The following is a 64,878-nucleotide window of genomic DNA, read 5'->3' as shown; positions in this document are numbered from 1 at the left end:
GACAGCTCCAGCCCCAGCCCCAGGCCCAGCCCGCAAGCGTGGCTTTTGTCACCCGCCTGGCTGAACATACTGAATCAAAGCTCATCAGCTCTTTCTCCCCCAGAGCTGCTTTTCACAGCCACTGGAGAGAGCTGCTCACCAGCAATGCCTCTTCCTTGCTTGTCAGAGTGCATTGCTAGGAATGGCTGCAGGAATCCCGTGCAAATGGAGCGTGAACAATAAAAAGGAAACAATGCCAACTTACTGAATACTTCTTTGGATCAATCTTCACGCCAGCCATGGCACCACCAAAGGGAACATCTGAAATTCATCAGGCAGCCAGATCAGTGACAAGCACCCCGACGTCCTGCCCTAACGCACCCTTTTGTTATGAAGCGGGGCTGTGCGAGTGACTGCCCCAAGTCTGCTGGGGCATCGCTCCAGAAGGGGAGCTAACCCAACGCACAGGAAGTACGGTTGGTAACGAGAGCACAGGGCCAGACCCCCATGCCACACTAACCTGTCACTGCCTCCATAACTACATCTGTAAGGCCCAGGTCCTAAACGAAGAATGGCTGCGAACCTGCACCTGTCACAATCCCCACCAGCAAGGACTGAATCCGTGACAACCAGGAGACACAAGATGTATTTCATGAGTGAAACCCCTGTGACAGGACCTCCGGGGTACAACCTGGGACTGTGGGATTCCTGTGCCCCCCTGTCTCACACATTGCTACGCCAGTGGCAAGTAGCCAACCCCTCCAGGCACTGTTATCACTCAGCCATCAGCACATGGAGCCCACCCCCAGGTAAATTGCACGAAGGCTCCCTTGAGCCACTCATGAATTATACAGAGAGACGCATCAGCAAATCACCCCCGCCCCCAACCTTGCACCCCAGAAATATACCATCTCACACTGCTCAAGACTCCCTGGGACAGCGCAAGCTCACTAATTAGTTTGCCACTCCAACAATGGGTAGGGGACGTACACCAGCCCTTGTTAACCTACCCCCACTCCAGCACTCACGTTTTTTCACAGTTTTTCAAGATAGAACAGAATTCCTTGATCCCACCACTCAAGAGGATTGGGGGCATCATCACGCACTTTACATAGCACAGTACATCTTGGCTAACACACACCGATCATGGTTACACGCGGCACTTTGAGAACAGGGCTCATTATCAAAGCACAGCATGAGCTCTCCTAGGTGATAGAAGTCTGGCATTCCACGAGCACCACCACCCCACTGACAGAGCCCACCGGGCGCCTTCCCAGCTCTCACTGACTTACCCACCACCGCACATTTGTATGTCATTAAGGCTGCCAGGGCTTTTACGTCATCAATGCTAATTGACTCCGAAAACCGAACCCCTGGGGAAAAGCAGAGAGACAACAAATGAAGGAGACCTGCCTATCCAGCAAGACAGTGGCACAGAGGAGAGTCAAAAAGGGCCCAATGCTGTGGCCAGCCTCTCTGCAACAGCAGCACCTAGTCACAGCTCAGATCGGCCATCGCTCAGCTCCACTTGTTCCTCTCAGGTGCTCTGAGAAAGGAAGGTTATTTCACGGGCACCAGACACCATCCAGATACAGCTGCTCAGGTTTCATTTAGCAACCTGGAGGTGGTGGAGTGTTTCCCCGCCAACACTCTTCTCATCTGAATGGCTCATGGAGAAGTAAGGTGGGTAACCGGCACCCTGCCCTGGCAGTGTTAATGATCAGGGGCGCTGCAGCGCCTTTAGCATCAACCCGGCTGGAGTGTTAATGGAGGAAGAGGCTGGGCAGGGGAGGCTGTGCTGGGCAGGGGAGGCTGTGCTGGGCTCGGGCCTGCCCCCCTTACCAGGCAGGAGATTCTGGCTGTGCTGGGCCCAGGCCTGCCCCCCTTACCCCCTTTGCAGGGCAAGAGGTGCTGGCTGTGCTGGGCCCAGGCCTGCCCCCCTTACCGGGCAGGAGGTGCTGGCTGTGCTGGGCCCGGGCCTGCCCCCCTTACCGGGCAGGAGGTGCTGGCTGTGCTGGGCCCGGGCCTGCCCCCCTTACCGGGCAGGAGGTGCTGGCTGTGCTGGGCCCGGGCCTGCCCCCCTTACCGGGCAGGAGGTGCTGGCTGTGCTGGGCCCGGGCCTGCCCCCCTTACCGGGCAGGAGGTGCTGGCTGTGCTGGGCCCGGGCCTGCCCCCCTTACCCCCTTTGCAGGGCAGGAGGTGCTGGCTGTGCTGGGCTCGGGCCTGCCCCCCTTACCCCCTTTGCAGGGCAGGAGGTGCTGGCTGTGCTGGGCTCGGGCCTGCCCCCCTTACCCCCTTTGCAGGGCAGGAGGTGCTGGCTGTGCTGGGCCCGGGCCTGCCCCCCTTACCCCCTTTGCAGGGCAGGAGGTGCTGGCTGTGCTGGGCCCGCCAGCCCTCAATCACCTCCCAGTGGCCGCTGTCCCGCTTTATGGGGATGGACACCTCCAGGACGTGGCTGCAGCGCTGGATGGTTTCCAGGATGCCCTGCACCCACTGCCGCTTCTCCTTCGCGGGCCGCGCGCTGCGGAGCTGCTGCACCAGGTCAGCCTCGGCCACGCGCATCGCCCGCGCGCAGAACGTCTCCACCATGGGCAGGAGGCCGGGCGCGTCGAGTCCGGCCTGGGCCGCGGCCGCCACGTGCTTCCCCCTGCGCCAGCCGAGAGCGCAGCCGCCTTTCCCGCCACCTCCGCCTTCCGGTGCGTCACGTCCGGTTGGCGGAGCCCCGCCTCCGTTCACTGGCTGCCATAGTAACGCGGCCTTACGCCGGCCCGCCTCTGTTAGGAGCCTGAGCCCGGCCGGCCCGCTCCGCCGAGCCGCTCCCACCGCCTCCCAGTGCAGCGGCCCGGCCCCCAGCACCCTCTGCATGGCCGCGGCTCGGGCTGGCCGGGGAGCCTGCTCCTGACACAGACGCGGGCGGGCGAGACGCGGACACCCTGATTGGCTGAGAGGGGGGCCAGGGCAGCGTCGGAGAGGAGACTCTCCTGATTGGCTGAGAGGCCTGGGGGCTGGACGTAAGATGATGGACGCTCCCGAATGGCTGAGAAGGAAGTGGGCGGGGTGTCATCCCACCTTTCGGATTGGCTGAGAGTCCGGCCAGCGGGTGACAAGGCGGGAAATGCAGCTGTGACCCAAGCACGTTGGGCCAGAGGGGAGGGGCGTGGCGAGGCCTAGTGGGCGGGGCCATTTGGGGGCAGGAGGATGGGGGAAGTGGGCTGTTGCTCCCAGCAGCCTTTGCTCCATGCTGCCCCAGGGCGGGCGGCCAAGGCCCAGCAAGGCCATGCCAGCCAAGTGGGCTGTGCCGGGCCCCGCCCCCGGGCGCCACTGCCCCCTGCCCCACAGGGCTCTCCACGGGGGGGCCGCTTAGGAAGTAGGGCGGCCGTGGCCCTTGGGGCCCGTGCGAGGCGCATGGTTTCTGGCCACTGGGGCAGTTCCTGGGATGAGCTCCAAACCGGCCCCACGGTTTGCTGCCCCGGGATGTACCGTGGGCACCTCTCCCATGCCCTGCTCTGCCGCCCAGCCAGGCTCCCCGCACCAGGAGAGCGTGCGGCTGTGTCGTGCTGAGCTGCACCCTGCACGTTCGCTCTGGGGCCCAACGACCACGGTTTGGAGGTGAAAGCCGTTCGCTGTTTCACCCCTGGCAGAATGCCCCAGCTGCCTTGGAGCTGGGGTTAGGACTTGGGATCAGGGGAGGAGTTTGACCATCCCTTGTTTTCCCAGTCTGAGCTCTGCTGGCTTGTGGAGACTGAACTCACCTCAAGCTGGTGATAGGTCATAGGGACAGGGCTTCCCAAAGTCGGCTGTTTCACAGTGCCAGGGAACCTGGGCGGGGGGATGCCAGATCGTGTGCACACGGAGAAGCAAGAGTGGTCACCCTAGCACCGTTCTCTGAGTTCACGGGCACCAACTCCGTTCATTTAAAAACATTTTTAATTCATTAGAACGGCCTCATTTTATATTTAATATTTGCCACTGGGAATTAGCTCTTAAGTAAATAACATGTTTTACAAAACAAACTTAATGAGGCATTTACCTGATAGATCTCAAACCTCATAAGGCAAAGAATGCATATTTATAACATAGAGTACCAAGACATGTTGGAATTATTATTATTTTTTTTTAATAGAATATCAGGGTTGGAAGGGACCTCAGGAGGTCATCTAGTCCAACCCCCTGCTCAAAGCAGGACCAATCCCCAGACAGATTTTTGCCCCAGATCCCTAAATGGCCCCCTCAAGGATTGAACTCACAACCCTGGGTTTAGCAGGCCAACGCTCAAACCACTGAGCTATCTGTCTCTTTATTTATTATTTATTATTCTTAAATACCAAAGTCATTAAAAGGACATAATCAAGTTGTTTTTAAAATAATGTTTAAATATTCATTTCTTACCTTCAGACTCTTCGAAAACTGAAAAATAAATACTTCCTTACCCTAACTTGGCTTTCCTCCGTCACATGCATACTCGTTTGTTTTTGTAGGGTTCTTTATGATCAGCATGGAGCTGCTCTAGTTGCTTTTTAGAAAACATTGGTTTGAGGAGAATTACATGCGTCTTGTAAACAAATATAAGAACAAAAAACTCCAGGGTGCCCCTTATATAATACAAATCTGTATTGAAATCTGGTTAGGTTTGTAACACAAGTTAACAAAAGCTCTTTCCACACTTAGCTCCTGGTGCCCTCTCGATTTCACATTCCATACTGAAGAAGTAAGTGCTGGGGAGTCACGCTGTATTCCTTGTGTATAGTGAAGTGATTGGATCTCTGCTGTAAGTGTAAAACTCATCACAAGCTTAACTTTGGAACTGTGATGGTGCTTCCATAGTAATTGTCAGTATTATTTTCCCTCCGCTTCCTTAGGCGTAATAGCATCTTGTGTGATTCGTGTTACTCCTGCTGTGCTTTGAGCAGAGGTGTCATTGTACTGTCCCCTGTGCAGGAGCGGCACCAGGGTTTTTGGCGCCCTAGGCGGGGGTCCTTCCACGCTCCTGGTCGTCGTTGGCAATTCTGCGGCGGGTACCGGAGCGAGTGAAGGACCCGCCGCAGAATTGCCGCCGAAGACCCGGAGCACAGAAGGACCCCCCGCCGCCGAATTGCTGCCCCCCCAAATCCTGGTGCTCTAGGCAACCGCCTAGGTCGCCTAAATGGAAGCGCCGGCCCTGCCCCTGTGGCATCCTAGGGTTGCCAACTTTCTAGTTGCACAAAACTGAACACCCTAACCCCGCCCCTTTCCCCAAGGCCCCGCCCCCCGCTCACTACATTTCCCCCTCCCTTGGTGGCTCGCTCCCACTCACTTTCACAGGGCTGGGGCAGGGGGTTGAGGTGGGAGGGGGTGAGGGCTCCAGGGTGGGGCTGGGAATGAGGGGTTCAGAGTGTGGGAGGCGGCTCTGGGCTGGGGCAGGGGGTTGGGGTGCAGGAGGGGGTGCGGGCTCTGGGCTGGGGATGAGGGGTTTGGGGTGCAGGAGGGGGCTCTGGGTTTGGGGGTGGCTCAGGGGTAGGGCAAGGGATTGGGGTGTCAGCTTCCTCGGGTGGCTCCCGGTCAGTGGCGCAGCAGGGGGGGCTAAGGCAGGCTGCCTGTCTATCCTGGCACCGCACTGCGCACGCCCCGGAAACAGCCAACAGGTCCAGGTCCTAGGCTGGGGGGCCAGGAGGCTCCACGCACCGCATGGCTCTCACATGCAGGCACTGCCCCCCCGCCACTCCCATTGGCTGCGATACCCAGCCAACGGGAGTGCAGAGCTGGTGCTCGGGGCGGGGGCAGCACGCGGAGCCTAGGAGCCAGACCTGCTGGCCGCTTCCGGGGCACAGCACGATGCCGCAGGACAGGCAGGGACTAGTCTGCCTTAGCACCGCTGACCGGACTTTTAACGGCCCGGTCAGCATGAGGGTCCCTCTTTGACCGGGTGTTCGGTCTCCCTCTGGCACCCAGAGCTTTTCTCTGCGTGCTTACAGTCCATTCTGAACCCAGGCCACCCCACAGTTATCATTTGCCTTAATGATCTTAAAAGTCGACCGTTTATTCCTGGTTTTGGCGTTCTTCCCCTTACCCAGTTTCTCATCCATGACAGAACTTTACCTCTCCCCTCTTACTACAGAGATTCCTCAATAGCCTCTCGTGAGAAATGTTGTCAAAGCTTGTTGGGAGTCCTAACAAATGATGTCAGCTGGTTCTCCTTCGTCCACTGCTTGGGTGACATGCTCAAATAGCTCTAGCAGGGTTAGCCCCAAATTTCCGCTCCGAAGCCGTGCTTGTTAGACCTTATCCTGTGTGTAAAACGACGGCTTCCCCTCGTGAAGGAAGGATCGCTGGACTGTCCTTCAACGAATCAGCCCTGCCGCCTTTTCAAAGCTCGGTTTGAAACATCTGTTACCCTTCCAGCCCTTCAGCACAGGGTTCCTCAGAACTGCTCCAGATTATCACCCTATTCCAGTGCGTTTATTTCCTTGCAGGCCAGGGAGGGAGCTCACGAGTCTCTTGCAGGTTTCTTGCACACTTAAGAATTGCTTGTTGGCAGAGCAGAGTGTGGTCGTCAACTCAACAGCATTTCTCTGTCTGTCCATAATGTGAACACCGCAGCCGGGAATTCCGGCACTGCCGGGAATCTTCTAGAACCCTACTGCGTTTGGTGACAATTGGCAAACTGGAGGGGGGAAATGGGGGACACACGGAGCCCCTGGTTAGCACAGCCATAGCTTCAACCCCCCGGAAAGAACCAGGTCTCCAGCTACTTTTCTATGGGAGCTGGGGTTTTATTTGTAGGCACTGGAGAAGGGCAACAAAGTGAACTCTAGCCCACCCAAAGGTTACAATGGCACCTGTGATAGATAGGACTTGTATTCATTTAGCCCATTTATTCCATCTACACCAATGCAACAGGCTATATCCTACAATCTCCTGGAGAAACCGCATGGAATGGCGTTAAAGTATGAACCGGACAAGTGCTGCAAGGCCTGACCATAGGGTGGGCAATACCTGATTAGACAGGAAAGTCACATAGTACTAAGTATGGGCTCTAGGCTTGGGTTTGTTTTTCTTTTAACTGTAACCTCCTGTTTCCAAACCCTTCTACTTGCTTCCATTTGAATCTCTACCATAGGCTCTGTTAAAGAAACTTCAATCTGGCTTGACTATGGACATGTCCCTTGTGCTAAGCAGGGTATTGAACGGAGGTGGGCCCAGTGAAGTGGGGAGCACTGCTTTCCCAATGGCCGCAGATCAGGGTGCACTGCAGGTGTCCAGAAGAGAACGGCCGGGCACTCAAGTGTAACAAAGTGGGGTGTGTAAATTGCCAGCCTGCAAGAGGAAAGAGTGGGGCTCCCAGAGCGTATTGGCAGCAGACGGTGGCTGGGAGTGTTTCCCCAGGTGCGTACAACAGACCAGGCTCTCTTCCGTTGTGATTCTCCCCAGACATCCCGGATAACCCCAGAAAGTGTCATGACAACCTTTGGGTCTTGGTTTCTCAGGCACAGGTGATTGGTGTGTGGTCAGAGGAGCTCCTAGTCTGATTTCAAAGTGGAGAAAGAAAACAAGCGGCAGCGTGACCAATTTCCTTCCATTCTCTTCAGCGCATGGTTCTGCCACAGGAAAGGTCAAACCACCGGTGCCGTCTTGCTCCCCGAGAGCTGGGGGGGGGGACCTGAGTGCGTTCTGGCTCTGTCAGGCCTTTCTTACGCACAAGGTGAGGCAAAGGGAGTGTCTGAACCCAGAGTGGCCCCATCGCTCACCCCCTGGGGCCGGGGTGCAACCCCGGGGGCTGGCGGGGAGCTGTCCCCTCATGTTTTCACTGCCCCCCCCCACTCAGGCATGTACATGGCCTGTTCCTCCTCAGCCTTTCTGTGTGGTTCCCCCATGCCTGGGAACAGGGACAGAGGACACACACACCCCCCTCACAGAGTCCCCGGGCGATGCTCTGGAACTGCTCCCTACGAAGCCAGGCAGGACTCCAGTGAAGTCTCCTCTCTGTGAGCAGACTGTCTTCAGGGCAAGGAGCTCACACGGCTTCACCTTCCTGGGTCTGACCTTTGGAGCATTCAGCATCCTCTGCCCCTCCGTGTGCTTCCCACAGCGAGTCCGCCCTGGCGGGGTCCTGAGGAAGCCAGAGGGTCCTGCATCCCCACTTCACAGTCAGATGTGACTCTTAACCAGCCAGTAAAACAGAGGTTTATTCGATGACAGGAACACGGTCTAAAACAGAGCTTGTAGGTACAGAGAACAGGACCCCTCAGCCGGGTCCATCCTGGGGGACAGCGAGCCAGACACCCCAGTCTGCCCTCACTCCTCGTCCCCAGCCAGCTCCAAAACTAACTCCCCCTCCAGTTCCTCGACCTCTGGGTTTGTCTCTTTCCCGGGCCAGGAGGTCACCTCATCTCTTTGTTCTCCAACACCTTTAGCTATCTCCTTGCAGGGGGGAAGGGCCCCAGCCATTAGTTGCCAGGAGATAGAGTGTCGGCCATTTATGCACACTGGCCCTTTGCTCTGCAACAATCTCACCCCCTAGAGACTTAAGAAATGCATAGGGGAAACTGAGGCACCCACACAGTATTCAGAGGAAACATTAAGAACAGTCCCAGTTCGTCACACCCCCTCACCATGAAAACGCAGGGAGACCTCCATCTCAGGGGGCTGGGGACCCCAGCTAGGCTCTGAGGCTATCCCTGTGGGCTGGTGTGTGGGGGAGATCTGGGGAATGCCCTCACTCTGTGCGGTGAGAGACGCAGCAAGAACAGCACCATGGCAGACTCCTGCCATTCAAAGCAGTGGGGGCGAATTGCTGCTCAGAAGGGGGATTCCTGGCTGGACAGAGCAGAGGGCGGCAGTGCTGGAGGCTGGCAGGGTGCGGAGTGTGAAGCACTGGGGAGGGCGGGGCTGAAATGCACCTGCACCCCCATCCTTGGAGCATTTCCTCTCTCTTCTCTCTGCCTTGGCCCTTACCCGGTGGGATCTGCTGCTTGATGCCTTGTGCAGAGGTACCAGCCCCTGCGAATGCAGGAGGACAGGCTCCTGACCTCACAGGCGAAGCACAGAGTGCAGACTTGGAACAGCAGCTCCAAGGTCACTGCAGGGCAAAGAGGCTCCGGGACGCTGGCAGACCAGGTGCCGTCTCGTGCCAAGGTCCTCAGGTCTCAACAAATACACAGCTGGAATCAGGCTGGCTGGCTCACCCACGTGCTAGCACTGTTAAAACAGGCATTCGAAGGAGAAGACTGTGTTTGTCTTTAGACTTTATTGGATGCTTGTGAGTTGCTGCCACCATTAATCTCCCGTATAACAGCTCAGCTGTGTCTATATTGTATCATTTGGGCTGTTGTGTTGTGAGCCTCTGGGATTGTGTAAATCGCCAGCCAGGAGAGAGACATTAGCTAGTGTGACGGGCTAGTCTCCAGCAGAAGGGGTCACGTTCAGCCCTCGACACCAGACGGCCCATCGTGGGACTTTGCAGCGGGAAGTTCCCTACCTACCCTCGCCAAGAGGACAAACAATTTTTGTTGTTACTCTGCCTCCTCCCCGTAAAGAGGAGTCAGGCAGGGGCCTCCTCCCACCAGCTGAGCTGTGCCGCCGAAAGCACGTGGGAAGGAGAGAATAAAACCGCTAACAAGGAGGAACCAGATATCTCTGTGGTGCGGGGGCTCTTGGGGGCAGGGTGTTTCTAGACATACGCAAGAGACCCCAGCTGCTTAGCCTGGCTAAGCCGTATAGGTCAAATAGAGCTTGCTGATGTGAGCCCCTATTACCTCTAGAAACCTAAGACTAACTCACTCGCGTGTCTGTGTTTCCCTGCTTTAACCCTGTAAATCTCTCTCTAAATTCCTTCTCCTATTTACTAAATCTTCATGCAGTTACTATAGGATTGACTACAAGCCTTGTCTTTGGTGTGAGACTTAAAGCGCAATTGATCTGGGGTCAGTGACTGGTACTCGGAGACTGGGCGTAACCCGAATATTGCTGTGATTCTTGGTGTCACAGCTGTCACTCACCCGGGGGCGCACCCCAGGGGACTGTCTGGGACCCCGTCTTAAGGCTGATCTAGCGTCTGAGACGTTTGCACCCGGTGCAATTGGCTGGTGAAATTTAAGTTCAGAGCTCACGGGCCAGGTGAGGTTTGTGCCCTGGTTTGTAACTGTTGCCCTGAGGCTGGAACTCGTGCACTTGGGTCCCCACTGGGAGCCCTACAGGCTCCTGGCCCCATCTCTGGGGGAGCAAATTGCTGAGCTCAGTGCAGGGGCTGGGGGTCAGGGGCTGGGGGCTCTTCTCCTGGCTCTGACCCCATCTCCTCTGAGCCTGTTCCCCACCTGGAAATGGGGTGTTAATCCTGACCTGGCCTGCGGGTGCACCGAGCTCCTCAGACGCTGAAGGGCAAAGGATGGTTTATTCTCTGAGGAGGCTCCTTGTGGATGGGTGGGTGTCTGGCACGTGGCCGGGGATGTGTGGGTAGGGTGGATTGCGGGACCAACCGCCTGTGTGCAGCGTGGGGGTGTAGAGAGGCACTCAGTGTGTCTGGCTTGGGGGGGGGGGTGAGCCAGATTTATACAGGTGAAGATTTTGCTTTCCATCTGCCGGACCCACATCTGCTCCAGAGCCTGGCCTTTCTGCATGGCTGCCTGCAGAAAACTGGCAGAGCACTCTTGCAGATAAAGCACGCAGCCATGTGTGAAAGGAGGGGGATGGGCGGAGTGCAGCCTCTGGAAATGCCTTGCCTTTCTGCAAGTGAGCATCCTCCTTTCCCAGCCCCTCCCTGCATGCCCAGCCAAGAGACTGGCCCACGCTGGCCCCAAGGGGTTCCGATGACCTTTGCTGGGTCTTCCAGTTCTGTCTCTCCCCCGTGTCTGTGCCAAGAGCCAATCGACCTCTCACCCTTCGATTGTGGCTTTGATGTGAGATAAAACATCCATTTCCTTCTGGCTTCTGCTGCAGGGACATCCTGGGGGAGCCAGGGGGAGGTGTGCCCCATACAAGCCTTGGGGCAAAGGTGCGTCCCACCAGGGCGTATCCACGCACATCCCAAACTGAGCTGCTCAGATCAGCATTTGGGGTGTGGCAGACCTGTGGGGCCCATGCTGAGTGTCCCCCATGTGGCGTTGGCATGTCCTGGTCTGGCGCCCATGTGTTGGAACTGAGCCCAGAGGCGGTTTGCACATGTGGCACAGGGGGCTTGTGGGGGAGCAGGTGCGTGCGTGCAGGTGACAGCATGGAGGGGTGAGACCGGCTGGATCCCAGCGTGAGAACCATCCTCAGTGCGTGGAAGTGTGCCTTGGGGTTGTGTGGGCGTGGCCGTGGTGATGTGGAGAGCTCTGGCTGGCCGTGTGAGATGAGCAGAGGGGAATCTGCCTGTTTTCCCATGCTGTGCTGGAGGGAGCCGGGCTGCCTTTGCGTGGCTGTGCATGTTGTTTGCCAGGCATTGCCAGCGCGACCTACCAGGCACAGGGCCACTAGGCTGAGTTCCTGCATAGCCCAGGCCTGCATTAACGCCTGTTCACACTGGAGCTAGCTAAAGAATCCAACCTCGATTTCAAATTGCCAGAGGAGATGGCGAATGCACCCCAGGGAGGCTGCGTAACTTTGTGTGTGTAGTTGTGTGTGTACTCGTAGCAGTGTGTGTTCTGGTCCACGTGGAGCCATGCTGGGAGCACGCCGGTGCGTACATGGCCTTGTGCGTGGGCCGTGCGTTCACATGCCTCGTCCCGTGCTTGTGCGAGCAGTCACTCTCCCGACGGTGCATGCACAGAGGGGAAGGCAGACCGTGGAGGAGGGGCTGCAACTGTGCCAGCCTCTGCTGGGGTGAAGGCGTATTTCAGGCGTCGAGAGCACAGAGCCCGTTTCCAAGGTGATAGGGAACATCTTGCTCAGCCTCTCTATTGTTAGCCTGCCAGTCGCACGCCTTGCGCTGGGAGAGGAGGAGGCAGTCGTCCTCCGAGGGAGAAAGCTCCATCTTAGCCTCCCCTAACTCACGCCCCCGTGAGCCGTGGGGCCGGCCCCCGAAGACGCCTGGCTGTGCCCAGTTCATCAGAGTGAATTCTGGGGCCATGGCTGGGGAGGGGCCAGGGGGAGACAGCGATTTAGGCTGGGATGGGTGTGGGCCCAGGAGCATAGCATGGCTGGGGGCTGGTGGAGAGACCTGACCCAGTGATGGGGTCACTACGCCAGCGGAAAGGTGCCAGCCAGGAGGGGCCAAGACAGCACCACCGACTCGCCTGTCCAGCCCCATTGGCACAGCCCAGCCTGGCTCCATGGCTGCCCCAGGCACAGCCAGACCATGGCCCCACAGCTGTCCTCTTCTCCAGCATGGAAGTGTGGGTCCCACTGCAGTGCATCCAGGCATCCCCTCCCCAAGGGCCGGATGGGGCTGGAGGGGCTGGGCCAAGCTGCGGGGGGTTGCGATTGGGCCCACGTCCCTCCCCCCAGTGGCACTGCAGGACGCCTGCTGATGACAGCCCTTGGTGACTGCGTGGGTGGGGTGGGCTCTTTCCAGGGTGGGGGGTTGCTGGGCCACGGCCGGATCCGTGACCGAGCCATTGGCAGCTTGTGAGTTTGCATCTTGGGTAACAAGCAGTTGCCATGGCAACTGTGGGATAACAGTGGGGGTTGTTCTGGGATCTCTGCTGCAGGGGGCGGGGGAGGGTGAATGTGTGGCTGGGGGGGAGGGTGAATGTGTGCCTGGGGGGCGGGGGAGGAAGAGGAGGGGAGCAAGGTGGGGCACACCCGGGCTGGGCTCGTATCTTGCGTTCTGATTGGCTGTTTGGGAGCCAGGGCCAGTTCCCACTGGGGGGAGGCGCTCCCAGGTGTGGGGCAGGCTGGCCGGCCGTGGGCAGCGGGGGGCGTTAGGGCAGCCAGGGGCTGTGGCGACACCACCGAGGTGTGGAGCGGCCCCAGGACACACGCCCAGATGGAGGCAGACGCGCCGGCAGGGCCTGCTGTGCGCAGACAGTGGCACCAGTGGCGCTGGGAGGTGCTCAGCGGGGTGGGGGGGCGTCGGGCCGCAGGGTTCTAGGTGCCGTGTGACACACCGGGCCCAGCGGGGGGAAGGGTGCTGAGCTCTGCCTGCACAGGGACCCCCTCGTCCTCATCTTAACTCTGCACGGCAGTGGCCAGCCTGGAGCCAGGCACGGGGCAGCCGCTGCTCCACCTGGCGCTCTGCCCCCGGGCCAGGGCTGGGGCCACTGCAAACTCGTGTGAGGCTAGTGGCTCCCAGGACTGTCTATGCACCCCGGGGCCGGGCTGCAGGGACACAGACACACTAACGTGCCAGCACGCCCATGGACGTGTACACACCCTCACGTGCCCAGCCACACGCACACGCACAGACGTGCACACTCAGCCACCTCCCCATACGCACATATCCACACATGCATGCGTACAACCATGCCGGAACAGCTCCCGAGGTGTGCACACCTCTAACACACACACACACGCACGCTACACGGGCCTGGCGTCGTGCCCTCAAAAGCCAATGGAGGCGCTAGTCCCACAGGAAGCAATGGACACCGGGTGCACGGGGCTCTCGGGTTGCAGGTCCCTGCCCCCGGGGGCGCTGGCCTGGGTCGAGCATGCAGCTGCACAGGGACCTGCCCTGCCCCAAGGGGGCGCTGTTATTATTCTATTTATTTTTATTTCGTTCCTATTTTTAGCATTGGGGCTTTTGTTCCAACCTTGCTGTTTACCGTTCTCGCTGCCTACATGCCCACGTTGCCAGGCAACCAGGTGCAGGGCTCATGCTGATTGGCTCCAGCAGCTGGAGTGAACCCTGGAACTATGGTGGCCCCCCCACGCACCCGGGCCCTATAGAGCTGTATGGGCTGGAGAGACGGGCTGGGAGGGATGGGCAGGAGGCAGGAAAGGGTGAAAAGTGAGCAGGGCCGGGCACATGCCCGTGCAAGGGGACCGTGCTGCACCAGATGCCCCCCAGTGCAGGGTGGGTCTCGCTCTGCCGAGTGCAGCCCGGGTAACCCACGCTCTGGCCCAACCTCTCCCCACGCGGTCCGCTCCCCCCCCCAAACTCCGCCCACTGAGGCTCAGCCCGACAAAGGGGCCAGGAGCTAGTCAGGAGGGGGTGAGCCCCTGGGGGGCTCGGGGCTGCACTGGGATGTAATTAGGAGATGGGGAAACCAGCACCCACAAGGGAAGGGACTTGCCTAAATCACACAGCAAGTGAGGGAGATGGGAACAGAACCCAGGAGTCCTGCCCCTAGTCCTCTGTGTGAGGGAATCAGCATGGGGGAGTGGGGCGGGGCCACCAGCACATGGGGTATGACATGGGGCGGGGGGATCAGACAGGGCGGGTTACAGGGGCGGGGGGGTCAGCACAGGGCGGGTTACAGGGGCAGGGGAGTCAGCAGAGGGCACGTTACAGGGGCGGGGGGGGGGGTCAGCACAGGCCGATCTTTCCACAAATGTCAGCTGCGTGGCCCTGTCTGCCTGCGATTCTACAGCCAGTGGCCCCATGTTCCGTGATTTCCAATTCCTTCCCATCGTGCGCATGCCGGTGCCTCCCCTTTCTCTCTCGCCAGCCCCAGCTCTCTGTGATGTTCCCGCTCCCCTCGCCCTGTGCCAGGGGCTGGAGGTGAGAACACCTCTTCGGCTGCTCCTTGGTGCATGACGCAATCCCCATCTCTACGTAACCCCTGCTCCACCCGGGGGCTATACAAATAACCAGAGAGCAGGTGCTGCTCCACCCCTCCCAGCGAGGTGGCAGAGCTCCCGGCCCCAGGAGCCCTCCGGCGGTCCTGAATTTGCTGAAGTTACCAAGAGAAGAGTCGGTCGGTGGAGTTCCCACTCCCAGGCCGTGCTGGGGATCTGAGCTGCTGTTCGTAGGGGTCGCTTCCATTAGCCCCCACCAGGAGCAGGCGCTGCACACACATACACACGGGCCTGCCCGTTAGGAGCCAGTCACAGAAGTAACAGCTGAAAAGCGCAGCACAAAGGGGTCGTTTCCGTCCATGTGCTGGAGGCATTCGGGTTGGTAAACGTGTGGCTGCAACTTGGCCAACGGGTCACAACTGGAGTCCTGAGCTCACCAGTCCGTCGTTTGCAGACCCAGTTGCTGGGTCCCACATGCCTCTAGCTAGGTCTGCGTAGAGTCTTGTCGCTGTTTCTAGCTCTGGGAGTCTAGGGCACGCTCCCCTGGAGCAACCGCCTTGTCTGAGCCCTTCCTCGCGCCGTGAGATGCTGCAGGCCAGCCGCCCTAGCTGCCCAAACCCATGTCAGACCTCCTGAGCCCCCTCCTTGCACGCCCTTGGAGTACCACCTAGCTGTGGGCACTCTGGCCACCTGCAGTGTGAAGGGGCAGGGGTGGGGCAGACAGATGCTCTCCGGTCCAGATCAGCTGTGGGGAGCGGGAATCTAGTCAGCTCTGATCTTCGCTGCTTTCGATCTTTACAGGACTTTACTGAAAGCTAAACTCCCCTGCTGGTTTGGGGGGTGAAAAGGGGGCAAGGCAGAGGGGGCCCCACAGAACCGTATCAGGGTTGGCCCTTCACCCCAAAGCACCATGGACCCAGCCCTTCTTTGGCGAGGAGCGAGCCCTGAGCTGTCCCTTCTGCGGGCAGCCTGGGTGTGGGGAGATTGACAGGTTGGAGCTGCAGCCTGGGCTCCGGACCAGGGCAGAGTGGCTCGCCTGGGAGAATCAGAGTGTGAGAGAGGGCAGGGAGACCCAGCCTGCCCTGCATTAGGAACGACAGCCCAACCCACCCAGTGACAGCCATTGCACCAGCCTCCAGGCTACCCCTAGCCCAGCTCGGCTGCGGCACGGGCCTGGTGTAAGAGCCCTGCATCTCCTGACCGTCTGCGCTTTCCCCAGCAGAACCGCTCTAGAGGCGACAGCTCCAAACTTGGCTGAGTGCTGGGGTTCACGTCGATGGCACAGGGTCACAGCGCATCCCCGAGCCACGGCCATGCCCCCGCTGGGACGTGGGGCGAGATGCAGGAGGCTGACGGAGAGGCACAAGGCATTGGATACTCTGGCTATGCCGTCTCCGGGACAGAGCCATGGCAGGGTCACTGTGACGGGCTCCTGCAGCCGCCATCCCTCTGGGGAACTGGCATCCTGCTCACCCCCCGCCCGGCCCCTTTTCCTCCCCCCGCAGCAGAAAGCAGCGCTAGTTACAGTTCCTTGTTTTGAGGAATAAAAGATGGTGCGAATTAGCTACTGGTGGGTGATTCATGCATGAGTCACAGCCACAGAGCAGAGGTGGCAACAAGGAAATTACAGGGCACCCAACCCAGCGCCACCCTCCCCCCATGCCGGCTCCACTGCAGCTTTCTCTGCTGTGCAGAGGGAGGGGGCGCCCCCCTGCCCCCCCCCCCCCCCCAGCAGCTCACAGCTAGGGAGTGTTCCTGAACCTGCTGGCCAGGCTGCTGTCCCCAGCAAGGGGCTGGGTTCTCTGCGTGGCTGGGGAGGCCAATGGAAGAGCCATGCCCGCTTGCTCCTTCCCAATGTGTTGAGTATCTGTGTTCCAGAAGCTGCCAGTGGCCTCCGCCAGGGTCCAGGTCCTGGCACAGATCACAGCCATGGAGCTCGCTGGCACCAGGACACTGTTCCTTCCTGGGGGCAAACCCTGCTGCCGGCCAGGCAGTGACAGGGAAGCCAGAGCTCACGCCTGCGATGTCACCGCAGCAGGGGATATGGTGCAGATCCCTGCCCTGGGCCCACAAGGGAGCACGGGTGGCCAGTGCCAGGGGGCATGAGAAAGGCATCACCCCCCCCAGCTCACCCCACACGCCAGCAGCATTTGCAGGCCTCAGTCTGACTCTGCTAATGCACCAGCTCCAATGGAGTCAGGCATGGCGTGGCTGCCCCGCTGGCGCTCAGCTACCTTGGTGAAAGGGAGACGCTGGAACCAGCCCATCTAAGGCAGAGCTGAGAGGGCAGCGCAGCGGGGAGAGAAGGGGGAATCCGCCGAGCAATGGGTGGAGGCGGGGGAGACAGGGAGAGGCAAGAACCTGCGGCCTGAAGAGAGGAGGTTTCCTCACCCCCTCAGTGCTGAGCCTGTGAGCGGTAGCAGGAGAGGCAGAGGCTGGCGGGACGCACTGACCCTGTGTGTGGAGCCTTCCCTCCCCGGTCACCCAGCCCCTCCCTTCCTGCATGGACAAGGTCTTTCCTGGCGGGCACCCAGGGCGGTGGGGTGGAGAGGCCAGAGGCGCTGGCACAGCCCTTCCCCACCCTTCAGGATCCAGGCTGCTCCAGCGCGGGGGTCAGGAGGGAGTTGGCTGGGGTGGGGGGTTGTAGGTTCAGGCTGTGGGTGCATTTGCACACTGCCCCCACACACACACACACACTGATGTTGCTGATCCAGGCAGGGCAGAGGGGTGCCAGCTCAGCCGCAGAGCCCCGGGGAGGGGAAAGAGCCGACTGCTGCTGAGAGGAGAGGATGGGAAAGGCTGATCTTCCCCCCACACAAACTGGAAAATTACCAGGTTGAGTAACATGGTGTCACTGTCTGCAGGGCCCAGCTCCCAGCAGCCAAGAGAACGGGGCTGGATGGGCAGAATCCACTGGCCAACTCAGCCCCACCCTGTCCGAGTGGCCAGCGACGCCCAGTGCCCGTGCCCAGGGATGGCTAGCTCTGGGGAGCAGGGACCCGAATGGAGCCGTTACCCAGCACTGGACTCAATCTGAGCAAGTCTTCTCCCGACAGCTGCTGGTGGCCCGGGGGAAAGAAGCTGGGGGTCTCGGGGCAGCGGCAAGTCACAGAGCCTCAGGCACGCCCCCTGAGGCCGAGCTCCCCTGTCCCCAGAGGGTTGCTCAGGCTGGGCTGGGGGGGCACTGGCAGGATGAGGTGGGGCATTCTGCCTGCTGGCCCTGCTTGGGTGGAGGCCTCTGATCTCCAGAGCTGTCAGCGGGCACTTCTCACGGGCACCACGCTCCATTTCTGCCCAGGGCAGCGAGGTACCAGCCGTGCCCTGCCGAGGGGGAGCATCGGAGTCTTCGTGCCAGGGTGACCCCTACGCCCGCTCGCCTCCTTCGGGGAACCACCCCGACCTGCCGGCACCGGCTTCCCCAGTGCCAGGGCGGAGAGCCTGGGATCCCCAGCTCCCACTGGTATCCTCTGGGCGCGGGCGTCTGTCTCTCTATCCAGCCAGTTCCAGCGGTGCCCGGGGATCTGTGGGGTGGGGATGGCTGCTGACCTCTCGCTGGCTTGGACGCTGGAGCCGCCTGCTCCAGGGTGAGCCCAGCAAGTGCCTAGGCCTGGAGTCCCACGGGGCCGAGGGCAGCACTGGCCGCTGACTCTGTCTGCCGGGTACCCAGGGCACATCCCCGCCGGCCTGTGGCAGGGGCTCGGGATCTTTCGCGATGCCCACTGGCACCAAGCCGCCCGCCCGCCCTGCAGGGTTCCCGGGGGCAGCCCCCCAGAAAAGGGCTCGGTGCCCACAGGGGCCGGGAGAGCCAAGGGCAGGTGCCCCTGCCTGTGCCCAGGGGGCTGCCCCATGGCCGCAGCTCCAGCCCCGCGGAGCCGGGCCCTCCTCCCCTCGGAGCGGTGCGGCTCGGCTCGGCTCGCTGCTTCGCCCGCCTCCTCTCCCCGAAACCCGCCGCCTCCCCCACGCATGCTCCCAGCTGCACTAGCCGGCAGCGCCTGGAACAGCGGTGCGGGGCGGCGCGTCTCCCCGAGCCGGACGCGGGGCCGGGGCTCCCCGGGGTCCCGCAGGTCAGTGCGCGCGGGCGGGGCGCGGGGAGCCGAGCGAGGGGAAGGGGACAGAGCCGCGGGGGGGGCAGGGCTGGCGAGACGCGCCCCCCCTCCCCCCCCGCCTGGGTGCGGGATCCCGGGGGCCGGTTTGCGCCTTGCCCCTGGGGGCGCGGAGCGGGGCTCCTTGGGGGCGCGGGGGGTGCCATGTGCCAGGGTGCCAGCCGGGGTGCGCGCGCTGGCGGTGCCGGTGCCGTGTCTACACGGGGCTGGGTGTGCGTCGTGGCCGCGTGCTCCGGGTTTTCGGGGGATCCGGCCCTGGGGGCACCGGGAGATGTGGGTTTCCGAGGAGACCGGCCCTCTCCCCCAGGGCTTCCTTTCGCGCGGCACAAGCGATCCGTGCAATATTTCATCCTGCAGATGTGCCCCCCCGGCCCCCATCGCGTTAATTATTATTGTCCAGAGCAGGATCTCCGCCTCCCCGCCCATTGGCACCTGCCCTGCCTGGGCCAGGGCCTGGCCCCAGCCCGGCTCTCTTGGCCTGTCTGGTGACAGTGGCTTTGGGCTGAGGGCGGGGGTCCTCGAGGAGGCTTTGCTCCGTGTGTGTGTGCACACGCGTGTGCGGGTGGAGGGGGACCCTCGCTGAACGCAGATTCCTACACCTGGGAAGGCGAGAGAGGAACGTATCAGCCCTGGGGAAAAGCCTCCAATGCAACTGGAATTTTGTACCTGGTGAATATTTCAGGCAATTGCTCCTCTGGGTCCGTGCTTGGCAATGCCAGGCCCAGCAAACACCCAGAGCCAGGCACAGACCAGAGAGAGACTCTCGGATCAGTCCGATTCCCAGACCTGCCAGCAGCAGGCTGGGTAGTTGGGTTAGGTGGGCTGAGCGCCCCAGGGAGTCGTTCAGCGCTGGGCTGTGGCTTTTGCAGGCCCCTTGCCCAGGGTACCCCAAGGGGAGGGCCCCGGCAGTGGTGTGCGGCGAATGGGGGTTACAGCAGGGGGGGCGCCGGGAGCCATTGAACCAAACTAAACCCTGAACATGCTGGGAAGCACTTCACGCCGGGTGTGGATGTGAGCTGCTGCTTTTCCTACACAGCTGCTGCCACCCTGGCTTTAAACACAGCACAGACCAGCGAATACGCGGCCCCCTTTGGCGGGACAGGCCTGGAGAGGGAGGCGTAGGGAACACAGCAGACAGGCTGGGAGCTAGTCTAGTCCCGGGGTGTTTGTCCCATAACAAAGTTGCTGTTACCGCCTGGCTGCTCCCGGTAACTAGGAGCCAGGCGAGCTCCGAGCTGGGGGGCGGCTCTCTGCCCCGCGCGCTCCGGCGTCTCTCCAGTCCAGTCGCTCCCTGGCTCAGCAGAATGCGGCGCTCTGCCGGTGGCGCTGACTTCCCCAGGGAGATCAGCGTCCGACCCAGGGCCACGGTGCGACCGGTGGGGCTGGGGCGTGAGCTGCTTTTGTAGTTCCCAGCGAGCTGCCATTCATTCGGCGCGTGGGTGATGCTGGATTTGCCCAGACGCCGAAGGAGAGTAGCAGGCACCAGAGCTAGCAGGCCCCTGCTGTCTCGCATCCAGATCTTACCCCTCTGGGAGCGGCTTTCCCTGCCATGCTCCGTCACCACATACGCTGACCCCCACACCTGCTGGCAGCCAGATTCCCTGTGCCCCCAACGCAGCGGGGTGAACGGTTCCGCTCTGGCAACGTCACACCTCCCCCCCCCCCCCCCCAAGGCAGGACAGGCCGCTCTGGGCCCGGGTGGAAAAGCCGGACTCCTGCTCACACAAGGGAGCAGGTTCTGCCTGGCGCTGCGCTGGCATTGGCCAGTGTCACTCGCTCAGAGCTGTGCAACACCAGCACAGCCATGATGAACGTGGCCCCATTGCATGTGCCATCAGCACCCGCGTCCCCTGCCCTGTCCTGCCCTTTCTCTGCTCCTTGCGTTCAGCAGGAAGGCTGGGCCCGAGGCCTGGCTGAGCGCCTGGGCTCCCCATGTGCGGCGCGGCTGGGCACTGCCCGGAGGAGGGGCTGGCAGGGTGGCCCGGAGAGCAGGGATCACCCTCGCTCATTGGGCTGGGCACCTTCTCATACGGTGGATACCTCCTCACCTGGCCAGCCCCACTCCCGCTCCCCCACAACCCCCACCTCCCCTCTCCCCGTTCTCCCTCACCCAGCTCCCCACCTCCCCTCTCTGTCCTCCGTCACCAGCCCCCTCCCCTCCGTGTTCTCCCATCACTCCCCTTTCTCCTCCCATGTGTCATGCCAGAAGCAGCGGGAGGAAAACGATGTATTTTTAGCTTCTTTCAATGCTGTGGAGCAGCTGGAGACGGGGAGAAGCAGCCAGTGCGCAGCAGAGATCCGCGGAGCCTGCAGGATTCCAGCCGGACTCGCCACGGCCGCCACTGCGGTCACCTCTGGGGTGAAGCCTGCAGCTGTCTGACAGCACAGAGCAGGGCTGCCCAGCAGCAAGGGCAGGAGCGGGGGAGGAATCCTGTACCCAGTGTGTGGCAGGGAAATGCCGACCTCCAGTGGGAGTTTGGCCAGGACTGTGGGGCTGAGGATCCTACCCTTGCAAGGTGATCACAGGTACCCCGGAGCGTGGCGCTAGCTATCTGCTCAAAGTCAGCACAGTGCCCCTCGCTTGGCCCTGGGGCATTGGATCCTCACGGGCTCGGGAGCCGCAGCTGCTGTCAGAATAGGCCGCGTTTGCACCCCCTCTGCGTGGAAACGCCCTCGTGCACATGCAGGAATATCTTGGTTGTGAGCAGCTTGGTGTGCAAAGGCAGGGGCTTGGTACATGCACGGATCGGCCTCTGCTTTTGCAGGGGCAGGTTCAGAGGCTTTTGGAGAACGTGTCCCAACAGTAACAGAGTCTGGCTGGGGCACTGGGGGGAGCAGCGGATCCTCAGCGCACGGGCCTGCCTGAGGGACGTCAGTGGATTGCACCGGGGTGAGAGGGCAGGACCCAGCTCTGGTGGATCTAGTTGCCTGGGGATCGGTGCCACGCGGCTGTGGGCTTGGCAGGCAGGGGTTGGTTACAGCCCTCAGGACAGAGACAGTGAGTCGGACGGGCAGCGGCACGGCAGAGGGTGTGATGAAGACACAGCTGGACATTGATGGGCACCGTGCTACACAGCCGGCCTCAGCTCAGCCACCATCCCAGGGATCCGCTGTGTCACACTCTCCCTGGCGCTGAGCCCGGGCAGCTCTCTAGGGCTCGGGCCAGGACTGGCTGCAGTGCACCCCACGAGGGCCCAGGGAGCCTGGCTTAGAATCATAGACTATCAGGGTTGGAAGGGACCTCAGGAGGTCATCTAGTCCAACCCCCTGCTCAAAGCAGGACCAATTCCCAACTAAATCATCCCAGCCAGGGCTTTGTCAAGCCGGGCCTTAAAAACCTCCAAGGAAGGAGATTCCACCACCTCCCTAGGGAGCCCATTCCAGTGCTTCACCACCCTCCTAGTGAAATAGTGTTTCCTAATATCCAACCTAAACCTCCCCCACTGCAACTTGAGACCATTGCTCCTTGTTCTGTCATCTGGTACCACTGAGAACAGTCTAGATCCATCCTCTTTGGAACCCCCTTTCAGGTAGTTGAAAGCAGCTATCAAATCCTCCCTCATTCTTCTCTTCTGCAGACTAAACAATCCCAGTTCCCTCAGCCTCTCCTCATAAGTCATGTGCTCCAGCCCCCTAATCATTTTTGTTGTCCTCTGCTCTTTCCAATTTTTCCACATCCTTCTTGTAGTGTGGGGCCCAAAACTGGACACAGTACTCCAGATGAGGCCTCACCAATGTCGAATAGAGGGGAATGATCACGTCCCTCGATCTGCTGGCAATGCTCCTACTAATACAGCCCAATATCCCGTTGGCCTTCTTGGCAACAAGGGCACACTATTGACTCATATCCAGCTTCTCATCCACCGTAACCCCTAGGTCGTTTTCTGCAGAACTGCTGCCTAGCCACTTGGTCCCTAGTCTGTAGCTGTGCATGGGATTCTTCCATCCTAAATGCAGGACTCTGCACTTGTCCTTATTGAACCTCATCAGATTTATTTTGGCCCAATCCTCTAATTTGTCTAGGTCCCTCTGTATCCTATCCCTACCCTCCAGCGTATCTACCACTCCTCCCAGTTGAGTGTCATCTGCAAACTTGCTGAGAGTGCAGTCCACGCCATCCTCCAGATCGTTAATGAAGATATTGAACAAAACCGGCCCCAGGACCGACCCTTGGGGCACTCCGCTCGAAACCGGCTGCTAACTAGACATGGAGCCATTGATCGCTACCCATTGAGCCCGACAATCTAGCCAGCTTTCTATCCACCTTATAGTCCATTCATCCAGCCCATTCTTCTTTAACTTGCTGGCAAGAATACCGTGGGAGACCATATCAAAAGCTTTGCTAAAGTCAAGGAATAACACATCCACTGCTTTCCCCTCATCCACAGAGCCAGTGATCTCGTCATAGAAGGCAATTAGATTAGTCAGATCCTGATCACTTTCCTCTCCTCTAAGTGCTTCAGAATTGATTCCTTGAGGACCTGCTCCATGATTTTTCCAGGGACTGGGGTGAGGCTGACTGGCCTGTAGTTCCCCGGATCCTCCTCCTTCCCTTTTTTAAAGATGGGCACTACATTAGCCTTTTTCCAGTCATCCTGGACCTCCCCGGATTGCCATGAGTTTTCAAAGATAATGGCCCATGGTTCTGCAATCACATCCGCCAACTCCTTTAGCACCCTCGGCTGCAGCGCATCCGGCCCCATGGACTTGTGCTCGTCCAGTTTTTCTAAATAGTCCCGAACCACTTCTTTCTCCACAGAGGGCTGGTCACCTCCTCCCCATACTGTGCTGCCCAGTGCAGCAGTCTGGGAGCTGACCTTGTTCGTGAAGACAGAGGCAAAAAAAGCATTAAGTACATTAGCTTTTTCCACATCCTCTGTCACTAGGTTGCCTCCTTCATTCAGTAAGGGGCCCACACTTTCCTTGACTTTCTTCTTGTTGCTAACATACCTGAAGAAACCCTTCTTGTTACTCTTAACATCTCTTGCTAGCTGCAACTCCAAGTGTGATTTTGCCTTCCTGATTTCACTCCTGCGTGCCTGAGCAATATTTTTATACTCCTCCCTGGTCATTTGTCCAATCTTCCACTTCTTGTAAGATTCTTTTTTGCGTTTAAGATCAGCTTCCCCTGTCCACCTCTGATCCAGCTTCTATTGGGCTTCCCAGCTGGCTGGGCAGACGCCGACTCATGCCCCAAGGTTCCTTGGCAGGAGGGGTGGAGTTCTGTCATGGGAAGCCCTGTGTCCCAGGCTTCAGGGCACAGCATGCCCCCTCCCTGTGCTGGCGCTATTCCCAAGGAGAGGCCAGAGGGTCTGGCACCATCCTCTGTGCCCCCTGGCAAACCCTGCTCTCCTCCCACCGCGGGGCTGCTGGCGGGCGACATGGGGCCAGGGCGTGTGGCCCAGGCCACGCTGGCCTACAGGAACCTGTGATGCAACCGGCTGAGTCCCAGGGGTGCATGCCAGGCATCCCCCCTCTGTGCCAGTGTAACGATGCGGCCTCTGGCGGGACACAACTCAGATTGTCAATTCAGGACAAATTGCTAAGAGCAGGGCAGTTACAGCCCAAGGCTGGGGTTCCAAACCAGCCAAATAGAGAGGACTTTGGTCTCACCCCACTGGCTAACCAGAAGTCACACAAGCAATTCCCTTAGACACTCCAGTTTCCCAGTATCACCACCAGTGCCACTCGTCATGGGGACAGATGGTTATGAAAACCAATACCCCAGTAAAAGAAAAAAGGTTCTCCTGATCCCAAAGGACCAAGCCCCAGACCCAGGTCAATATACAAATCAGATCTTACCCACAAATCACGCTGTTGCCAATCCATTAGAATCTAAAATCTAAAGGTTTATTCATAAAAAGAAAGAAAGAAAGAAAGAAAGAAAGAAAGAAAGAAAGAAAGGTGAGAGTTAAAATTGGTTAAATGGAATCAATTCCATACAGTAATGGCAAAGTTCTTGGTTCAGGCTTGTAGCAGTGATGGAATAAACTGCTGGCTTAAGTCAAGTCTCTGGAACATCCACAGCTGGGATGGGTCATTCAGTCCTTTGTTCAGAGCTTCAGTTTGTAGTAAAGTCCCTCCAGAGATAAGAAGCAGGACTGAAGACAAGATGGAGAAACTGCAGCTGCCTTTTATAGTCCCTTGCCATGCGACTTGTGCTTCCTTTGTTCCAAAGACAAGCATTCCAGCACATGGCATGAAAGAACTTTAGAGTTCTGTCCATAGGCATGTCCCTGCCTTGCTCAGTCACAAGGTTTATCTGCCTTCTCTCAATGGGTCAGTTGTGTAGCTGATGGTCCTTAATGGGCCATCAAACAGGCTAGGCAGAGCTGATGCCAACTTGTCTGGGGTGTCACCCAGAAGCCTAGCACAAGTTTGAAATACAGACAGTCTAGAGCCAATACTTATAACTTTAAATACAAAAATGATCCATGCACACAGATAGCATAATCATAACCAGCAAACATAACCTTGTCTTAGACACCTTATCTGACCCCCTTTATACAAGATTTGGTGTCACTACAGGATCTTGGTTGCAACAATGATCTATCCGGTCCTGGGCTGTGTCAATAACGTCAGAGCCAGGCACCGGCAGACGGGCAGGGCTGGGGCTGGGCCCAGGAACCTCTGTGAGGAGGGGACAGCAACAGCTGCGAACTGATCTCTGTAAAATATTGTGCATCCAAATCCAGCCCCCCGTACCTGCCCCTTGTACCTGCCCCGCAACCCAGCCCCCCCCGTATCTCTCCTACCAACCCAACTCCCACATCTCCCTCTACCTGCTCCAACAGCCTGACCCCTGTGCTCCCTGCCTAGATCCCCACAACTGCCCCTGACCCGCTGCCTCCCCCGAGCCAGCCCCACTGCCGCCCTCAGTGCAGACCCCCGTACCTGCCCCCCACCCCCACGTTACCCGACACAGACCCCTGTACCTGCCGCCTGCCCATTCCCCAGCTGCTTGCGTCCCCTGCACCAGCCATGCGCCATCCCCCTGACCACACTGTGGTGTCACCCCCATTCGCGCGCACACAGTGCAGTGCATGTGACCAGGCCATGCCCTACAGGCCCCTCAGAGCCTGGGCTGCCCATACTGGGTACTACACCAGTGGGCACAGAGAGAGAGCGACAGCCGCCACTCACCCACTGGGCCGGGGGCTCGAGGACACTCGGTGGTTCCAGCGTGTCTCTAGTGCAGGCCGGACAGAAGCTGGCGAGTGGGGGCCGTGGGACCCCGGGCCTGGAGAGACGACGTGGGCTAGTGAAACAGGGAAAGGGCTGGGAGCCAGGACTCTGGATGCTGGCACGGCTGGTGCCGCTCTCTGGGGGTGATTTCCCCCGGTGCAACATCCGCCCAAGGCCTGTGCACCCCGAAGCTGCCTGGGTGGGCTCTGCTCCAACCTCCCTGGTCCAGCTCGTCCCATGAGTCCCGCCAGAATCTGCCCCCCAGCTCCTGCGCTGCTGTGCGGGGGAGGGGGCCCAGGCCCTACGCTGACCCAGCAGATCTCCCAGGCAGCCTAGGCTGGGCCCCACACACGTTCTGGCAGCTCCTGGGCGCCAGGGTGGGCACTGGCCTCACAGGGGTGGCCCCAGCTCTCGGTATCTCAGTGCCCAGTCTGCGAGTTGGGGGTGGTACCCCTCCTTCCCGGGGGGGGAGCATTCGGGGCAAGCCCCCTATTGCATTTCGCTATGGAGCTGATAAGGCCGTGCGGCCCCGCCCCATTCCCGGTGCTGGCGGGGCCATGGGCCCCTGCGACGGCTGGGCTGGGGTGATCACCGGGAGGCTGCTCAGGGCAGCTCTGCCCCACTAGTTGCTGTCCACAAGGGGTCCCCGCCCCTCGGCGTGCCCCTGGAAGCCCAGGGGAGCCCCACTGCCCGGGGCGGCCAGATCCGGGCCGGGGCGGGACCTGCTCCCCTAGCCTGTCCCAGCAGAAGTTGCTGAAAGTCACAGAATTTCCGCCTCCAGACCTGCCTGCTCGATAGGAGATTTTGGGTGTGTGGGGCCACATCAAGACCTGGTGTAAATCTGTCGGCTTCCATGGTTACCCCAGGCGTGGGCTTGGCCCATGGATCTAGGGAGCTGGCGCCGAATCGCCACAACTGCCCGGGGAGGCCGGGGGTGGCTGGAGCTGGGCCGCTGCGGGTGCCTTGGCCCCAGCAATGGCGAAATCAGGGACGCATGGGAGGGGACAGGAGCTCACCTGCCCGGCTGCAGGAGAGACCTGGAGGTCTGGGCGGGGGGGGGGGGGGGGGTCAGGCTGCAGGACCCAGTTTGTCCTGGTGTCCGTTCTGCAGCCACCTTGGCCTGGGCTGGGTGGGGGGGAGGCTGTCTCACACCCCAGCCCTCAGAGCAGCTCCAAATAACCCTCTTTCTCTCCTCCCTCAGCCTGCCAGAAATTCCTTTTCCTTCCTTCCTTCCCCGCAAACCCGCTGCTCGGTCCGGGAGGCCTGGCCAGCGTTCCCGGCTCTGCCGCTGGACGTGCCGCGGGCACCATGAGCCTTGCCCAGCCCCAAGAGCTGAGGCTCAACTTTGCCTGGCCACGTCGAGAAAAGCTAGAATCGGGGCTGTGACATCCTCCCTTCCCCTCTGCCGCCCGCAGGCACCAAGGCGCCCGTTGGGGAGGAACAGGGGAGGCCAAACGTCGCAATAGCAAAGGGCGTGGCGGAGGTGGTGCTGCAGGGCAGGGGGCAGGTGCATGCCCTCACACGCACGTGGGCTGTGGTGGGGAGCAGGACTCGCCCCCGTATGGTGGGGGAGAGGGTCTGTTGGAGCCGCTGTTTCATGTGACCATTGCACCATCCCACACTCGTGCAACGGCCACCGACGCCCACCCCAGCCCGGCGCGTCGCCTCCATGGACTTGGCGTTAGGAAACACGTGTGCACAACAGTGCGCCTCGTTTGCACGTGCACTGGGGCTGTGACTGGCCCGGCCTGGAGCTGGTCAGGCATTTAGTGCGTGTGGGCGCACGTCAGCTCTGACAGCGAGGCGCTGTCTGTACCGGGACAGATGGGCTGGAAGCGTACGGAGCAGCTGAGGGCCTCACCCCGCGGGTGCTGGGTGTCTTGGGCTCTGTTTGGAAACTAGGGTCCTGTTGGGTTGGTCTTGGGTCCCATCAAGGCTGAAGCTCTGCCTTGGGGGAAGACTGGAGCGGGGGTGGGGGCGGAGCCTGGAGCGGGGAGCCTGGAGCGGGGGCGGGGGAATGCCCATGCACAGACCCCGGTTCTCGCCCCCTGCTGGGCACAACGCAGGACAGCGACAGTTCGGCCAGAGGCGGACGCAGCTCTAGTTGCTCCTTGTGGGCGGTGGGCACAGCCTGTGGTTGGGGTGTCCTGCTCCCCATCACACTACTCTGTCCTTGCAGTGTGGGCCCCCCCATTCTCTGGCTTCTCTGGGGCTAGGGGCAGAGTCCGGCTCCTCTGGGGCTGATTTGCTTTGAGGCAGCCGGGGTCTCCTTAGCAGCGAAGGGGCCCCAGCTGGGAACAGCAGCCGGGGCTGTGGGAGGCCCGTGGGTCTGGGCCGGGGGCCGGCGGCCGGAGGAGGTGGTGCAGAACGGAGCACGGCCCAGGGCTGCAGCGTAACCCTGCTGTTGTCTGTTTCAGAGCCGTGCGCCAGGCGGTGGAGTAGCATGGGAGAGCCCTGGCCAAGGCATGGGCAGCGCTGAGGAGCCAGACACCCTGCAGCTGCTCGCACAGGAGGGGGCGGCTGAGGACGCGACGAGCGGCTACCTCCACCACTCCCGCTGTGGGGCCGGCGCACTGGCCATGAGGAACTGCTGCAGCACCGAGCCCGGCGGCACCGAGCCCGGCGGCCAAGGCAGCACAGAGAGCCGAGCCGAGGCCCCCGCCATGGCCCAGCAGTCCTCGCCGGAGCCCGCGGCTGGCGGCCGGGCCTTGGCTCTCAAGGGCCCCGGAGCGGGAGCGGGGCCATTGGAAAAGGGGGCCGAGCGAACGCCTGTGGCTGTGAGCTGCTTGGGACAGAACGGCGAGCGGAGCTCGGGCCCCTTGGCGCGGCCCGACGGCTCCGTCGTCCCCCAGGGCCCTCCAGCGGGGGCGGGCGCTGCCGTGGCCAGCCCAGGGCCGTGCCTCAAGGGGCACAGCAAGGACCCGCCGAGCGCCCCGGCCGCTCTGAAACACGTTGCATTTCTTGAACCAGCCAACACAGACCCTGAGCCAGACGGTGCCGGAGTTGCCGCGGTCAGTCCGGAGCTGGGTCCGGTGCCTCCCATGTGCCTGCAGGACCGAAGCCAAGAGCAGCCTGGGGCCTCCAAGGGAGCCGTGTCCCGCTGGAGCGTGGGAGCCCCCGGCGCAGCACCGTTGTCCGATGATGGCGTGGCCACGCCCTGTGGAGACGCTGGTGGGAAAGCACCTGCGTCTCTGGCAGAGCCCAAGGCCCAGCTGGGACCCCCGGCTGCCCCAGGGGCAGGGGGCAACGGGGACATGGCGCTTCCTTCTCCGGAAGGGACCAAGGAATCCACCCCGGGAACAGAAGCAGCGTCAGGCCCGACCCTGTCAGCCCGAGCCAAGGAGACCAGTCCCCCTGCCCCTCTCTCCATCCAGAAAGCCGCGCCAGAGGCCCCCTCTGCTGCTGCTCCCAGCAAGTCAGGGGAGAGCCGGGCAGCTCCAGCTGAGGCCGGAGGGGGACCCGTCCCGCCCCAGAGCGCTGCAGAGGGAAGCCCAGCTCAGGAGCCGCGGCCAGCAACGGGGACAGAGGTGGGGCCTCGGGAGGAGGCTGCTCGGGAGCCCCGGACTGTGGAGCTGCTCTCCAAGACCTACTCGTTTGAGGTCACTCCTCCCCCGCAGGACGCTGGGACTCAGGACACCGGGACGCAGGTCGGCAGCCGAGTGTCGCTGGTGTCCGTGGCCATCAGCCCCATAAACCCCCCGGACGGGTCCTCGGCCTTCACCTTCCACAGCCGGGGCCAAGGCCCCTCGGGCCTGAAGAGCCCGGGCCCGGAGCTGAAGCCCTCCAAGAAGGACGCGGAGATGCAGGTCTCCATCCCAGTGGAGACCAGGTCTGTGGCCACGGGGCCCATGACGCCGGTGGCCAAGTCTCCCCAGGCGTCTTACCCCGAGGTGCGCGTGAAGGGGGCACAGGAAGAGCCGCCCGAGCCCATCCGGGAAGTCAGCTGGGACGAGAAGGGGATGACGTGGGAGGTGTACGGCGCCTCCATGGAGGTGGAGGTGCTGGGCATGGCCATCCAGAAGCACCTGGAGAAGCAGATCGAGGAGCACGGCCGGCAGGTGGTGCTGACGCCACAGAGCACCCGGGCCAGCTCCATCAAGGGGGCGCCGCAGAAGGGGGAAGTCAAGCGGCCGCCCAGCATGTTCCGGGCACTTCTGCAGAGTGTGCGCCGGCCCCGCTGCTGCTCCCGGGCCGGCCCCACCGCGGAGTGAGGCAGCCGCTCGCGCCCTGGCGGGCTGGGAACGGCAGCCCAGCCCAGGTCGTGGGGTTTCTCAGGCAATCCCGGGGGCTGGGGTCTCGCCCCTCTGGCCCCAGGCTCAGCAGCTCCAGGCACTTGGACCCCACGGTCTCCTGCTCACCCAGCCCAGACACTGGCCACACTGCCCCTCCCCGAGCTGCATGCCTGGGCAGGGTGCGGCCTGCAGAGACTTCAGGCCCCAGCATGCAATGCTCACCCAGCAATGTCTGGTTCCATTGAGATGGAGCACTGCATGCTGGGACACGTAGTCCCCACATGCTGCACCTTGGTCTGTAGGAGGGGTTGCTGAGATCTGGGGTCAGGGTGCAGCTGACACAGCCGTCCCTCTGCTGGGCAACATCTGGGCACCCCTGGGTGGGGACTGGGGTTTGTGCAGTGAAGCTCGTGATGGGAAGGCCAGTAGAAAAGCGGAAGGGGTGGGGGTGGTTGCGGGCCAGCCCTTGGGAGCGTGTCTGGCAGGGGGCCGGCTCCTCGCCTTTCCCCCGGTCACAAGCTGAGTTTCCCAAAGCACAAAACAGCACTGGCTACCTTAAAGTCCCACGGCCCAGGTCCTAAGGTCTGGCTCCCTGGACAGCGCCCGGTGCCCGGGGCTGAGCCCTGGCCGAGCCGGAGAGTCCCGCTGCCCCTTGTGCGTTCTGGAGAGACTCCAGCTTCCTGTTAGCCTGGGCAGCTGGAACCAGCCGTACTCTGCCGCCCTGCAAAGCTGCAGTCCTGCTCCTCGCCCCCCCCCCCCCCCCCGCCCCGAGCCAGGCGCCCGCTGTGCCAGGCTCCCCGGGGAGGTGGTGGAAGCTTTGCAGTCAGGCTGTGCCCTGCTAGCTGGGCTGGCTTGGGCTGGCTTTGCCGGCGCTCATGTATCGGACTATGGTTTGGAGAGACAAACTCCGGCCTCGCTCCGGGTCCTGAGAGGCCCCTGGCTCTGCAGCGCAGCCCAGCTGCTGTCACCGACTCCCACCCTCGACTGAGCTCAAAGCTTTGCAGACGGGTGTCCTCCCCACGGTGGCACGGGGAAGCAGCCTGTAGCCCTCTGCCCCAGCTCAGCCCCACCCTCCCCACACCGGAGCACCCGGGGGCAGGCGCTGCTGCGTGGTGCGTCCCTGGAGCCTCCCCGGCCCACTGGCCACTCCCGCCCGCTGCACAGGTGCTCAGTGGGCGTGCCAGGGTGGGTGGGGCAGGGAGGCGTAGCTGCACCGGCAGATGGCACAGGCCCTGGCAGCAGGGCTCAGGCCGCCCAGTTGTCTCCTACCAAAGGGCTTGTGAGTGGAGAAGCGCCGAGCCCTGAGCCCCCAGCGAGAGCCCCGGAGAGGAGAGCAGCTGGGCTGCAGGCCTTAGCCCTCGTGCCGGGGAAATGGCACCTGCCCAGCGCACGGAGCGGCGTCTGCCACCGCCAGACCAGGAGATGCAGGCTCCCGGCAACTGGGTTTCCAGGGGGGAGTTTCAGGAGGCCCCTGGGAGTCCAGCCCCAAACTAACCTGAACTCCCGGCTTACAGCCAAGCAGCTGGAGGGGCCAGTGGGGCTGGGCCAGGCCTGTGTGGCCAGAGGGGCTAGTGCTGCCGGACCCAGTAACGGACCCCCAGGCTCTGCTTGCTGCCTGGGCCCAGGGAGCAGCGGCCCAGCTGGGTGGGGGCAGGGGCCCAGCCTGCGGCCTTTGTTCTCATGTCAGTCAGGCAAGGCAGGTCCCTCCCGCTCCCCCTTGGCTCAGCAGGGACCTGGCAGACGGGCTGGAATCTGAGCTGGTTCTGACCCGACAGCTCAGGCTCCTGTGCTCCCTTCTCGGCGGGATCCCAGCTCATCACGCTCCCAGCACCAGTAGCCAGGTGCCCCAGCGGGCTCCACAGAGCGGGGGGGCGGGGAGACTTGGAGTCCAGGCCAAGGTGCCAAGGCCACAAACCAAGCCAATTGCCTGAGAAACCCAGATCGCTGGGCAACGGTCATGTCCTGTCTGGGCATCCCTGCGTGTGTGTCTGTGGGGCCTTGCGTCTCAGCGTGTACGTGTGTCTGTGTGTGTGTGTGTGTGTGTGTCTCAGCGTGTGCGTGTGTCTGGGTGTCCCTGCGGGTCCCTGTGTGGGCATATGTGGGTCCCTGCGTGTGCGTGTGTCCATGCGTCTGTGTCCCCCTGCGTGGGGGCGCAACCGTGCATGTCCCTGTGGGTCTGCGTGTCCCTGCGCGTCTGCGTGTCCCTGCGTTCGGGCGTGGCCGTGCGCCCCTGAAGTCCACGTGGTTTTCAGACCACAAAGGGGTTTGTTGGCACTTTTCACGTTCGGGGGTTTTCAGGGGAGATTTTATTGAACCGTGTTTGAATTTTCGGGCTTTTTCAAGGACTCACGCGGCGGCATTTCCCCCCAGAGCCGCTTGCTCCGGTGGCGTGAGGAGCCGTTTCCTTTTCTTTCCTCTTCTACAAACTTCCTTCATGGTGGGATTTCGTGGTTTGTCTCTGGAAACAAACCGGGCAGGCTGAGCTCAGCCGAGCGCCAGTGTATGTGAGGGGGGGACTCACAGCTTCCAGGACACACCCTGGCCAGAGCTGGGGGTAGCACCAGCCCCTGCTGCTCTGACATTCACCCTGGCGAAGCCCACGCCGCAGTGGGGCTGGGGACAGAGCCTGCTGGTGGTTCCTGTGTCAAGACCTCACCCCCCGTCCCCCCGGCTGCTTGGGCCTCTGCCCTGGTGCAGCTCGTGAAAGCGACCTGAGCCCGAGCTGCAGAGTGGGAGCGCGGGCGGACGCGGGGGCAGAGGCTGCGCCCGGGGAGCTGATGCTGGTGATGGTGGTGATCAGTGCCCCGAGCCTACTGCACGAGGCAGCTCCTGCTCCACACAAGGACCCTCAGCACCAGCCCCCCGGCGCCTGCCCAGGTCCATAGAGCTGGGGGCCGCTGGCTGCCTGCGGGAAAGGAGCAGAGAGGTGCCCGGCTCCATGGCATGACTGGGGACTGGCCCAGGCAGGAGGGGGCCAGAGAGAGATGCAGAGCCAGCGTGTGGTGAGAAGGACCCAGCTGCTTCTCTCTCTGGGCTGGGTGCCTCTCAGGATGCACCCCGCTGAGCCAGGGGGGAGTGAGCAGGGCTCAGGCCCAGTGTGGGGCGTGTGCTTTCGCAGGCAGCTGGCCTGGTGCAGGTGGGCATGGCAGGAGTGTCTGCCCCCCTGGGCTGCCCAGCCCTGGAGCAGGCGTCCCCCTGCTTGTTCCGAGAGTTACGTCCCTGCAGTCCTGCCGCTGGGGGGGACCTGGCCCTATGAACCCTGAGGCCCAAAGGGCAGTGGGTGCTAGGTGCCCAGTTTCAATGCCACACGCCTTGGAGCCCACCCCTCCAGGGTGTCCCAACAGAGGCCCTGCCCAGGCAGCAGGGAGAGGGCACTGGGGTGCAGCTGCAGGGGCGCTTGGAAGCGTGTGCCTGCGGGCTCTACCCACATCCCTCCCTTACCCTGCTGTGTCTCTCTCACCCAGGGGCACTTGCCCAGGCCCTAGCCCAGCGCGGAGGCCCTGGTGCCCCACCTGCTCTGCCAGGCCATGCTGCAAAGCCAGATGGTAGCAACTGAAGTAGGTGTCAATCATGTGACTTTCCCAGCCAATCAGCCTGCAGGATATCCTGCCCTGCCCCTACCCAGGTAATGGGTGTGTCCCACGTACACGAGGACCCACCTGGGCCCTTGAGCACCAGCTCTGTGCCGGGGGGGGGGGAGGAGAGAGGGGGAGCAGGGCAGCCCAGGGGAGATCCCATCATGATCCTGCCTCTCCAGCTAATCAGCACACGGGGATCACTCACTGGCTGAAGTACACCTCTTCAGCCAATCAGTGTACAGGATTCCTGGGCAGCTGATTGGCCAATGAGGAAGCACTTGATCCCCACAGAACAGTCCCGATTGGCTGGAGAGAGGCAGACTGTAGCTCCCACTGGCTGCAGCATTGGCCCAAGTAGCTGGGGGGGAGAGGGGTGACACCCTGGCGCACCCCATGGTGCCAGCCGCCCGTGCTGGCTCCAGCGCTCAGTGATCCAGACTTGTGCCCACGCTGCCAGGCGGAGCCCGCCAGGGCCCAGCCACTCGGGGCAGCGTTCCCAGAGCCACGCGGCTGATGGGGCGAGTTCACCCCGTTACGAGCACATTAACAAACCCCACGTGCAAAGGGGGGGGGGACAGACATTGCCTCCCTGCACCTCGCCTGGCCAGAGCACAGGTGCCTGGTGGCCCTGCTGGGTGGGTAGGCACAGGGTGATGGCAGTGGGGCACTGGAAGGGGGTCAAAGGTGAGTGGAGCATGGCACAGAGCTGGCCCAAGCCACTGGAGCCCCTTGCTGGTCAGCCCCCCCCCCAGCCCACCCTTGCTGTCCCGCTGCCTCCAGCCTATGCCATGGCCTGGCACTGCTCATCACTCCACGGGCAGGGGCGTTCAGTGGCAGCCCCACGGGCCACACCTGGCACAGCCAAGGGGGCTGGTACACTCAGCCAGCGGCACACAGGCACTGGGCCATGGCACCCAGTCCCACGCCTGACCTGTGCCCCCCACAGCAGAATGCCACCCGCTCGTCCCCGAGTGCCTTGCAGCCGCATGGGCAGGTCTGCGACGTGCCCCTGGCATAACAGCTCCCAGACAGGGCTAGAGGGAAGCGGGGGGCATGTGTGCTCCCGGGGGGGGGGGTCCCCACAATCTGCCTGCAGATCCAGCGGTGCTGGCTGGAGACGTGGCACAGCTGGCCTGCCTGCCTGGCGTGCTGGTCTCCGGACAGCGCTGGCGTGTCGCAGCGATCACAAGGACTGAGCCAGGCCAGGCGGCTGCCGGGACTTCGCCATTTACTTCCTTTTCCTTGTTTTTTTTTGGGTAACACTTGTGAACTTGGATGTTGGGTAATAAAACCTGGAAAACCTGCTCTGGGGGCCTTCCTTCCCCCCGGGGGGGGGGGGAGCACCGTCTTTCCTGGGCCTGGGGGGTGTTGGGCGCTGCTCCAGGGGGCCATCACACTGCAGTGGCGCTTGGCTTGGGGTTGCCTCATCCCCAGTGGCCCCTGGAAGAAACACTTTCCGCCTCCCTGGGGCACGGCCCGTTTGGCTGACACTGCTCGGGCGCCTTTGGACTCTGGAAAGTCTTTTAGCCGGCTTTGCAAAGTGCCCAGGGCCCCCTGCATGCCCAGCCCCAGTGTGTGCCCTCACCCCACTGCACACCCCATGAGCCCTGCCTTGCCCAGCCCCAGTGGGCACCCCTGTGTGCCTCTCCCTCCTCCCTCGGCAGCCCCTTCCCTGCAGTGTGCGTGGGGGGGATTAGGGCAGCAATCCCATCCGTTGCACTTGGGCCAGGCTACCAGGCCTCTGTGCTGGAAATGTCACCGGGGAGCCCGGCGGCCATGGCGGGTACTGCCAGGGGCATGGGCTGCAGTGTCTGAGCGCCACAGGGGGCTGCTGCACCAGCCAGGCAGGGGCCACACAGGCCTGGGCCCGGTGTCAGGCTGTGCCAAGCGCAGAGGGAAGAGCCAGCCCAGCGTGTGCCAGGGTTCCCCCCCCCCCCGTTATTCCATGCCATACCACAGCCCAGGAGGATGCCCCAAGCCAGGGCCCAGCAGGCTCCAGTTCCTGGCCTGTGCCTTGTCCTCCCTTGCCCCATGCTGACCCCCAGGCACTGTCTCTAGCAGGGAGAGGCAGCTACACATACCCCAATGCCACCACTGCCCACGCTGGACCTACCCCGCTCCCCATGGCCCCGCCCCCTGCCCTGCTTCCCAAAGTCCCGCTCCTCACAGCCCTGCTAAGAGCTGCCAGCCACGCGAGCAAGGGGCCCAGACAGTCCTGGGGCGCTGTGTGAGACCCCCACACACACACGGGAAGGGGGACTGCCAGCCCCAGGCTGGGCAGGTTTATTGGCAGGGATGGGGCCATTACAGAGCGAGCAGGTATCTCCAGCTCTCCACGGGGAGCTGCCACACGAGTCCTGCTGCGCTGTGGCTGCTCCTCCCCAGCGCCAGCCGGGGGCTCTCACAGGTCCGTGGTGTCCAGGCAGGGGTTGCTGAAGGTGAAGTTTGCCTTGTTGGGGTCTTCCGGTCGCCGAGCCGGCTCGCTAGCCAGAGTCGTGCGGTGGCCCTGCAGGGCGGCCGTCAGGGGCTCCTCACAGCTGCCCAGCTGTGCCGGAGCCCCCGCCCAGCCCAGCTGCGGAGGGAGAGCGACAGGGAGTCGTGTGGCCGCAGCTGGACCCACAGCTATGGCATCCTCCGCGGCTGCACCATGGGGAGCCAGGCTGTGAGTGCACGGAAGTGCCAGTCCCCAGGGGTGCCCCGCCCCTCCCCCCAGCCTGGCTGCCCTCCCTAGTCAGCTGGGGTCCTGGCTCCACCAAGCAGTCCAGTGTCTGACAGCTGCTGGGACCGTTAATTACCCCCCCATGGTGCCGGCCGCCCCCCAGTCCTGGGCTCCCATCCCCACCTCCCCCTCAGATGTGCCAGGCGCACCCGCAGTGAAGGGCGATGGCGCTGCCAGGCGAGGACACAACGTGGGCACCAAAGCCAGGGAGCTGCCACGGCCATTGCCCACAGGCTGGCACGGAGCGTGGTGGAGGCAGAGCTAGTGCATGGCCAGAGCGGGCGTCCCACGGGCAGAGCACGCGGCCACGCAGGCCATGCCCACCACCGTAGAGGTGGGCGCGGGGGCTGCTCACTCACCTGCAGCTCCGGGGGACCAGGGCTGCCCTCCGCCAGGTTCTCCACGATGTTTTCGTCCAGCGAGTTCAGGCTGTGGGAGAGGGAGCAGCACAGATTAGCCAGGGTGTCGTCAGGCTGGGCAGTGCCCGTCCGGTCAGAGCGCCCGCCCGCGGGGCTGAGGGGACACCAAGGGCACAGGGCGGGCTCCCTGGGCTGGTCCCCATGGGGGCCGGGGCACCACAGCCCAGCCCCCCAAGGACACGTTCCCGTCCCACCTGGCGGCGTCGGAGTTGGAGTCCTCGTCAAAGCCCAGGTCCGCAGGGGCGTCCAGCATGAGATTGAGCACGGGGTTAGCCCTGGGGAGAGAACAACCAGGGTGAGCAACACAACAACAGCATAGCCAGTACAACCACAACCACGACACAACCACAGCCAGCACAACACAACAACAGCACAGCCACTACAACCACGACACAACCACAGCCAGCACAACACAACAACAGCACAGCCACTACAACCACGACACAACCACAGCCAGCACAACACAACAGCACAGCCACACTCACCACAACCACGACACAACCACAGGCAGTACAACACAGAAACATCCATGCCCAGCTACACCGCAACAACCGTGCAGCAGCCCCAGCCCCACTGCAAGGCAGCAGCCCAGCCCCCACCCTGATGCACCCCGAGGTGGAGCCGTGTGCAGCCGGGGCACTGGCGGGGCACACGCGGCCAGAGGCCATTCACATGCTGTTGGGCCACCCAGGGGGCCTTTGCTCTTTTGGCACATGGCCCTTGGTGCCCAGTCGGGTGCAGCACGTGGGGTGGGAGCGGCTCTGGGCCCAGGAACGTCCACCACAAACATACCCCATGGCACTGCCACCCCCTCTCTGCTTCCCAGCGACCCCTGCTGGGGCATGTCACAGCCCTGCCTCCACCCTCCTGGAGCTCCCCTGGCCAGGCTGCAGCCCCTGCTCCCAGGGATGGGTGCCCAGGCAGGTCTGGGGGCGCACTGAGCCCCCCTCCTGCCGGCCATGCTCACCCCTCAGCGTTGTATTTGTTTGTCCCGGGGATGGCCGGCCCCTGCTGTGCCACGTTGGCTGTCAGCGTGGACGCCACCTTCAGCGCTTTCATGGCCTTCAGCTTCCTCCTGTAGCTGCAAAAGCGAACAGTGGGCAGCGGTGAGTGACGGGGCGTGGAGCAGAGGGCAGTGCTGGCTGGTGCAGGACACGGGGACAGGCTGGCACCTGCAATGGTACAGGAGGGCACAGGACTGGCAGGGGACATGCAGGGGCAGGAGCAGCAGAAGGAGATATGGGGCGGGACAGGCAGGGGTCGGCAGGGCCGGGGGCCGAGCGGGTGGGGGTCTCCTACCTCCGGCTGGTGGCCAGCAAGGCCAGCGTCATGACGAGGAGCAGCAGCACCAGGCCCCCAGCCAGCCCCGCGATGATGCCAACCAGCTCGTTCTCCTTATTGGGCTCCACCACTGTCCCGGGGCCCTGGGCATAGAGACACGTCACCCCCCGCACCAGGATCCCACCGCTGCACAGGCTGTGCCACCCCCCCACCCCCAGAGCGGGGACCAGCCCCTCTCCAGCCAGCAGCCTGGTCACTGCCGAGGGGCTGGGGGGGTCGCTGTGTTAGAGGGACCCACCCTTCTGTCACAGGGCAGTCCTGCCCGGAGTGACCTGCAGCGTGTCCACCTCCACCCGCCTCCTTCAGCGCCCCAGGAACCCATGCCAGCTGCACAGACTCGGCGATACCCTCCCTGGGGCCAGTTAATTGCAACCCCCCAGTGCAAATAGCCCATACCAGCCCCTTCCTCACCCCGGGGCACTGCCCTTACCCCATCAACATGGCGTGCACCACGCGCCAGCGTCCTCCACCTCAGCTCTGGCCTACGCCACTGCCAGGTCAGCCATCCCAGCCCTTCCAGTACAGTGCAACCCCTCTCCTCCGGCCGGACCCCCACCTCTGTGCTGGGAAATCGTCCTCCCCGGGGGAGCATCCCTCGTCCCCGGTCCCCCGGTCCCGTCCAACACGCAGCCTCCCCTGCCATCAGCCCCCTCGGGCCGTCTGCTCCGGCTCTCTGGGGGGGTCAGCCAGCAAAGCTCTCGCTGCTCCCCTGCCCTCAGCCTTCCCCCGGGAACCCCTCCCCGCAGTGCCCCCGGTCCTGGGAGCTCCAGCTGGCCCAGGCTGTCGCCAGCCTCCCCTAGGTACCCAGCCCCGGTGCCCCCTCCAAACCCAGCGAGGAGGCGGCTGACGCGACGTGCTGCTTTCAGGCGAGCGGCCGTGGCCCTAAGGGGGCAGGTTCCCACACGCCCTGCCCAGCCCAGCCCTTCCTCCGGGAGGAGCCAGCACATCCCCAGCCCGGCTGGCTCCTGCGGCCGCCCCCCCAGCCAAGGCGGCTCCGCCACACTCACAATAATGGTCAGTCCCAGCTGGATCAGCTCGCTCAGCGCCTGCGAGTTGCTCTGGACCAGTCTGTTGAGGACACAACCCAGATGTGAACCCCACTTGTGCTGCCCTAGACAGCCCTTGCTCGGGCATCCCACCCACGGTGCCCCCCAGACCCCTGCCCATGGCCCCCCCCCGACAGCCCACAGCACACACACCCCGCCCACAGCACACCCCACACACAGACAGCACTCTGCCCGCCCCCTGCCCACAGCACCCCCCGCACACAGACAGCGCTCTGCACACACACACCCCGCCCACAGCACACCCCACACACAGACAGCGCTCTGCACACACACTCCGCCCACAGCACACCCCACACACAGACAGCCCTCTGCACACACACCCCGCCCACAGCACACCCCACACACAGACAGCACTCTGCCCACCCCCTGCCCACAGCACACACCACACACAGACAGCGCTCTGCACACACACCCCGCCCACAGCACACCCCACACACAGACAGCGCTCTGCACACACACTCCGCCCACAGCACACCCCACACACAGACAGCGCTCTGCCCACCCCCTGCCCACAGCACACCCCACACACAGACAGCGCTCTGCCCGCCCCCTGCCCACAGCACACCCCACACACAGACAGCCCTCTGCACACACACCCCGCCCACAGCACACCCCACACACAGACAGCCCTCTGCCCGCCCCCCTGCCAGCTAACCTCACTCACATGCTAAGCTCGTTCACCCCCAGGGCCGTCCCGTTGCTGTACACGAAGTACGCCTCCATCACGGACTTCTCCTGGGCCCTGCAGGACGCGAGAGGCCATCATGTGAGCCGGGAACGCGTCGATGCCAGCCCCAGAGTCCGGCCCTGTCACAACCCTGCGGTGCCATCCCACACCCGTGGCCCCCGGCCCCTGCTTTAGCCCCTGTCCCGGCTCCCCGCACGTCCCAACTGCAGACCCAGGGCCCAGGGCCAGCAGCCGCCAAGCACCTGGCCTTCGCCTGTCTTGTCGTCATCCTCTGCCAGAGCTACCCCCACCGACCTCCCTCTCTCCAGCCTGCGCCACCCCACCCCTCCCCCAGGATCTGCCCCGGCCCCACGGCCTTGGCCACCCCCACCCGGCCTGTGCCCTGCCCCCTTCCCACGCCTCGGGCACCTGGACGATCTGGACTGCGCATCCGTCGCGGACTGGATCACTGCCACGTACACCGTCGTCCTGGTCGCCACCGTCAGAGCCCTGGAGCAAGAAGGGGGGAGGCTGGTACATGGGCCGTGCCCCACGCCCGCAGCCCCAGGGAGCCCCAGTCTAGCTGCCTCAGCCCTCCACTCGCAGGCCTGGGGGTGGGTAGAGACGTGCCACTTGCCAGAGCCAGGTGGGGGCATCCGGTTCTCCCCTCCAACGTCACGGGTCAAAGCTGGTCCCGAGCGGGAGCACACCTGGGCACATGGTGCCCCGGGGGCCTTCCCCACCGGCCAGCAGCACCAGGCGGCTTGGGCATTCAGGGCCCCGCCGGTGCAGCCCGTGGCCCACGCAGCAAGGGGGCGGGGAGCTGCAGGGCTGATGGGAAGGTGGGACTGGAATAGCGGGGGGAGGTGGGCACTGAGTCTGCCACATGGTCCTGGACACCACCGGTCCCCTTAGGGGTGCACACCGCCGTGTCGTCTGCACACGCGCGGGTGCACATGGCCGGCCAGGTGACTGTGACACCCCGCCCCGTCTGTGCCGAGGGACCCCTCACGCTTTGATCCTGTCCGAGTTCTCCTGCACTTCGTTCACGGAGGTCGAGAACACCAGCCTGACCCGGTAGCTCTGGTCCACGGTGAAGATCTGCAGTGGGGGGAGGGAGAGCTGGTGGGTGAGCCAGGCCGGGTGTGGGCACGGTGCCGTGCCCAGCGCTGGCCGCAGAGAGGGCCGGAAGCGTACTCACGTCCAGCACAGCCGAGGAGTTGAGCGACAGCGTCCCGCTGTCTTTGGCCTCCACCGTCACCTGGTACCGGCCCTTTAACGACCCATCCAGGTTGCTTGCAACTCTGTCAGGACAGCAGGGTGTTCAGACGCTCCCCACCCAACCCAGCTACCTCTGCCCCACTGCCCACCCAACCCAGCTCTGTCCCTGCCCCACTGCCCCCAGGCCCAGCTACCCCTGCCCCGCTGCCCCCCAGGCCCAGCTCTCTCCCTGCCCCGCTGCCCCCCAGGCCCAGCTCTCTCCCTGCCCCGGCGTTACTGGATGCTGCCGACGTAGAGGTCCCCCTCGGCCGCCGTCGCCACCTTGAAGACACTGGTGAGAGTGTGGGAGGGCCCGTTGTCCTGGAGGAACAGGACTTTGGAGATGCTGAAGGTGATGGCTCCGTGTAGCCCCGAGTCGGCGTCCCTGGCCTGCGACAGGAGACCGGGCATGTCATGGCCCCGCCGGCACAGCCCCCTGCTCCGGGCTGCCCCCCTGCAAGCCCCCCAAGGGCAGCTGCCCCGGACCCGCAGCCTCCTCACCTTGACCACAGCCACCGGCAGATCCACAGGGGAGACCTCAGGGACCACAACTGCAAAGGAGACAGGGAGACGGCTCAGTCGCGGCCAGCGCTCGGCTCAGCTCACAACGGCACATGGCAGCTGCAGCCACCCTCTGCTGGAGCCCACTGGGCAAAACCGGGCACCTGCCGAGCTCACGGGGCTCCCGTGCCACCACTCGCATCCAGGGGCTGTAAGTGACCGGCACCGACTGCTGCACGGTGGCACCAGGGCACCACCCGAGTCCTGCTCCACACCCCAGGCTCCCGGCCCTGGCAGCGGTGGCCGCGCCCCGCCCCTGCTCCCAAGGCTCAGGGCCCTGCCAGCGCTCAGGACAGGCCCCGCTGGCTGGCTGGGCGCAGGGCCCCGGCCTCACCCCCACGCAGGGCCCCCAAGCCTGCGCTCTCACCGAAGGTGTCGTTGATGCGCAGGAACTCCGGGCTGTTGTCGTTCACGTCACTGATCAGGATCCTCAGCGTTGCTGCGAAGGACACGAAAGCGAGAGCCCACGTCACAGATCAGGGGTCTCTGCGGCGCCCCCGCCCCCAGCCCCGCCCCACAGGACCTTCAAAACCTGCCTCCGTCCATGCGCACCGATCCCTGCTGCTGGGGCCAGGGCAGCCCGGATCACCCCCCACAGCCAGGGCTCCCACCCCGCTCCCCACAGCGCCCCTGCTGGGCGAGGCCAGGGCCAGAGTATCCGGGATCACCCCCTCAGCCAGCACCCCACTCCCCACAGCACCCCCTGCTGGGCGAGGCCAGGGCCAGAGTATCCGGGATCACCCCCTCAGCCAGCACCCCACTCCCCACAGCGCCCCCTGCTGGGCGAGGCCAGGGCCAGAATATCCGGGGTCACCCCCCTCAGCCAGCACCCCACTCCCCACAGCGCCCCCTGCTGGGCGAGGCCAGGGCCAGAGTATCCGGGATCACCCCCTCAGCCAGCACCCCACTCCCCATGTTGCCCCCTGCTGGGTGAGGCCAGGGCCAGAATATCCGGGGTCACCCCCCTCAGCCAGCATCCCACTCCCCACAGCGCCCCCTGCTGGGCGAGGCCAGGGCCAGAGTATCCGGGGTCACCCCCCTCAGCCAGCACCCCACTCCCCACAGCACCCCCTGCTGGGCGAGGCCAGGGCCAGAGTATCCGGGATCACCCCCTCAGCCAGCACCCCACTCCCCACAGCACCCCCTGCTGGGCGAGGCCAGGGCCAGAGTATCCGGGATCACCCCCTCAGCCAGCACCCCACTCCCCACAGCGCCCCCTGCTGGGCGAAGCCAGGGCCAGAATATCCGGGGTCACCCCCCTCAGCCAGCACCCCACTCCCCACAGCGCCCCCTGCTGGGCGAGGCCAGGGCCAGAGTATCCGGGATCACCCCCTCAGCCAGCACCCCACTCCCCACAGCACCCCCTGCTGGGCGAGGCCAGGGCCAGAGTATCCGGGAACACCCCCCTCAGCCAGCATCCCACTCCCCACAGCGCCCCCTGCTGGGCGAGGCCAGGGCCAGAGTATCCGGGATCACCCCCTCAGCCAGCACCCCACTCCCCATGTTGCCCCCTGCTGGGCGAGGCTGGGACAGCTAGCGTCGCGTGGGGGGCAGCGGGAGGCGAGGTTGTGGGGCCAGCCCCACCGTTGTTGCTGTAGGGGTTGCCCTCCTCGGTGTGTGTGTCCTCCACACGCAGGGCGATGGTCACCCGGTCGCAGGCCTCATAGTCGAGCTGCGAGCTGTTGAGGAAGACGGAGCCGTTGGGCTCCAGGTAGAACCAGTCCTGGCACACGCGGCCCGCGGACCCTGCGCCCTTGTAGCAGGCCAGGCCCAGCTCCTGGAAGTGCAGCGAGTGGTTGGTGTCCAGGTCGGAGGCCTGCAGGGTGGTGAGCAGCCCTGGCTGGGCGTCCTCGGGCACGCTCACGTCCTGCGGCGAGGCCGGCACCAGGGTGGGCGGCTCGTCGTTCACGTCCAGCACCTGCACCTGCACCGTGGAGGGCACCACATTGAGGGCGTCGCCGGTGCCCGTGTTCTCCGCCTGCACCGTCAGGGTGAAGCGCGCCGGACTGAGCCGGTCGTAGTCCAGCGCCACGTCGGGGTCCAGGGACAGGTTGCCCTGGTAGTGCCCCGGGCCCAGGCGGATGGAGCGCAGCAGGAAGTTGCTGGAGCCGCTGCTGCTGACCAACTGGAAGGAGATTCGGTGATGGACCTCGGTCTGGTCCGCGTCCTCTGCCTCCACGCTGCCCACGAAGGCGCCTGGGGACGGGGAAACTGGTGAGCGGCGCCCCTGCCCTGCCGCCGGACTGACCGCTCCCCCTGGTGCTCCCTGCCCTGCCGCCGGACTGACCACACCCACGCTGCCCCTGCCCTGCCGCCGGACTAACCACACCCACGCTGCCCCTGCCCGCCCCTGCCCTGCCGTGTGACTGACCGCTCCCCCTGGTGCTCCCTGCCCTGCCGCCGGACTGACCACATCCACGCTGCCCCTGCCCGCCCCTGCCCTGCCACTGGACTGCCCACGCCCCCTGGTGCCCCCTGCCCACCCGTGTCCTGCCGCTGGACTGACCGTGCCCCTTGGTGTCCCCTGCCCACCCCTGCCGCTGGACTGACCACGCTCACGCTGCCCCCACCCCTCCCCTGCCACTGGACTGACCGCGCCCCCTGGTGCCCCCCACCACTGCCCTGCCGCTGGACTGACCGCGCCCACACTGCCCCTGCCCTGCCCGCGCTCCACACTGCCCCCTGCACGCCCCCCACCTCTCCCCACCCCGCCACTGGACTGACAGTGCCCCCTGCCTCCCCACTCAGTCAGCCCTGCCCAGACCCCGTTGGCCGGTTGCTGGGATTCAATGCGCCCCACAAGTGCGCCCCCGACCAGGCGGCCCCTGTACCTGCCAGGCCCTCCCGCACAGAGAACGCGTAGGACGCGTTGAGGAACACAGGCGCGTTGTCGTTCACGTCCTGCGGAGAGAAACCCAGGCCACTCGTCTGGGCCCTGCATGGTGCCCAGCTGGGCGAGGGGCAGACGTGTGCCCGCACTCAGCCCTGGGGCTGGGAAGGGGGAGCAGCTTCCTGCCCAGCGTGGGCCCCAGGAATATTCTCACAGCTCCCCTTCCCCAGGAGAAAGATTCGGGACAGGAGCCCTCCGCACTCCCTCCCAGCACAGCCAGGAGTCCCCCCCCCGCCTGCCGCCCCCCCCTAGCATGGCCAGGAGCCCCGCCCCCCCAGCCTGCCACCCCCCCAGCACAGCCAGGAGCCCCGCCCCTCCCAGCCTGCCGCTCCCCCCAGCACGGCCAGGAGCCCCGCCCCCCCAGCCTGCCGCCCCCCCCAGCACGGCCAGGAGCCCCGCCCCCCCCAGCCTGCCGCCCCCCAGCCTGCCAACCGCCCCAACACAGCCAGGAGCCCCGCCCACCCCAGTCTGGCCCGCCCACTCCAGCCGAGAGCCCCGCCCCCCCAGCCTGGCCCCCCCCAGCACGGCTGGGAGCCCGGTTACCTCCACGGTGATGGTGACGTTGACGAGGGAGCTGAGCTGTGGCACGCCCAGGTCGTGCACCCGCACGGTCACCACCACCTTCCCCTGCAGCGCCGGCTCCAGGGCCTCGCGGTCCAGCGCCCCCAGGCTGCGCAGCACCCCCGTGGCGGGGTCGATGGTGAAGTTGGCGCTGAAGGCCCCGGGCTCCAGCTGGAAGCGCAGGCGGCTGTTGTTGGTGCCGGGCTCGTCGTTGTCAAAGGCCTGGAAACGAGGCCGCCGGAGGGCTCAGGGCCGGACTCAGGGACCCCCACCACAGAGCTCCCCCCGCCCCCCCCCACAAGCCCAGCAGCGCACGGTGCCTCATGCCTGGGAACTGGTCACCATCCTGCCCACCCAGCCCTGGCACCGTTACAGAGCCAGGGAACCCTGACCCTTGGCCTCCAGCGGGCTCCCCACAGCCCCGGGAAAGCCCCAGCGCCCCCGTTAAAGGAGCCTCATTAGACGGCCCCAGGGAGCAGCCAAAGGGTACGGCTGGAAGGTGCCAAGGGCCGGCTAGTCCCCTGGAGAAGTGGGGCAAGGGCATCGGCCCCCAGGGCTCAGCCCCACCTGGATCTGGACGCTGATGTACTCCTGCTCCTCGTTGATGAAGATGTTGTAGGAACCGCTGACGACTGGGGCGTTGTCGTTGGCGTCCTGCAGGGTGATGTCGAGGTAGGTGGAGCCGGTCATGTTCCCCCCGTCCACGGCCTGCAGGGTGACGTAATAGACTGGGCGGGTCTCGCGGTCCAGCAAGCTGCCGTTCCGCACCAGCACCTCCCCGCTGCTGGCGTTCACCGCAAAGATGTCCAGGCTGCGGGACATAGAGTGACCAGGTGTCCGGTTTTCGACCAGAACAGCTGCTCTAAAAGGGACCCTGGCGGCTCCGGTCAGCACCACCGTCCGGGCCGTTAAAAGTCCAGTCAACGGCGCTGCGGGGCTAAGGCAGGCTAGTCCCTATGTGTCCTGGCTCCGCGCTGCGTCCCGGAAGTGGCCAGCAGGTCAGACTCCTAGGCGGGGGAGCCCATAGGGCTCCACACGCTGCCCCTGCCCCGAGCACCGGCTCCGCAGCCAATGGGAGCTGCAGGGGCGGTGCCTGCGGGAGAGAACAGCTGATTCGCGGGGCGGGGAGGAGGGGGAACACAGCGTGCTGGGGGAAGAGGCGGGGCTGGGGCGGGGATTTGGGGAAGGGATCCAACAGGAGCAGGGAGGGGGCGGAGTTAGGGCGGGGACTTTGGGGATGGGGTTGGAATGGGGACGGGGCCAGGGGCGGGGATGGGGTGGAGCCGGGGCGCGGGCACCCACCGGTGCCGAGAAAGTTGGTGCCTATGGACCCGTCCGTTCCCGGCACGCCGGGCTGGAGGCAGGCTGGGTCCCTGGGGACCACCGGGCACAGTCCCACCAGCCCCTCTGGAGCCCGGCCAGGACCTCCCCGTGGCAGTGAGGGGCGCGGCAGGGTACGTACATGCTCTCGGGCAGCAGCCTGTAGGTGATCCTGCCAAAGCCGGCGCTGTCCGGGTCAGTGGCCTGCAAAAGCCAGAAGGGCCCCGTTGGTCACAGCAGCAGCGGGGCCCAGCCCCTGGGAGGCCATCGGGGGGGCTGGGCCCCAGCCAGGGCCCCCAGTGCCTGCCACAACCCCACCCCCCGCGGGCTCCCTCACCGTGATGTTGGAGATGACGGTGCCCGCTGGGCTGTTCTCCGGCACCTGCAGCCGGTACGTGCTCTGCCCGAACTCCGGGCTGTGGTCGTTGATGTCAAGCAGCTGGATGGTCACTGTGGCCATGGAGCAGCAGTTCCCGGGGTTCCTGGTGTCGTTGGCAACGATCTGCAGCATGGGGAAGGGACCACGTCACCCCCAAACCCACTGAGCCCCCTCCCCTGGGGAAGGGACCACGTCATAGGCGCCAACGCCGTGGGTGCTCCGGGGCTCTGCACCCACCGGCAGCTCCCCGCCCCCCCCAGCCTCAACTCACCTCCACCTCTGCTCTGCCTCCGCCTCCTCCCCTGAGCGTGCCGCTGGGTCCTGCGTCTCCCCCCTCCCTCCCAGCGCTTGCGCCCCCGGGGGGGAGGAGGGGGAACGCGGCATGCTTGGGGGAGGAGGCGGGGCCAGGGTGGGGATTTGGGGAGGGGTCCAATAGGGGCAGGGAGGGGCGGAGTTGGGGGAGGGACTTTGGGGCAGGGGTGGAGTCAGGGGAGGGCACGAGCACCCACCGGCACCAAAAAAAGTTGGCGCCTGTGGACCGCGTCCCCCCAAACCTGCCGAGCACCCCCATACTCAGTGGAAGGGACCGCGTCTGCCCCATCCCCCCCATCTCCCTTGGGGCTGCCTGTGGCTGGGCTCAGGGGAATGAGGCTGGAGCTGCCCTGCCCACGCTGGGTGCCCGCCCCCCAAGGACAGGGATGGTTCCCCCACTGCAGCGACGCAGGTCCCGGCCCCCGGGGCTCTGGGCTCTGGGCTCTGGGCTCGGCCAAATGTGGCCAGGCACAAAGGAGGATCGTCGGGCAGCCCCAAGGCCAGGGGGAGCGGCACCTCCCCGCCTGCCCAGCCCAACGGGATGCAGCCCCCCTGCAGCCCTCAGCGTAGGCACGCTGGAGACGGCCTGCCCCCCGGACCGGCAGCTGGCCCAGCCTGGCTCTGGGGCCTGTCCCCCTGCAGCCTCCGGGGCTCTCACCTCCACTGTTATCACCTGAACCCGCTCGTAATCCACGGTGCTGGGGTGCTTCACCAGGACCTGCACCGCCCCCGTGCCCGTGATCCTCGTGGGCGAGACGGAGAAGGAGGCGGCGTCCGGGCCCTGCAGCTGCAGCTCAAAGGCGCCATTGGAGCCCTGCCCGGGAGAGAGGAGGGGGAGAAACCCGGCAGCTGGGGGCCTGCTCCACCCCGGCCACACCCCACAGGGGAGCAACTGGGTCGGGCACTGGTCCCAATCCTGACCTGTGGCCCCTGCTCCCCCAGCCCTGCCGATCCCCCCGATCCTGACCTGTGGCCCCTGCTCCCCCAGCCCTGCGGATCCCCCAGATCCTGACCCCCAGCCCTGCTGATGACCCCAATCCTGACCCCCAGCCCCCGCTCTCCCAGCCCGGCCGATGTCCCTCGATCCTACCCCTCAGGGTGGTGGATGCCCAGGGGCAGGGGGCAGCCCAGCAGCTCCCACCTTGTCAGGGTCGTGGGCCACAATGTGGAGGTCACGCACAGGCACCCCGGCAGAGGAATGCTCCTCGAGGGAGCCCCCGAAGCGGCTCTGGGGGCTGGCAGCGAAGTTGCAGGCGGGGAGCTCGCAGTCGTAGAACTGGGGCGTGTTGTCGTTGACATCGGTCACCTGGACGGTCACCGTGGTGCTGGCCTGAGCCACCTGCCCGTAGATGTCCAGCTTCTCTTCCTGCGCCTGGGGCGGAGAGGACGGGCCCGGTCAGGCAGGGGCAGCAGTGGGGTGAGGGGTCAGGGGAAGGGAGGATGGGATGGGTCAGGTGGGGGGCCACGGGCACTGGGGGGGACGGGTCAGGCTGGGGGCCAGGGGTACCGGAGGGGGATGGGTCAGGTGGGAGGCCAGGGACACCGGGGAGAGGGGGAGGAGCGGGGTCGGGGGGGGGCAGGGCTCTCACGGCTGCCTCCTACTCACCAGCACCTCCAGCAGCACCTCCTCGCTGGGCAGCTGCTCTCTGTCCAGGGCGCTGCGCACCGTGATGGTGCCCGTGGCGAGGTCGATAGCAAACGGCACGCTGGCATCTGGGCATGAGGGTGGAGGAGAGCTGAGGGCTGGGTGCCCACTGGCCATGCGGGCTGGGGAATGGGGCACTGGGGGGGCGTCGCCAGCCGGGACTGGCCAGAGCCACTTGCCAGACACGGCCCCAGCACTCAGGGATCTTCCCCCGGGAGATGGCGGCCGCTGAGGCCATGGGGGTCTCAGCACCTTCCGCCCCGGCCCCTCAGCACCCTTGGGTCCGTGATTTCTGTGAGTGCAGCTGGACTAAGCTTCCAGGCTAACAGCGCCCTGTGCTCTCCAGCGCCCCCGCATGGCGGCTCTCCCACCGCTCAGGAGCTACCCAGCCCCTGGCACGGAGAGGGGACGTGGCCCCTCGCTGCTGCACAGGGCTGGGCCTCTGCTCATGCCCCAGCCCCCCATCCTGCCCTCACCCCAAACTCAGCCCCTCGGAGTGAGTGCCCCAGCCCCCCAACCTGCCCCCCCAAACTCAGCCCCTCGGAGTGACTGCCCCAGCCCCCCAACCTGTCCCCCCAAACTCAGCCCCTCGGAGTGACTGCCCCAGCCCCCCATCCTGCCCTCACCCCAAACTCAGCCCCTCGGAGTGACTGCCCCAGCCCCCCAACCTGCCCCCCCAAACTCAGCCCCTCGGAGTGACTGCCCCACCCCCCCATCCTGCCCTCACCCCAAACTCAGCCCCTCAGAGTGACTACCCCAGCCCCCCAACCTGTCCCCCCAAACTCAGCCCCTCGGAGTGACTGCCCCAGCCCCCCAACCTGCCCCCCCAAACTCAGCCCCTCGGAGTCACTGCGCTAGCCCCCCAACCTGCCCCCATGCACCCCAAATTCCCACACATGTTGGCATGAGCGCCCCCGGAGAGGGAGCCGAAGGGAGCCCCCCGCCTGTCCCCCCCCGCCCCTCAGCGTCACTCACTTAGGAGGCTGTAGTTGAGGGCGTAGTTCAGGCCCTTGTCTCTGTCGATGGCCGACACGGTCAGCACCGGGGTCCCCTGGAACGAGGAGCCTGGTGAGGGCGGGGCTCGCTGTACACCCCATGATGGCTTTGCTACCCCCCTCTGCCCAGCTCACCCCCTCCCCACAGCAGGGGCAGGTCCGGACCCCCACTTCTGGCAGAGGGGGGCTCAGCCTCTCCTTCCCTGGGCCCCAGGGAATCGAATGGGGGTTGCAGGGTGTCCCTGCTCAGCACGGGACCTGCCCAGGGGAGCACCCCCAAGGGGGCCAGCGTGAGACCCCAGGCCCTTCCCCCCCCTCACGCCCCCCTGGCTCCCCACAGCATGTTCAGGCCCAAGGCATGCTGGGAGTTGTAGTCTCCATGGGCCCCGCCTGCCTAGGGCAGCCCCAAGGGGGGCTCTGGGCATGCAGCCCGTTCCAGGCGGGGGACTCCCTGACATCGCTCTGCTCCATGGCAACAGGCGGTGATGTCATGAGCGCCAGGCTCTGGCCGGAGGGGAGGGCACTGGGGCGGAGCAGGCGGCAGGCGCCTCTTACCAGGGGGCAGTTCTCGGGCACCGACCCCACATAGGGCTCATTCAGGAACTGTGGGGCCAGGTCGGGCTCATCCACCACGTTCGCAGACAGGTAGGCGACGGAGCTCAGGTAGGTGCAGTTTTCCTGGCAGCCCACGCCGTCCTGGGGAGCAGAGACCCCGTGAGATCCCAGTGCCCGCAGCCCCCCCGTACTCCCTGCCACCCTGCGCCCCCACCCCTATTCCCTCCAGCCCCCCCACAGGCTGCCCCACTGTCCTGGGGAGCAGAGACCCCGTGAGATCCCAGCGCCTGCAGCCCCCCCCCCCGTACTCCCTGCCACCCTGCGCCCCCACCCCTATTCCCTCCAGCCCCCCCACAGGCTGCCCCACTGTCCTGGGGAGCAGAGACCCCACGAGATCCCAGCGCCTGCAGCCCCCCCCGTACTCCCTGCCACCCTGCGCCCCCACCCCTATTCCCTCCAGCCCCCCCACAGGCTGCCCCACTGTCCTGCGGAGCAGAGACCCCACGAGATCCCAGCGCCCGCAGCCCCCCCGCCTCATTCCCTCCAGCCCCCCTGCAGCTGTCCCATCCCCCTGCCACCCTGCGCCCCCACACCATTCCCTCCAGCCCCCCCACGGGCTGCCCCGCCGTCCTGGGGAGCAGAGACCCCGTGAGATCCCAGAGCCCGCAGCCCCCCCCGTACTCCCTGCCACCCTGCACCCCCCACCCCTATTCCCTCCAGCCCCCCCACAGGCTGCCCCACTGTCCTGGGGAGCAGAGACCCCACGAGATCCCAGCGCCTGCAGCCCCCCCCGTACTCCCTGCCACCCTGCGCCCCCACCCCTATTCCCTCCAGCCCCCCCACAGGCTGCCCCACTGTCCTGGGGAGCAGAGACCCCGTGAGATCCCAGCGCCTGCAGCCCCCCCCGTACTCCCTGCCACCCTGCACCCCCCACCCTATTCCCTCCAGCCCCCCCGCAGCCCCCCCGCGGCTGGCCCACCGTGGCCTTGATCTGGAGCTGGTAGTAGGTGCTCTGGTTGTTGTAGCTCAGGGAGCCGTTCAGCCCGACCGTCCCGTTCTGCAGGACGTAGAACAGCTGGTGATTCTTGGCGGCGTCGGGGATCACCTGTGGGAGGGGGAGCAGGAGGGTGGCTGTGTGTGAGCCCAGGACGCAGACCCATCCCCCCCCCCAGAGCGCCGTGGGACTCACCGAGGGAGGGATGGAGACAGGGGACCCTCAAAAGGAGGGGAATCGCTCCCTATCCACAGAGAGCCCACGCCCTGCCGCAGCCAGCCAGAGCCCCTTGCACCCCCTCCAGCCGCAGCCCCCCCTCATCCTCTCCAGCCAAAGCCCCCTGCACCCCGTGCCGTTCCCAGCAGCTCCCCGGCTGCCCCCCAAGCTCCGCCAACAGCCCCGTCAGGCAGTGAGTGCCGGCTGCCTGCCCCTGGGCGAGGCAGGGCTAGGGCAGAGCTAAGCCACGTGTCCCCCAGACTCCTGGGCTTTCCAGGGCCCTGCACAGCTCTTCCATGGGAGTCCTGCCCTGGGCCCCCTCCAGCCACAGCCCCCCCTCATCCTCTCCAGCCACAGCCCCCCCACCACTGCCCCCCGCACCCCCTCCAGCCACAGCCCCCCGCGCCCCCTCCAGCCGCAGCCCCCCCTCATCCTCTCCAGCCAGAGCCCCCTGCACCCCGTGCCGTTCCCAGCAGCTCCCCGGCTGCCCCCCAAGCTCCGCCAACAGCCCCGTCAGGCAGTGAGTGCCGGCTGCCTGCCCCTGGGCGAGGCAGGGCTAGGGCAGAGCTAAGCCACGTGTCCCCCAGACTCCTGGGCTTTCCAGGGCCCTGCACAGCTCTTCCAAGTGAGTCCTGCCCTGGGCCCCCTCCAGCCACAGCCCCCCCTCATCCTCTCCAGCCACAGCCCCCCCACCACTGCCCCCCCTCATCCTCTCCAGCCACAGCCCCCCCACCACTGCCCCCCGCACCCCCTCCAGCCACAGCCCCCCGCGCCCCCTCCAGCCACTGCCCCCCTCATCCTCTCCAGCCACAGCCCCCCCACCACAGCCCCCCGCACCCCCTCCAGCCAGAGCCCCCGTGCCCCCTCCAGCCACTGCCTCCCCTCATCCTCTCCAGCCACAGCCCCCCCGCACCCCCTCCAGCCACAGCCCCCGCGCCCCCTCCAGCCGCAGCCCCCCCTCATCCTCTCCAGCCACAGCCCCCCGCACCCCCTCCAGCTGCAGCCCCTCCATATCCTCTCCAGCCACAGCCCCCCGCACCCCCTCCAGCCACAGCCCCCCATCCTCTCCAGCCACAGCCCCCCCACACCCCGTCCAGCCACAGCCCCCCGCGCCCCCTCCAGCCGCAGCCCCCCATATCCTCTCCAGCCACAGCCCCCCGCACCCCCTCCAGCCGCAGCCCCCCTCATCCTCTCCAGCCACAGCCCCCCACCACAGCCCCCCGCACTCCCTCCAGCCAGAGCCCCCGCGCCCCCTCCAGCCACTGCCTCCCCTCATCCTCTCCAGCCACAGCCCCCCGCACCCCCTCCAGCTGCAGCCCCTCCATATCCTCTCCAGCCACAGCCCCCCCATCCTCTCCAGCCACAGCCCCCCCACACCCCGTCCAGCCACAGCCCCCCGCGCCCCCTCCAGCCGCAGCCCCCCATATGCTCTCTAGCCACAGCCCCCCGCACCCCCTCCAGCCGCAGCCCCCCATCATCCTCTCCAGCCACAGCCCCCCGCACTCCCTCCAGCCACAGACCCCCTCATCCTCTCCAGCCACAGCCCCCCGCACCCCCTCCAGCCACAGCCCCCCCATCCTCTCCAGCCACAGCCCCCCGCGCCCCCTCCAGCCGCAGTCCCCCCTCATCCTCTCCAGCCACAGCCCCCCTTCATCCTCTCCAGCCACAGCCCCCCCACCACAGCCCCCCGTGCCCCCTCCAGCCATAGCCCCCCCATCCTCTCCAGCCGCAGCCCCCCTCATCCTCTCCAGCCACAGCCCCCCACCACAGCCCCCCCATACCCCCTCCAGCCACAGCTCCCCACAGCCCTGCCCCCAGTGCCTGCTGCAGCACAGCTCCAAGAACCCCCTTCGCGCCCCCGAATCTCCCCCCCAGCCTGCTGCCCCCCATCCCCTAGCCTCCACATGCCCCAGCTCTCAGCCCCCCATGGGCCACCTGCCCCTCCACCGCCTCTTCTCAGAGCTGCCCCCCAGCACGTGGTTGAGGCCAGCGTGGCCCAATGCTGCTCTCTAGCGGCTGCCAGCGGAGTTGGCAGCGCCCGGTTGGCTAGGTTGCCTGGCCCTGGCAGGACCGGCCCAGCCCAACCATCTCCCCTGCGCCGGGCCCAGCCCAACCATCTCCCCCGCACCGGCCCCAGCCCAACCATCTCCCCTGTGCCGGGCCCAGCCCAACCATCTCCCCGGCCCCGCGCCGGGCCCAGCCGAACCATCTCCCCCTTCCCGGCCCCGTGCCGGGCCCAGCCCAACCATCTCCCCTGCGCTGGGCCCAGCCGAACCATCTCCCCCGCCCTGGCCCCACGCCGGGCCCAGCCCAACCATCTCCCCTGCGCCGGGCCCAGCCGAACCATCTCCCCGGCCCCGCGCCGGGCCCAGCCGAACCATCTCCCCCTTCCCGGCCCCGCGCCGGGCCCAGCCCAACCATCTCCCCTGCGCCGGGCCCAGCCCAACCATCTCCCCCGCCCTGGCCCCACGCCGGGCCCAGCCCAACCATCTCCCCTGCGCCGGGCCCAGCCGAACCATCTCCCCCGCCCTGGCCCCGCACCGGCCCCAGCCCAACCATCTCCCCTGCGCCGGGCCCAGCCGAACCATCTCCCCGGCCCCGCGCCGGGCCCAGCCGAACCATCTCCCCCTTCCCGGCCCCGTGCCGGGCCCAGCCCAACCATCTCCCCTGCGCTGGGCCCAGCCGAACCATCTCCCCCGCCCTGGCCCCACGCCGGGCCCAGCCCAACCATCTCCCCTGCGCCGGGCCCAGCCGAACCATCTCCCCGGCCCCGCGCCGGGCCCAGCCGAACCATCTCCCCCTTCCCGGCCCCGCGCCGGGCCCAGCCCAACCATCTCCCCTGCGCCGGGCCCAGCCCAACCATCTCCCCCGCCCTGGCCCCACGCCGGGCCCAGCCCAACCATCTCCCCTGCGCCGGGCCCAGCCGAACCATCTCCCCCGCCCTGGCCCCGCACCGGCCCCAGCCCAACCATCTCCCCTGCGCCGGGCCCAGCCGAACCATCTCCCCGGCCCCGCGCCGGGCCCAGCCGAACCATCTCCCCCTTCCCGGCCCCGTGCCGGGCCCAGCCCAACCATCTCCCCTGCGCTGGGCCCAGCCGAACCATCTCCCCCGCCCTGGCCCCACGCCGGGCCCAGCCCAACCATCTCCCCTGCGCCGGGCCCAGCCGAACCATCTCCCCGGCCCCGCGCCGGGCCCAGCCGAACCATCTCCCCCTTCCCGGCCCCGCGCCGGGCCCAGCCCAACCATCTCCCCTGCGCCGGGCCCAGCCCAACCATCTCCCCTGCGCCGGGCCCAGCCGAACCATCTCCCCCGCCCTGGCCCCCGCGCCGGCCCCAGCCCAACCATCTCCCCTGCGCCGGGCCCAGCCGAACCATCTCCCCGGCCCCGCGCCGGGCCCAGCCGAACCATCTCCCCCTTCCCGGCCCCGCGCCGGGCCCAGCCAAACTATTTCCCCCTCCCCCGCCCCGCTGAGGCATCCCCGGCACTCACCGACACGATCTCATACCGCACTCTGCCGGCGTTGCCCGAGTCGGCGTCCGTGGCCAGCACTCTGTAGATGGCGCTGCCTATCGGACAGGTCTGAAACACAGGGGACAGGTGGGACTGTCCTGGAAGGTGCCTGTAGGTCCGGGGCAGCACCTGGCAGCCAGGAAGTTGGCGCAGCCCTGGGCACCCCCCGCGGACAGAGCAGGGTCACTCGCAGCAGCAGCTCGGGGGGCGTCTCACGGGGCTGGATGCACCACCCAGGGGATCAGGGTGTTGTGCCCGGAGCTGCCACGTCTGGGGGAACCCGAGACGCTGGGGACCCGTCGCCCCGCGTGCCACAGCCCTGGCGTTTCCCCACAGGGGCTGCCTGGGGCTGGCGAATGCCCCTGCCAATCAGCGTGTGCCCAACCTGGGGAGGGGGGTCAGTGACAGCCCCCGCGGCCTGGCTCGGGAGCCCCCCACTCAGCATGCGCTGGCAGCCCTGCTGGTCCCAGGTCAGCCCCGGCCTGGCCAAGGTGTCCGGCCTGACGCCAACGCACCGAGGGCCCCACTGAACATAAGAACATAAGAACGGCCATACTGGGTCAGACCAAAGGTTCATCTAGCCCAGTATCCTGTCTGCCGACAGTGGCCAATGCCAAGTGCCCCAGAGGGAGTGAACCTAACAGGCAATGATCAAGTGATCTCTCTCCTGCCATCCATCTCCATCCTCTGACAGACAGAGGCTAGGGACACCATTCCTTACCCATCCTGGCTAATAGCCATTAATGGACTTAACCACCATGAATTTATCCAGTTCTCTTTTAAACGCTGTTATAGTCCTAGCCTTCACAACCTCCTCAGGTAAGGAGTTCCACAAGTTGACTGTGCGCTGCGTGAAGAACTTCCTTGTATTTGTTTTAAACCTGCTGCCTATTAATTTCATTTGGTGACCCCTAGTTCTTGTATTATGGGAATAAGTAAATAACTTTTCCTTTTCCACTTTCTCCACATCACTCATGATTTTATATACCTCTATCATATCCCCCCTTAGTCTCCTCTTTTCCAAGCTGAAGAGTCCTAGCCTCTTTAATCTCTCCTCATATGGGACCCGTTCCAAACCCCTAATCATTTTAGTTGCCCTTTTCTGAACCTTTTCTAGTGCCAGTATATCTTTTTTTAGATGAGGAGACCACATCTGTACACAGTATTTGAGATGAGGGCGTACCATCGATTTATATAAGGGCAATAATATATTCTCAGTCTTATTCTCTATCCCCTTTTTAATGATCCCTAACATCCTGTTTGCTTTTTTGACCGCCTCTGCACACTGCGCGGACATCTTCAGAGAACTATCCACGATGACTCCAAGATCTTTTTCCTGACTTCTTGTAGCTAAATTAGCCCCCATCATATTGTATGTATAGTTGGGGTTATTTTTTCCAATGTGCATTACTTTACATTTATCCACATTAAATTTCATTTGCCATTTTGTTGCCCAATCACTGCCCTCACTTCACATGCTGGCAGCGCGCCCGCAGGCCCCTGCCAGCATGCGCTGCTCCATCGCCAGGCCAGGCTGCTGCTGGGACCCGCCCAGCGCCCTGCAGAGGCGAGGGGGGCAGCCAGTGCCGGGTGTGTCGGCTCCTCAGGGTGGGGACCTGCTTCTCGGTGGGGGGCGGTTCTTTGGGGTGGGAGCCAGCTCCTCGGAGTGCGGACTGGCTCCTCGGGACGGGGGATGGCTCCTCGGGGGGGAGGCAGCTCCTGGGGGGGGGGTGGCTCCTCGGGGGAGGCTGGCTCCTCGGGGGGGGGGGGGGTGTGCTGGCTCTGAGCGCTGCGGCTCTGTCCCACGGGAGGCCGGTGGCTGAGGAAAAGCAGGGCCAGGCTCTGCCGCGCTGCCCCATGGGAGGCTGCCCCGGCCAGCGGGGGAGTGGAGCCCAGGCGCAGGCCCCGGGCCGTGTAGGGAGGCTGCGGGGTCACAGCGAGGGTCAGGGAAGGCCTAGCTGGGCTCGGTACCTCCGAGAGGTTGGTGATGTAGGGCTGGTTCTGGAAGATGGGGGGGTTGTCGTTCCGGTCCTGCACAATGATGGTCAGTTTCCTGGAGACCTGCAGGAGCAGAGGCGCCGGCTCAGGGACAGGGGCTGGGGGCCCCGGCCCAGCCGCGACGGGCGCTGCTCCGGGCACGCCAGGGGCGCAGCGTCTCAGGCTCCAGACACAGCGCGGATCCAATCACCCCCGCAGACACCAGGAGTCACCAGCTTCTGCCAGGGCTGGACTAGACCCGGCCAGACCAGCTGCTGCCACGTCTGTCCCCGAAGAGCTGCCAGCACAACGCACCCGCCCCTGGGTGCATAACCTGCCCACTCCCCATGCGTCCACACGCAGACCTGCTGCCCCACTCCCCGAGGCATGGACCAGCCAGCCCCCCGCCCTGCCCCACTCCCCCCAGGCACGGCCCCTGCCAGCCTCCATCCTGCCCCACTCCCCCAGGCACGGCCCCTGCCCCACTCCCCCAGGCACGACCCCTGCCAGCCCCCCACCCTGCCCCGCTCCCCCAGGAACGGCCCCTGCCCCGCTCCCCCAGGCACGGCCCCTGCCAGCCCCCCACCTTGCCCCGCTCCCCCAGGCTGGCTCCTGCCGGCCCCCCACCCTGCCCCACTCCCCCAGGCACGGCCCCTGCCAGCCCCGCTCCCCCAGGCACGGCCCCTGCCAGCCCCCCGCCCTGCCCCGCTCCCCCAGGCACGGCCCCTGCCAGCCCCCATCCTGCCCCGCTCCCCCAGGCTGGCCCCTGCCAGCCCCCCACCCTGCCCCGCTCCCCCAGGCACGGCCCCTGCCGGCCCCCCGCCCTGCCCTGCTCCCCCAGGCACGGCCCCTGCCGGCCCCCCGTCCTGCCCCGCTCCCCCAGGCACGACCCCTGCCGGCCCCCATCCTGCCCCGCTCCCCCAGGCTGGCTCCTGCCAGCCCCCCACCCTGCCCCCGCTCCCCCAGGCATGGCCCCTGCCGGCCCCCCATCCTGCCCCGCTCCCCCAGGCACGGCCCCTGCCGGCCCCCCCGCCCTGCCCCGCTCCCCCAGGCACGGTCCCTGCCAGCCCCCATCCTGCCCCGCTCCCCCAGGCACGGCCCCTGCCAGCCCCCATCCTGCCCCGCTCCCCCAGGCATGGCCCCTGCCCTGCCCACTCCCTCACCTCGGTGTTGATCCGGTCTGTCACTGTGATGGTGACACTGAGTTTCTCTTTTGTCTGGAAGGAAACACAAAGGGGGTTGGGGGGCTCTGCTCAAGGGATGCCCCAGCTCCCTCCTGCCCCCCTTCCCCGTTCCCATTGACTCGCCCCATATTTCACTTCAGCGCCTCACAAGGCAGCTCATTGGGACCAAAGCGAGCTGCGCTCCCTAGAGGTCCCCTCCCCGCAGGCGTGGGGGGAAGCGTTCCTGTAGGGGACATGGGAACGGCAGCGCCCCTCACTCCCGACCCGCAGCCCCCAGTGACCCCAGCCTGGGACTCCTTTCACGTCTGCTCCCTTTGCTGTGGAGGGGCTGCAGCATCAGCTCCCCAAACCCTGCCAGCCCCTGCCCCCGTCCCAGTGCTCCCTGGGGGAGCTGCTCTGGGGCTCCCTCCAGCACCCCGCTCAGAGGGCAGAGGCGGGGGAGTGGCCTGGGGCTCCGCCGGGGAGCTGCCCCTCCCCAGGGAGGCTCCTGATGCCACTGCCAGGGGCGCCCTCTCCCCCGTGGGATCCGAGAGTGCCAGGCCCAGTGGGGGTGGGAGTCCTACGGCTGCTGCCTGGCACTGCCCGGGAGAGGGGCTGCAGGGAGCAGGCCTGGTGCCATCTGGGCTGCACAAGGGCAGAGTAGCTGTGATGGCCCCGGAGCATCGCCCGCTGCCCTGGCTCTGGTCTCTATCATCTCCGTGCCCAGCAGCCCCCGGCCGCCCCGTCACCTCACGGTCCAGAGAGGCCGCCAGCAGCACATCGCCTGTCATGGCGTTGACGGAGAAATAGTAGGCGTCCTGCCCGTTCATGCCATAGTATAACTGGTCGTTATCGGCATCCAAAGCCGTCAGCTGGAAGGCCCAGGCTCCTGCGGGGGGGAGGGGGAGACATCATGGCTGGGACAGGGCTGGTCCGAGGACCACCTGCTGCAGCAAGGGCCCCCGAGGAGGCAGCCAGCTTCTCCCTGTGACGAAGTGGGACTGTTCTTAATGTTTTCTCTGAATACTGTGTGGGTGCCTCAGTTTCCCCTATGCGTTTCTTATCTAGGTGGTGGGAGAAGGGGTGTGATTGTTGCAGAGCCCTAGAGGGCAGATGTGATGCTGTCTGGACAGAGAATGGCCGACACTCTGTCTCCTGGCAACTGATGGCCTGGGCCCCTCCCCTGCAAAGGTGCCAACTGAAGGTGTTGGAGAACAAAGAGATCAGGTGACCTCCTGGCCCGGGAAAGGGACAAAGAGGGGAGGAGGGGCTGGAGAGTTTCAGTTTTGGGCTGGCTGGGGAATCAGAGGGAACCCCAAGGCTGGGGTCTAAGATCCCTACCCCCCAGAAGGACCTGACTAAGGGGTCCTGTTTATGCCTACAAGCTCTGGTTTGGACTGTGTTTCCTGTTGTCTAATAAACCTTCTATTCTACTGCTGCTGCTGAGAGTCACGGTGAATCGCAGGAAGCCGGGGGTGCAGGGCCTTGTCTCCCCCAAACTCCGTGACACTCCCACCCTGCTGGGGACAGCCCCAGCTCCACCCAGCAGCCTGGGTAGCTCATCACAGCAGAGATGGAGAGATCATTGCAGGCTGTAAGGCCCTTCCCAGGGAGAAAATCCCAGGTCCCAAAGGGCTCTTGGATTGAGTGGAGAAAGGCCTGGGCGAGATCCAGTGGCGGGAAGCTGAAGCCAGATGAAGTGGGAATTTTCTGTAATGTTTTATGAATCCTGTTTGTGCCTCAGTTTCCCCTATATTGTGCATGGCTCCGGGGGTGGGGGGTGGGGGGACAGTTGCTCTCAGGGAGGCTAAGAGACATAGGTGGGCATGTCGCCCGCTGTTTGAGCCAGGGTGGGGCACTGAAAAAAGACGCTGAGTCTGACTCCATCTCCACCTTGGCTTAACCATGAGATCTTGCATGATCTAAAAAATAAATAGGAGTCATATAAAAAATGGAAACTAGGACAGATTACAAAGGATGAATATAGGCAAACAACACAGGAATGCAGGGGCAAGATTAGAAAGGCAAAGGCACAAAATGAGCTCAAACTAGCTACGGGAATAAAGGAAAACAAGAAGACTTTCTATCAATACATTAGAAGCAAGAGGAAGACCAAAGACAGGGTAGGCCCACTGCTTAGTGAAGAGGGAGAAACAGTAACAGGAAACTTGGAAATGGCAGAGATGCTTAATGACTTCTTTGTTTCGGTCTTCACCGAGAAGTCTGAAGGAATGCCTAACCTAGTGAATGCTAATGGGAAGGGGGTAGGTTTAGCAGATAAAATAAAAAAAGAACAAGTTAAAAATCACTTAGAAAAGTTAGATGCCTGCAAGTCACCTGGGCCTGATGAAATGCATCCTAGAATACTCAAGGAGCTAATAGAGGAGGTATCTGAGCCTCTAGCTATGGAAAATCTTTGGAAAATCATGGGAGACGGGAGAGATTCCAGAAGACTGGAAAAGGGCAAATATAGTGCCCATCTATAAAAAGGGAAATAAAAACAACCCAGGAAACTACAGACCAGTTAGTTTAACTTCTGTGCCAGGTGTGACGAAGTGGGGGATTTTCTTGTTTTCGGTGGGGTTTCAATGGTTTGCATGCAGAGGGGATGGGACTCAGTTTCCCTGGGTGTTACTGGTTTAACGAGGTGAGGGGAGAGGGAGTTTGTTGTTACAGAGGACCGGAGAGGGAACTTGGGACCCCAGCCCATGGCCTGGAGGATGGATACCCCAGCGACCGGTGACCTGAGACCCCGACCCGGAGACCCAGCTCAGGAGTTGCAGCCGGTTCTGGCCAGTGGGCGGACAATGGGCTGCAGAGTGAGGACCCAGTGACCTGACCAGCCGGTTCCAGCCAGAGGACAGAAGCGAGGAGAGGAGGCCCCAGTTTACAACCCTGTTTACCTGGAGAGAAGACAAAGGACAGAGGTGGGGCCTGGGGCCGGTGATCTCAGATGCCCAGCTGGGAAGCAGGGGGGCTCTGGGCTGGAGAGGGGGAGCAGGCAGAGCCCACCTGGATGCAGAGAGACTGGGATGTGCTGGGCTGAGGGAGGCCAGGCCTGAGGCCCTGAGAGTTTCCTGTGCTGTGTTCAACTCTCAATAAATCCTCCTGTTTTATGCTGGCTGAGTGTCGCTCCAGTCTAGAGAACAGGGGGGGCATCCACCCCTTCGGGGGTGGAGGCCCCGGGGGTCCAGAGCGAGTGGACTCCCTGAGGGGGCCCACGGCAAGAGACGGACGTGCTTAGGCTCAGAGAGGTGCGGCTCCAGGAGGTGGAGGGGCCTGACCCCGAGAGAGATTGGACCCCCGAGAAGGGCTGTCGCACTGAAAGGGGCACCCCCCACGGACCACACGGGGCCAAGAGTGGGCACGATCTGTGAGTCCGTGACACCAGGGAAGATAATGGAGCAAGTAATTAAGGAAATCATCTGCAAACACTTGGAAGGTGGTAAGGTGATAGGGAATAGCCAGCATGGATTTGTAAAGAACAAATCGTGTCAAACCAATCTGATAGCTTTCTTTGATAGGATAACGAGTCTTGTGGATAAGGGAGAAGCGGTGGATGTGGTATACCTAGACTTTAGTAAGGCATTTGATACGGTCTCGCATGATATTCTTATCGATAAACTAGGCAAATACAATTTAGATGGGGCTACTATAAGGTGGGTGCATAACTGGCTGGATAACCGTACTCAGAGAGTTGTTATTAATGGTTCCCAATCCTGCTGGAAAGGTATAACAAGTGGGGTTCCACAGGGGTCTGTTTTGGGACCGGCTCTGTTCAATATCTTCATTAATGACTTAGATATTGGCATAGAAAGTACGCTTATTAAGTTTGCAGATGATACCAAACTGGGAGGGATTGCAACTGCTTTGGAGAACAGGGTCATAGTTCAAAATGATCTGGACAAATTGGAGAAATGGTCTGAGGTAAACAGGATGAAGTTTAACAAAGACAAACGCAAAGTGCTCCACTTAGGAAGGAAAAATCGGTTTCACACATACAGAATGGGAAGAGTCTGTCTAGGAAGGAGTACGGCAGAAAGGGATCTAGGGGTTATAGAACAAAGGCCAGGGAGGGGGGATAAGAGTTGGCTGCTGGGAGGAGCCGCGGCTCTCACCTGGGATCAGACACAGCCCCTGACACTGGGGTTCCCTGGGCTCTGGGCTGGCCAGGCTGGGCCGGGCTCTCACCTGCCTCTCTCTGGGCTCCCCTAAGGACTCCCTGTGCTGTGCCTGCTGCCTGCCCAGCCCCCGCACTGGGGGAGTGTCGCTGCGAACGCTGGGCGAGGGGCATTGCCCCCTGCGGAGGGGACACGTCTCTCCCGACGGCGTCTGGCTCAGCTGGGCTCGCTGGCAGAGCTCACGGGGGGGAGACAGGGGAGCTGGAGCCCAGAGGTTCAGTGCAAGGAGGCGGTGAGGCCGCGGGGCCCACGCTGAAGGAAGCGTGAGCCCCCTCGGGGGTCTGGCCCACTGGAGGGGTCGTCCAGAGGCTGTTCCCAAGCTGGGGCAGAGCAGCCAGACTGTGGACCCCTGACTTGTTCCAATGAGACGCAAGGCAGCTCTCCCCAGTGCGCGTGATTAACCCCGGGCAGTGGTGGGTTCTCCTCGGACAGCTGCCCAGCTGGGAGCTGCCCAGCCGGGAGACTGGGTGCCGTACAGGGAGCGGGGTGGGGCTGGTGGCCTGGGCTGTCAGGACTCAGCCTAGGCATCGATGGTGCTGTCTGGCCTGAACCCTGTGACTGGTTCTCTGCATCACCCCGGCCTGGCCCCGCCACCTCCGCCCCGCACTCACCCACGGCCAGGTCCTCGGGCACGTAGGCGATGGTGATGTTGAACCTCGGGGCCGTGTTCCCTGAAACTGCAAGGGAGACGTTTGCCCAGCGTTAGCCCCTGCGCTGAGCTGTTCAGAGCCCCCCTCGCCCTGCTGCCGGGGCACTGCCCGCCCCAGGGGGTGCCAGCCCAGACCTGGCGTGGCACTCCCTGAGCAGCTGGCTTTGAGCTGGTCCCCAGGCCGCTGGGACGCCAGGAGGTACCAGACTCCAGGGACATCTGGAGTGAGCAGGCTGGGTCCTTGGGGGTTACTGCTTGGCCCCCTGCCCACAGGAGGGCACTCGGTCCCCAGTGCCTGCAGCTGCTCCGGGTCTCCGAGGTCGCCTGCCGCGGGGGCAGGCACCTGCCCTGGGGAACCCGACCCTCAGTGCCCAGCCCCAGGGGAATCACAGCCCCCTGCCCCCCCACTCCGTCCTCGCCCCCCCATGCGTGCCATGCCCCCTTCCCGCCAGCCAGGGAGTGAAATCCTTACCCGCCACCAAGAGCAAGGGCAGCAGCAGCAGCAGCGGGCGCCAGGCCATCCTGCCAAAGGGACCTGCTGGCACATGGAGGGGGGAAGTCTTCAGCAAGAGCTCCCTGCACCCTTCCACTGCACGTCTCTCGCCCCCCCGGGAACAGCCTCTCCTGCCCCCGCCCCGCCCAGCCAGACCCCCCGGGCAGTTCACACACCAGAGCCCCGGGGCCGCGTGCGTCTGGGTGGGTGCCGCAGCAGGGGCAGAGTGTGGCCAGGGGATGGGCACCTGGAGGGAGCAGGGCAGTGCAGGGGGGACCCCAAGGCAGCTGGGTCTCCAATGCCCAGCACACCCTCTGCCTCCGGGACCCCAGGCGGCTCTCACGGCGCTGGGGTGAGCGAGCCCGTCCCCCAGAGCGAGCAGGCAGGGGCCCGATCCTGCCCTCACTCACAGGCTGGGATGTGTGAGCCCGTGGAGGAGGCGGGTGAGAGGAGATTCCCCCAGCACTGAGCCCGCAGCTCCACTTGGTCAGTCCAAGCACGGGCCCCACCACGCCAAGAGACTCCTGCTGCCCCTCCCGCAGGGCGCCGAGCTCCGGCCCCAGCTGCTTGCGCAGGGCGGGTGCATACGACGGGGAGGAAACGCCCAGGCACCCCAGAGAGCTCTGTCCGTGGGGGGCGTAGGAGGGGTTCCCAGGGGCCTGGCTCGGGGGGGGGGGTAGGGGTGGGATGACAGCGGAGAGAATCACACTGAAGATCCAGACTCTCTGTGCGGGGCCCACCAGGCTGTCCCCTGGGAAGAGTGGGCGTCCCGTCGTTCGGGCCTAGAATCCACAGCAGGGAGCAATCGTGTTCCGGGCCCCACGGACCCCCACACTCCTGCTTCCCAGGGTGCTGCTCTGTGATGTGGCGTCACCAGACCTGGCCCAGGCGTCTCGGTTCCCCCATCCCAGCACATGACCCTGCCGCTGGCAGGACCTCAAGCGTGGTCAGGCCAAGAGTGGCGAGTGGCCCTGCCCTGTGCCCCCTACCTGCGCCGTGGAGCTCGCTTGGGGATGCTGCCCTGCTCCCTGCTGGCTCTGAGACCACAACAGACCTTTGTCTCCTGCTATAATTGAGCTTATCAATCATTAACTGCAATTAGTGGGTCACAAACCATCTCTCCCCTTCCTGCTTCCTTGAGGCCCTCCTCCCCACTGCTCTGGGGCAGGATGCCAGTAGCAGGCCCGTGGGCTCTGCTGGGAGCTGGGGGGAGCCCTAGGCAGGGGCGGCTCCTTGGTGCAGGGGTGTTAGGAGTTTCCTCTACTCCCCCCGTTGGGCTTGGGGGGATCCACCCCACAGCTCTGTCATGCTGGGCCCCTGCTTCCTGGTCGCCCCAGCTCCTCCCAGCCTGCCGG

The 64,878-nt window shown here is 64.3% G+C and overlaps 2 protein-coding genes across 2 annotated transcripts in view; both read right to left on the bottom strand.

Moving 5' to 3' along the window:
• Nucleotides 1-2,844, bottom strand: part of LOC135882297 (glutamate dehydrogenase, mitochondrial-like) — a 20,406-nt gene extending 17,562 nt beyond the window's left edge. Inside the window, exons 1-3 of the mRNA XM_065409161.1 lie at nucleotides 2,328-2,844; nucleotides 1,272-1,352; nucleotides 245-300 (exon numbers count right to left, since the gene is read on the bottom strand). Coding sequence (XP_065265233.1) covers nucleotides 245-300; nucleotides 1,272-1,352; nucleotides 2,328-2,844 — 654 coding nt within the window. The remainder of the gene's footprint in view (nucleotides 1-244; nucleotides 301-1,271; nucleotides 1,353-2,327) is intronic.
• A 33,205-nt stretch (nucleotides 2,845-36,049) lies between these two features.
• Nucleotides 36,050-63,551, bottom strand: CDHR2 (cadherin related family member 2). Its single transcript, XM_065409805.1, has 31 exons — nucleotides 63,503-63,551; nucleotides 62,993-63,058; nucleotides 58,950-59,089; nucleotides 58,201-58,254; nucleotides 57,032-57,121; nucleotides 55,040-55,129; nucleotides 51,319-51,444; nucleotides 50,340-50,480; nucleotides 49,765-49,840; nucleotides 48,751-48,857; nucleotides 48,286-48,516; nucleotides 47,803-47,958; nucleotides 46,791-46,955; nucleotides 46,596-46,657; nucleotides 45,701-45,944; nucleotides 45,116-45,355; nucleotides 44,514-44,583; nucleotides 43,267-43,878; nucleotides 42,050-42,121; nucleotides 41,623-41,672; nucleotides 41,360-41,511; nucleotides 41,063-41,165; nucleotides 40,874-40,962; nucleotides 40,291-40,371; nucleotides 39,859-39,936; nucleotides 39,135-39,195; nucleotides 38,086-38,210; nucleotides 37,754-37,867; nucleotides 36,981-37,061; nucleotides 36,727-36,796; nucleotides 36,050-36,220 (listed from the first exon to the last, which is right to left on the bottom strand). The coding sequence occupies exons 1-31, from the start codon at nucleotides 63,549-63,551 to the stop codon at nucleotides 36,050-36,052; spliced, it is 3,966 nt and encodes a 1,321-aa protein (XP_065265877.1).
• Between the last annotated feature and the right edge of the window lie 1,327 nt (nucleotides 63,552-64,878).

Source organism: Emys orbicularis, chromosome 8 (assembly GCF_028017835.1).
Source record: "Emys orbicularis isolate rEmyOrb1 chromosome 8, rEmyOrb1.hap1, whole genome shotgun sequence".
In the NCBI taxonomy this organism is placed as follows: domain Eukaryota; kingdom Metazoa; phylum Chordata; order Testudines; family Emydidae; genus Emys; species Emys orbicularis.
The sequence above is the reverse complement of the archived record's forward strand: the minus strand, read 5'-3'. Positions and strand labels throughout refer to the sequence as shown.

Coding starts and splice junctions, on each gene's coding strand:
- CDHR2 (XM_065409805.1), bottom strand. CDS start 63,551: ATGGCCTGGCGCCCGCTGCTGCTGCTGCTGCCCTTGCTCTTGGTGGCG. Junction 36,797..36,980: donor TCCAACTCCGACGCCGCCAG/GTGGGACGGGAA, acceptor CCTCTCCCACAG/CCTGAACTCGCTGGACGAAA. Junction 36,221..36,726: donor CTGGTCCCCCGGAGCTGCAG/GTGAGTGAGCAG, acceptor CTCCCTCCGCAG/CTGGGCTGGGCGGGGGCTCC.